This window comes from Mustela putorius, unplaced genomic scaffold, assembly GCF_011764305.1.
Source record: "Mustela putorius furo isolate JIRA1106 unplaced genomic scaffold, ASM1176430v1.1 tig00000145_pilon_pilon_pilon, whole genome shotgun sequence".
Lineage (NCBI taxonomy): Eukaryota > Metazoa > Chordata > Mammalia > Carnivora > Mustelidae > Mustela > Mustela putorius.
In genome coordinates, this window is record NW_025421294.1 from 19,940,577 (window position 1) to 20,010,624 (window position 70,048).

Consider the following 70,048-nt stretch of genomic DNA (forward strand, 5'->3'; position numbering starts at 1 on the left):
GACTCAGGCTGGACCAGATGCAGAGAACAATGGGCTTCCAGGCTGGAGAGCAGGAAGGGAAGGGGGAGGGAAGCCACACAGTCAGGTCAGAGAGATCCCAGGGCTTCAGGAGCCAAGGCCATAGGCACCCTCGTGGGTCCTTGTGAGCAGGGACAGCCCTGGGGCCAGTGCAAGGGCCAGAGCTACAAGCTGAGACTAGCTATTCCATTCTAAACACCTACCACTCGCTACCACTCGCAAAACGTCATTGCCTGTCCTCTGAGCCAGGACCCAGCCCTTCATGCATCATTTCATTTGTCCTCACAATTTCCTGCTGTGAGGGCTACTATGCTTATTCCCATCCACACTCTAAGGATGAAGTGGAGGACGCCCAGAGAGGGTAAGTGACTTGTCCCACACGACCCAGCTGGTAAATTGCAGAGTCAGAATCTGAACCTAAGCAGTTTGGCTCTGATGGCCACGCTCTTGATCATAGCTGCTTCCCAAGAGACAAAAATGGATGATCAGGGAAGAGTCAGGACTTAGAGGTAGGTGAGTGTGGAGAGAAGACTGGATTGGGGGAGGAATCATGGGGATATGAAGGAAAAAAAGAGAGCAGTGGAAAAGAGCATGACACACCCAGGAGGGGTACTGGGGTAGGCAGGGTCTCAGGCTCTTTGTACACTTGCCTACACAGTGGCTCCCTTTCCCTCAGGGGCCACCTTGCGTGGATAGCACCTTGTTGCCCTGTCCCGGAGCTGCAGCCCATCCTCCTCCACCGCAGGCCCCTTGGGCTTCACGGGAAGCCCTCTTTCTCTAATTGGCACTGAAACTTACAGCCCTCCCTTTTCCTGTAGGTGGGGTTTCCATAGGAAAAAGCTGCTTCTCCATTTCCCCAGCCCAGCAACTGTTTGGAAGTCGGATCCCCACATCCTGCTTTACTGGGTCAAGTCCCTCTTGGACTGGCTTTTGCCCATCATTTACTGAAGGGGACCCGCGGGTGCCCCTGTGCAGGGTGCCCCTTGGCAATTTCACTTCGTCAGTGCTTGGACCTCTGATATCTCTTCAGATGAAAATGGCCTTGCCTGGGAATCCTGCTACTTCCATCATCATCTAATTATGGGACGAGGCTGTGACAGCAGGTCTGGGGGCAGGAGAACGGGGCTAATCAGGCCCCTCGGGAAAGCGTGGAGGACTTGCCTAGCCTTTGAAGGACTGTAGTGGTTTCTGAGTCTAGCCCATTCTGGCGGTAAGCATGATGCGACTTCTGCCACTTCTGCTGGGGCTTTTGGGGCCAGGTGGCTACTTTTTCCCTCCAGGGCATGGTCAGGAAGTGGCCACTCTCACTGTGAAATACCAAGTGGCAGAAGAGGTGCCGTCTGGGACGGTGATAGGGAAGCTGTCCCAGGAACTGGGCTGGGAGGAGGGGCGTGGGCAGATGAAGACTGCCTTCCAGGTCCTGCAGCTGTCTCAGGCACTCCCCATCCAGGTGGACCCTGAGGACGGCCTGCTTAGCACGGGGAGCCGGCTGGACCGGGAACAGCTCTGCCGGCAGCAGGACCCCTGCCTGGTTTCCTTTGACGTGCTTGCCACAGGGGACTTGGCTCTGATCCATGTGGAGATCCAGGTGCTGGACATCAATGACCATGAGCCACAGTTCCCCAAAGGTGAGCAAGAGCTGGAAATCTCTGAGAGTGCCTCTCTGCGCACCCGGATCCCCCTGGACAGAGCCCTGGACCCAGATACTGGCTCCAACACCTTGCACTCATACACACTGTCTCCCAGTGAGCACTTTGCCCTGGATGTCATCGTGGGGCCAGATGAAACCAAACATGCAGAACTCGTAGTGGTGAAAGAGCTAGACCGGGAAATCCACTCATTTTTTGATCTGGTGCTAACTGCCTATGACAGCGGGAGCCCCCCAAAGTCAGGCACCAGCTTGGTCAAGGTCAATGTCCTGGACTCCAATGACAATAGTCCTATGTTTGCGGAGAGCTCCCTGGCACTAGAAATCCAAGAAGATGCTGCTCCTGGTACTCTCCTCATAAACTTGACTGCCACAGACCCTGACCAAGGTCCCAATGGGGAGGTGGAATTCTTCCTCAGTAAACATGTGCCTCCAGAGGTTTTGGACACCTTCAGTATCGATGCAAAGACGGGGCAGGTGATTCTGCGTCAACGCCTAGACTATGAAAAGAATCCTGCCTATGAGGTGGACGTCCAGGCAAAGGACTTAGGTCCCAATCCCATCCCAGCCCACTGCAAAGTCCTCATCAAGGTCCTGGACGTCAATGACAATGCCCCAAGCATCCACATCACGTGGGCGTCTGAACCATCTCTGGTGTCAGAGGCTCTTCCAAAGGATAGTTTCATTGCTCTCGTCATGGCAGATGACTTGGACTCAGGAAATAATGGTCTGGTCCACTGTTGGCTGAGCCAAGAACTGGGCCATTTCAGGCTGAAAAGGACTAACGGCAATACATACATGCTATTAACCAACACGACACTGGACAGAGAGCAGTGGCCCGAATATACCCTCACTCTGCTGGCTCAAGACCAAGGACTCCAGCCATTATCAGCCAAGAAACAGCTCAGCATTCAGATCAGCGATGCCAATGACAACGCACCTGTGTTTGAGAGGAGCAGGTATGAGGTCTCTACTCGGGAGAACAACCTACCTTCTCTTCACCTCATTACTGTCAAGGCTCATGATGCAGACTTGGGCCTAAATGGACAAATCTCATACCGTATCCAGGACTCCCCAGTTTCTCACTTGGTAGCTATTGACTCAGACACAGGAGATGTCACTGCCCAGAGGTCACTAGACTATGAACAGATGACCAGTTTTGAGTTCCGCGTGATTGCAGAGGACAAGGGCCAGCCCCTACTTGCATCCAGCGTCTCTGTGTGGGTCAGCCTCTTGGATGTCAATGATAATACCCCAGAGGTGATCCACCCTATACTCAGTGATGGAAAAGCCAGCCTCTCAGTGCTCGTCAATGCCTCCACAGGCCACCTTCTGGTGCCTGTTGAAACTCCTAATGCCTTGGGACCAGCAGGGGCTGACACACTGCCACTGGCAACCCCCAGTTCCAGGCCATTCCTTTTGGTTGCCATTGTAGCAAGAGATGCAGACTCAGGGGCAAATGGAGAGCTCCTCTATAGCATTAGGCGTGGGAATGAAGCCCGTCTCTTTGTCCTCAGCCCCCACCTGGGCCAGCTGTTCATCAACATCACCAACGCCAGCAGCCTCATTGGGAGTGAGTGGGAGCTGGAGATAGTGGTGGAAGACCGTGGCAGCCCCTCCTTGCAGACACAAGCCCTGCTGAGGGTCTTGTTTGTCACCAGCGTGGATCACCTGAGGGACCGGGCCCGGGAGCCTGGGACTCTGAGCACATCGGTGCTGACAGTGATTTGCCTGGTTGTGCTGTTGGCCATCTTTGGGTTGATCTTGGCTCTGATTATGTCCATCTGCAGGACAGAGAAGAAGGACAATAGGGCCTACAACTGTCGGGAGGCTGAATCTACCTACCGCCACCAGCCCAAGAGGCCCCAGAAACACATTCAGAAGGCAGATATCCACCTTGTGCCTGTACTCCGGGGCCAGCCAGACGAGCCTGGTGAAGTGGGGCAGCCCCACAAGGAAGCAGGTCAGGAAGGGATGATGGAAGCGGGCTGGGACCCCTGCCTGCAGGCCCCCTTTCACCTCACACCAACGCTGTACAGAACCCTGCGTAACCAAGGCAACCAGGGAGCACAGGCTGAGAGCCGAGAGGTGCTGCAAGATACTGTCAACCTCCTTTTCAACCATCCCAGGCAGAGGAACGCCTCCCGGGAGAACCTGAACCTTCCTGAGCCCCAGTCTGTGATGGGACAGCCACGCTCAAGGCCCCCGAAGGTTACGGGCAGCCCCACAGGGAGGCTTCCAGGAGACCCAGGCAGCGAGGAGGCTCCACTGAGTCCACCGGCCTCCTCTGCAACCCTGAGGCGGCAGCCGAATCTCCATGGCAAAGTGACCCCCGAGAAAGAGTCAGGTCCCCGGCAGATCCTGCGGAGTCTGGTCCGGCTCTCTGTGGCTGCTTTTGCAGAGCGGAACCCCGTCGAGGAGCTCACGATGGATTCTCCTCCTGTTCAGGTACCTGGGTGTGGGCAGCTCTTTCTGTGGTCACCCTGGGACCACCACATCAGACACCCCCATTACCCTTATGTTTGTCACACTCGTTCCTTAGGCTCTCCAGGGACTTTATGGTACATTGGCGGCAGTGGGTGAGGGCACAGCTCTAGGGTTAACAAAATCTAGCTGTGTGATCCTGGGCAACTTATTGTCTTTGAGCCTTCGTTTCCCTGTCTATAAAACAGAGATGATGGTAAGAGCATCTGCCTCGCAGAGTGGTCCTGAGGATTTGATCAGTTAATTCCTATAAAGCAAGTACTCAATGTGCCTGGCACAAGTAGACACACAGCAAAAGGCACATTTGAGAATACAAGCTTTGGGATAAGGCCGCCTGAGTTCAAATCCTGCCTCCACCTCTTCCTCTCTGTGAACTACAGGAATGTTACTCAAGCTTCTCTGTTGAAGATATCTATGTTAATAGCACCCATCTCCTAAATTTGCTTGAAGATGAAATGAGTGCACTTAAGGCCTGGAATAATGTCTGGCACACAGTCAGCACTCAGCAAATGGTTACAATGACTTCCGCAAAGCTCTTCATCTCCTCCTGCCCTCTTCTCATCTGGGCAGCTTTCCTATGAAGCTGGCCAGCACAGGCATCATTGACTCTGGGCTCAGGGACTGAATTTGACTTGCCTGAGACTAGAGTGTGATGGTGAAGCCTACGGCATGGGGTAATGGAAAAAAGTCTCAGAACTTGGAAATCTGATCTGGGTTTACATTTCAGTATAGGCACTCAGTAGCTGGTCAACCTTGGGCAAGTCTGTCCAATATTAGAGCCTCATTTTCTTCAAATGGCAGTTATGATGCCAAATTTACCCTGTGTCTGCCTCCCAGGGGTTGAGGATTAAATGGCATAACAAAGGACAAAATAGCTAGTGACCTGGGATTTACTAGACAAAAATTGGAAATCTTTTTCAGGGACAGTACCCGATCTCACACCCACCTCTGTTCCTCTGCACTTAAGATAATTTTCCCCGTGCCAAGGATGCCTGGGTGGCTCAGTCATTAAGTGTCTGCCTTTGGCTCAGGTCATGATCCCAGGATCCTGGGATCCAGTCACACATCGGGCTCCTTGCTCAGCAGAGAACCTGTTTCTCCCTCCCCCACTCCCCCTGTTTGTGTTCCTTTCTTGCTATGCCTTTCTCTGTCAAATAAATACATAAAATTTAAAACAATTTGTTTAAAAAGAAAACATTTTCCCTGTGCCAGGCTGCCCACTCAAGACACATGTGTGTTTGGCCAGGCAATCGACTCAGGTTTCCTGTGGAGCAAGGACACAGTTTCCTTCCCCCATATCCTCCCCAGGAAGCCACCTGGAGAGCCCCACGGCTCTCTTAGAAGTCTTACCCTGAGCCCTCTGTAGCTCCAGACGCTGCCCAGAGCCATTCATTCATTCATTCATTCATTCTTTAAATGGATACTGAGTGAGCTTTTTGAATCAAACACTGTGCTGGTTATTGTTGAACAGAGACAGCAGAGAGCAGGCACTGGGGGTAAACCCACTGGGGTGATGGAAAGAAGGGTGCTCTGCTGAGATCAATGTGAGGTTAAGAGGCAGCTTGCCTAATGCTCATGTCTTTCCAGCAGCACAGTGCCACAGTGAGTCAGATCTGGGTTTAAATTCTAGCCCTTCCACTAACTGAATGTGTAGCCCCTCTGAGCCTCATATTACACATCTGCAAAATGGGTATGATAGTATATTTTCCCTAGGGTTATTATAAGAATTAAATGAGGGGCACCTGGGTGGCTCAGTGGGTTAAAACCTCTGCCTTAGGCTCAGGACATGATCCCAGAGTCCTGGGATCGAGCCCCACATTGGGCTCTCTGCTCGGCGGGAAGCCTGCTTCCTCCTCTCTCTCTGCCTGCCTCTCTGCCTACTTGTGATCTCTGTCTGTCAAATAAATAAATAAATAAATCTTAAAAAAAAAAGAATTAAATGAGATTATATACCACACTAGAATTATTAAGTGCTTGTCAAAAGATCTATTAATAAATGAATCATATGGGCTCCTGGCTGGCTCTTGATCTTGGGGTCATGGGTTCGAGCCCCACAGTGAGCACAGAGATTACTTAGAAAAAAAATTTTTTTTAAATAAATAAATGAAAGATATACTTTTACTCTTTTGATCCTTATACTGCAACCCACATGGACCTTGATATTATTCCCTTTTTATTGCTGAGGAAACTGAGGCTCAAAATGCTGAAGGTATTTCTCAAAAAAAAAAAAAAAAATCCAGAGGGAATTGGGGCAGGGCAGATGTAGGATTTGAATCTGAGTCTGACTGATTCCAGTGTCTACACTCTTGACTATGAAGAGACCCTGAATGACCGCGCTATGTTCAGGCCGTGGCACTCAGGGAGTGTCCCTGAACTACCAGCTAACGCTTGGAAGAGTGGCAGGTACATTAGGAGGGCTTTGGGGCCTGGGTCAGGAGATGTGATCTGCCTTGAGGCAGGCAACTGGGCCCCAGCTCTCTTCCAACTGTCCTCTGAGGTTGGCACTTTCTAGCTTGAGCTGCCCAGAGAGGCTGAGCTGGCCTTCTCAGAGAAGACAGGGAAGATTCAGGGAAGACTGGCTCCTGGTAGGTCCAAGAGCCAGAGGCAGTCTTTCTAAGAGAAACAGCATTTTCTCTGAGCATTTTAAGTTCTCATACCGCTGCGTGAATTAATCCTGACTGCCCTGTGAAGAAGGCTGGATGGGTATTTTCAGCTCCAACTTAGAGACGAGGAAACTGAGGTATGAGCATGTCTAAAAACCTGCCTGACATTACACAAACTAGAAATGACCTTGAACTAGAACTTAGTCTCCTGAGACTTGGTGTATTGCCTTCGCCTTCAGAAGGCCCTGCAGGGTCTGGCCCTGACATCTCGGTCAGCCCCCCCACCCCCACCGAGCCATTCCACAGCCTCCCTGAACCTCCACCCTCTCCTTCAGACTTTCAGCCTGCAGTGCCTTGTTTTCATTCACACTCTTGTTGAATGAATGATTGAATGATAGCCTTCTGCTTTCTCCACAGCAGAGCCTTGCATCTGGCCCCGCCAAAACTGGCTGAGTGTTTGAGTACCGCTGAAGGTGGGGAAGTAACTCCTTAAGATAATCCTCATCAAAGTAAGAATGAGTTTATGGTCAGGAAATGCCCTTTTCAGCCCCATCCCACAGATTCCAGCGGGAGCACGTTACTCAGAATGAGAACGAGGGGTGGGCCCAGGGGGTCCCTCTTCTTGCCCTCAGACTCCCAGGTCCTGCGGTGTCATGACAAAGCAAGGATCCTGCCTGTACAGTTCCCTGCCTCCGTCACCATTCACCATCCCCCATCTGATCACACAAACATCTGAAGCTGGAGGAAAGACTATAAAAAGAAAGCGCCGGCATTGAGGGAAACATCCGGCAAGGAAGTGTGCTGGGTCGGAATTGTGTGGAGTCAACAGATTTTTCCTGTCTTGCAGCAAATCTCCCAGCTGCTGTCCTTGCTGCATCAGGGCCAATTCCAGCCCAAACCAAACCACCGGGGAAATAAGTACTTGGCCAAGCCCAGCGGCGGCAGGTAAGCAACACATGGACCCACAGGCTTCTCAAGCCCCCCACTGGCTTGCCTTCACCCCTGGAGCCTCTGTGATCTGAGGAAGGGTGAGCACATCCCAGACAGCAGGCCCCTGGGAGAGCAGCGGACAGCATCCTTCCCCCCATCCCAGGCAGCATGGTCCCGGAGCAACTGTATTTATAGTTTTTACAGGACCCAGAGTCTCTAAGGAAATGACTTCATCCCTGAGGCTCTATCTGTCCCCTGATTGCAGAGGTGCTAGGCTATGGGCTTTAAATGTGTAAGTTTCAGCATTCTTTGTCTTGAATCTTAAACATAATATGAAGTTTCCCTGGCTAAGGACATGAGTGTGTGGGTGTGTTCTTTTGGGCAGTCCTGGAATTAAAGAGAGCTCAAGAGGACATCAAATCTAACTCCTTTTTGTTACAGATGTAGAAACTGGGGCTCTAAGTATTTTGGTACAACCCAGCTATGCTCAACTTGAGGAAGCCAGGTAAATCCTTGGGGCCTCAGTTTCTTACCTGTATTTATGGTAATCATCACACATCCTTGGAGATCATCACACATCCTTGCCAAGAAGGGGTAAGGATTTGATGAGCAAATGTATTTTAAACCCATAGCCCAGTGACTGGCACATAGAAGGTATACAACTGATGCTAAAATCCTTTCCTCCCAAAGTGACTTTGTTCATGGTCACATAGCCAGTGAGTGGCCAAGCTAAGACCAGCTCAGGGGACCTCACTGACTCCAGGTTCGGTGCTCTTGTCCTGCCAACTCGTAGCTTCCTTTTTGCAAATATGGTGGGAGGTAGAGTAAAGTAACAGTGAATGCACACACTCCATAGCCACATCAGCCTGGATTTGAATTTTTGCAGGATCTTGGGCAAGGTGCATAATTTTCACAAGTCTTAGTTTTCTTATTCACAACATAGGAATGATAACAAGAGAACTCCTTTATAGATATGAAAAGTTTAAGGATAAGGTGCCTATACCTTGCAAAGCAAAAGGCCTGATTCAGAGTGATTGCTTTATAAACATTTGTTGTTTTCATCATCACTTGCAAACTTGCTGTCTCCCTACTGATCCCTTCATGACGGCAGAAACCATCACAGAAAAAAAAAGCAGAAAGGACCCCAGACCTTAAAGCCCTTTAAGGAGCCCTCCCACCTGCTGGAATGTGGGGCCAGACTTGGCTACCCATACTGAGGCAGTCCCAGGAACTGGCCTGTTCCAGGGGGCAGGCAGGGTCTGTGGGAGGGAGGGGCCAGGATGGAGACCACAGGGGTCAGGGAGAGTCTCAGTGGCTTTCTGTGGCCTCACCCCAGCTTCGTCCTCTTCTGCCCTGCTATTCTGGTCTGGGATTGGACCTCAAATAGGAAGGAGGGAACATTCAGTCGCTTTGTCCACAAAGTATTTATGAAGCACCTACTATGTGCCAGGCCCTGTTCTGAGCTCTGGTGACCAGGATACGAGACAGACAAAAATTTCTGCTCTCACTGGAGCTCATACTCGGATGGATGGAGGTGGATGGATGGGTGGAAGGACGGATGACTGCGTTATCTCAAGCTGAGTTACTACACTCCTACTCTGGGCTGCGCACTGTGAAGGAATGGGAGGGATGATGGTGAATAATGATATCAATGCATTCATTGTTTCTTCTATTTGCTCAGTGCTTACAAGGGGCCGGGTACCACTTTCTTTACATACACTGTCTCATTTTGCCTGCCCCTTGAGGTGGGTGTTATTTATTACCTCCATTTCACGGATGAGGCAACAGAGGCCAAGTAGGCAGGAGGCCTGGGACCAAGTAACCCAGGTCGATCTGACTCTGAAGGCCAGGCTGTGTATCCACCTCCTTATGTGGATGGATGAATGCTGGCATGAGTAGAAGAAGGCTCATGAGCAGGAATGAATAAATCTGTGTGTGAATTTCCTCCCTTGTGAACTGGCTGGCTTCCTTTACAGGAGCACAATCCCAGACCCAGATGGCACAGGTGCCAGGGCTGGTGGCCAGGCAGAACCAGACCAGGAGGAAGGGTGCATGGATCCTGAAGAGGACCTTTCTGTGAAACAGCTGCTAGAAGAAGAGCTATCAAGCCTGTTGGACCCACACACAGGTAGGGACTCCTCAGGATTGCCCTGAGCCTGCTTCTGTACTCATGGTCCCGCCAGCATGTCTAGGTATCAGCCTTCTCCACAGGAGAACACAGACATTCTCCTTCTGGGCAGGAATATCAGGAAAATTTTACTTTCCCTAACGCTTCAGACAGTCTTCATTTGTTTAAAGACCAGATTCTACTTTGGTTGTCCATTTTAAAAATCCTAAGAATAGTAAATGAGCTCTTGGTGTGTGCCAGATACTAGGAAGTATCTTATACACATTAGCTCAGTTAAGCTTCCAGAGAGTCTTTGGAAGTAGATGTTATGAACTCCAATTTAGAGATAAGCAAACTGAGGCTAAGAGAAGTACCACAGCCTGCCCAGAGTCACTTAGCTCATCAGGGACTGATGGGGAACCAGTCTGGGTCTGCCTGCCATCAGGAGACCTCTCCCCACTTCCTAAACCACCCATTTGTGTTTCTTTGGTGGGTTTAAATATCCTTCCATCCTGAGAACTGAGTCAACTCTTTAATGTGTTAACATTTCTAATTGAAATAAAAATAATATTTTCTAGAGAAACAATTTATTTTCACAGTTAAGTCCATAGTATCGACTTTAATTCAAGAATATGCTAGCTGGGGCACCTGGGTGGCTCAGTCAGTTAAGCATCTGACTTTGGCTCAGGTCATGATCTCAGGATCCTGGGATCAAGCCTTTCCCCCTTATCCCCCTGTCCCTCTGCCCCTCCCCCACTCCTCAAACTCTCTCTGTCTCTCTCTCAAATAAATAAAATCTTTTTAAAAAGTAAAATAAAATATTAAAATAAAATTTAAAAAATTAAAAAAGAATGTGCTAACTGGACACTGGTGAGCCTCCTTTGGGTTACACACCATACTCTGTCCATCCCTACACTGCGGTGTTCTGTTTCTTTAGTTTAATAATCCATTTCTCAACTGGAGGTATCCTATGTGCTCCATCTGGCTGCAAACACATTGAAAGCATGGCAGGGGCTTCCTTTTCCTTGGTTAAAAAAACAGAGCTAACATTTATTGAGAGCTTTCTATGCGCTAGTCCCTGTTCTATGTTCCTCGTGAGAAAATCTGATGAGATAGGAATTATTCATTATCACCATCTCATAAAGGCAAAACCGAGGGGCAAGTTTGTTTAATAATTTTCCCAAGGTTGTGCAGAAAATGGTTACTAACATTGGCTATATGGCTCTAAATTAAAAGTAAGTAAAATTAAATCTAATTAAAATGAAGTCAAATGAAAAATTCAGTTCCTCAGTCATACCAGTCACATTTCAAGCACTCATCAGCCCCATATGGTTAGCAGATATTGCTTTGGACAGCACACATATAGAAAGTTCTATAGGACAGCACTGTCTAGACTCTATAGCTGTGAGGTCCAATACAGTAGCCACTAGCCACATACGAAAATGGCAGTTACAGTCAAGATGTGATAGATGGGGGGCCCTGCCCAGCTCAGTGCGCAAAGCATGCAACCCCTGATCTCAGGTTTGTGAGTTGAAGCTGCACATTGGGCATAGAGATTACTTAAAAAGGAAAAATATATATATAAATAAAATCATCCAGGCGCCTGGGTGGCTCAGTGGGTTTAAAGCCTCTGCCTTCAGCTCAGGTCATGATCCCAGGGTCCTGGGATCAAGCCCCGCATCGGGCTCTCAGTTCAGCAGGGAGTCTGCTTCCCCTCCTCTCTCTCTCTCTGCCTGCCTCTCTGCCTACTTGTGATCTCTCTCTGTCAAATAAATAAATAAAATCTTTAAAAAAAAATCATCCATTCTCAAGCCCCATATTGGGCATAGAGTTTGCTTAATAAAAATAAAAAGCATAAAAAAAGTATACCTTACTATTTTTTTAAAAAGATGTGATAAACATATAAAACACACTTTCAGACTTTGAAGACTTAAGAATGTAAAAAATCTCATTAATTTAAAAAATATTCATGACATGATAAAACGATATTAAGTTTAAAAATGTTTTACAATTTGATTTTACCTTTTCTTTTTACTTTTTTAACCTGCCTCCTAGAAAATTGAAAATGACCTCTATGGCTCACATTACATCTGTTCCAGCCAGCTCTGGGCTGGAACCTGTGGGCTCAGCTGCCACATGGTCCTGCTTCTCTATGGCAAAGAGGGCATGGAGGATGCGGGGGGATGCTGAGGGCAGCAGGGATAGAAAAACCTGTGCTGCTCACAGGACAGGACTGCCAGGGGCTTTTGGTGAGCTTGCTGACCCCAGGGGTCATGGATGCATCCATCTTATGATGTGATGGGGACATTTTAATGGTTGTATGAGCTCAGTGAATGCTCATGGAATCCTGACAAGATGAGTATTACTATTTCACCACTTTATGAGAGATGAAGGAGGCTCAGAGAGGTTAAGCAATTTTCCCAAGGTCACACTGGTCATAAATGGCAGAGATGAGAAATCAAGCCCAGGCCTGCCCAGCACCCACCTGCCTCCAGGTGGACTCCCCATTGCTTTTCAGCTATTCTCACACACTCTAGCGATTTTCTAATTCCAAGCTTCATAAGCTCTCTGACCCTGGTACAAAGGCCTGATTCTGTAGCCAAAAGAGTTTCAACCTTATTACCCCTGAGGCTCAGGGAACTAAGGTTTACATTCCCCAAATGCCCAGGGTTAATATTTATGTTCACTGAGTCATTCAAGAAATGCTCACTAAGTCCCAGGCGTGGCTGGACCAGGTAGGAAGACGCCTGCCCTGCCTCATAGCCTTCAAGACTCTGCCCTGACAAGGCATGATGGAGACTCATTTATCAATATAAACCGTCATTAGCTGTATTTTGGAATAACATTCCCAAATTACAATAGTAACATTTGGTTAAGGTAGAAAAATGTAGGTAAATGAGAAGAAAATAAATCACTTCTGTCCAGGGGTAATTCCAGTTAACATTTGACATACTTCCTTTTAGTCTTTTATTATATGCACAGATTCACATTTGACATACTTCCTTTTAGTCTTTTATTATATGCACAGATTCTAAAGTAGCTCACCTTAAGCAAACATTAAACACATGCTAAAGTGTATGTTGGGCTTGTTTTTTTGTTTTTTTTTTTTTTAAGATTTTATTTATTTATTTGACAGAGAGATCACAAGTAGGCAGAGAGGCAGGCAGAGAGAGAGAGGAGGAAGCAGGCTCCCCACTGAGCGAAGAGCCCGATGCGGGGCTCGATCCCAGGACCCTGAGATCATGACCTGAGCAGAAGGCAGCGGCCCAACCCACTGAGCCACCCAGGCGCCCCGGGCTTGTTTTTTTTTTTTTAAAGGCACAGTTTCTTAACCATAATACAGACTTTCTTTCTTTGGCTTGGCCTCTACCATCCGGTCTAGGGCTAATTTTTTGAGATAGCGATTTTGTTGAAGAGATGGGAAAAGGAAAAGTGTGATGGAGATATTAAGGATCTAGGGGACAGTTTCTCACTGCTCCCCTTCCCTTTCCTGGGACAGTGCTTAGCAGACAACCCCTTCTCAGCCTGCCTCTAAGCCTGTTTCCTGCGGCCTGAGAAGCAAAGGTGGGGAGTTTAGGGCATGGTGACTGGACAAACCTTCACAGGCCTGGGGAACCCAGAGGCCACAGGTGCACACCCTCAGCGCCCTGGGGGAAATGGGGGGGAAGCTACTCAGAGAGTGGGTAGGATAGTACAGGCATATGGGGGTTGAAGTCATCAAATATGGGGTCAAATCTGGGTTTGGTTGTCTAGTAGGATGGGTGATTCAACTTCTTGGAACTTCGTTAAAAGGAATAGCACTCTTCCCTTCAAAGGTTTATGCGGAGGTTAAATAAGAGGATTCCATAAATTGCTTGGTGGGGAAGAACCTAATAAATGGTCACTATTACTATGAATACAAACAGAGGGCAGCACCAAGCCAGGAACTCCACCCCTGCCTAAGAAAAGGGGTGTCCCCTCCATCCGCAGCTGCTCCAGCTACTCACAGCCTGAGGGAGTGAAAAGCCTGGCTGAAGACACCTAGCTTGAAATACAGCAGGATCGGGAAATTCTTTAGAAAAGGGCCAATTTCTAATTCTAGGCCTCCTTCCTCCTCCTGCCTCCTCCCCACTCAGCTCCTGTGGGTACTTCAGTCGGCAGCCTTCCTGCCCAACAAGCTTCCCTGTCAGGGCCTCTTCCTTCCCGTCCCCCTCGGGGCTCCCTGTCTGTCCCCCCGCCATTTCCCTTCCCTCCTTTGTCCGGAGCCCTGGCCCACAGCCCCGCCCTGGGCTGCCTGGCCCTGCCCCGGGCGGGCCCTCACTGGCTCCCCTCCTCCCCGCACAGGCCTGGCCCTGGACCGCCTGAGCGCCCCCGACCCGGCCTGGATGGCGAGGCTCTCTTTGCCCATCACCACGAACTACCGCGACAACGTGTTCTCACCGGACACTCCGGCCGTGGAGGAGCCGAGGACCTTCCAGACGTTCGGCAAGGCGCCGGGGCCGGAGCTGAGCCTGACGGGCACGCGGCTGGCCAGCACCTTCGTCTCGGAGATGAGCTCGCTGTTGGAAATGCTGCTGGAACAGCGCTCCGGTGTGCCCATGGAGGCCGCCTCCGAGGTGCTGCGGCGGCTGTCTGTCTGCGGGAGGACCCTCAGTCTGGACCTGGCCACTAGCGGGGCCTCGGGCATGGAGGAACAGGGGGGTCCGGGGGGAATTAAGGGGGCCGGGGGCAGGACTGGCAGCAGCAGCAGCAGCAGCAGCAGGGGCCTGTGGATCCAGAAACCAGGGGCCCTGGGGGACAGCAGGGAGCCCAGGCCCTGAGGATGCTGGGACATGAGCTGCTTTCTAGAATCTTTGAACTCGAGGTCCAGAGGTGGCCCAAGAACTTTAGGGTGACCGATGGTGCCCCACAGAGGAGGCAAGGGCCCCACAACTAATGGATGGCTGATCAGAGCAGCCCCTTGTTAGGGGCTGACTCTGCCTGTGAATTTTTTGGAGGATGGAGACATTTGTGGCTGAAATGAGTGTTTGCAGGCAAAACACATGTAGAGCACGGAGGGTCAGTCCTCCCCGTGGGACAGATGCCAAGGAGTGTCCTAAGCAAGAAAAGCTGGCCTCATCATATACTTAAGGGTGGGGGCTGGATCCTGGGGTACCAGGTGAAGCTCTCTGACCTCCTAATAAAAGAAAAGTGCTGGCTTATTCTCCTGTGTGCACCTGTCAAGAGTGGGAGGGAAGGGTGAGGGCTCCTTGTTGCCTGTTCCCTGGCAAGAAGGTAAGCTGGACCTGGACATGAGTAGGGCATATGGGTACACAGAGGTCAATACACAGTGATGAACACGTGGACCCTTGACCTCACTTCTCTATTGCTACATTATCAAATAATCTGCTTCTCGGCTGCAAAATTAGGGCTAAGAAAAGCATGACTATTTATAGAATGTTTATGTGAAGCAGGCCCCAGGCTTTACACTAGGATTTAATTTAATTTTCCAACAACCCTGAGAGGGAGGTGTTATCCCCATTTCACAGACAAGGACAGGAGGTTTGGAGAAATAGAGGGTCTTGCCCAAGATCAAGGGTAGAGGCAGAGGGGCACCTGAATGGGTCAGTTGGTTAAGCGTCTAACTCTTGATTTTGGCTCAGGTCAAGATTTCAGGGTCATGAGATCAAGCCCAGGTCAGGCTACTCCTGCTCAGCAGGATGTCGCTTCTTTCCCTCTCTCTCTGTCCCTCCCCCAGCACATGCACACTCTCTCACTCTCTGTCTCTAAAATAAATAAATACATCTTAAAAAGAAAGAGAGAAAGAAAGAATAGAGGCAGAGCCAAGACTTGGAACTAGGCTTGACCAACACCAAAACCTGTACCCTTGAACTTGATTCTAGACTGCCAACCAAGAAGAAGGAAGGAAAAGACCCCACAGGTGATCTTTTGCCAGTAGTGAACTTGTCTGTGTTCCCCTCATGAAACACTTGAACATTTCTAAAGCTGCTCAGGCCGGAAGGGCTCTGCATTTCCAAGCATAGAATAAGAGGGACTTCGATCTGATCTGACGCAGGCCTGGGCCTCTGCAGGCTCCTGTCCTTTCCCAGCGATTAGCCCCTCACGTATAGTAGTCATCTTCATGGACCCAGCATTTGTGGGTAAACCTTCCTCTGTCGTAGCAGGTTTGGGCCCATGAATTCAGGCCCTAGAAGACAGTGTACAAATGGGGTCTATGAAATCGATACTGACAGCAGCAAAACTTCCAGAGCAAGAGGGAGCAAAGAAATAGCCCATATTTTTCCAAGGCTCAGCCTTATAATTTTCCTGGAAATTTCCAAGCAGTCATTCAGTTAGCCATTCAGGCCTCTCAGTAGCATAGGGCTGTCCTTGACACTGAAGGCAAAAATTCCTCTCTGTGCTCTTCCTTCCATCCCTCTTGGAGGCCAATACTCATGTTCATTGTCCAAAGAAATGGGCCAATCATACTCCTCACCAAGGATAATGAAAGCCATGTAAACTTGGAATCCAATGTGGCACCATTATCCTGTTATTCCACGTTACAGATGATAAAAATGAGGCTCCCCAAAGTTAAGGGCTTAAAGAGCAGAGTCTCTGGGGCTCTGATTACATCACTTCAGGCGCCAGTGACTTCCTTCCAAGATCTGTGATTTTCGAGCTGTTGGGCTCCCCAAGCCAATGAGAGAGGCCAGGGGAGACTCAGCAGGCACTGAGACCAGCCTGACCAGCCAGGAGACTGACCCAAAGCAACACCTGATGCATACTTACTTGTTGAAGGCAGGAATGGACGGATAAATGAATAAATCAGTGTTTCAAAGTCCCTTTTTATCTGTACTGGAGCTCTAGCTAAGATGTCATTATAAAGAAAAAAAAGTTTCCGTTATTTGAAAAAGTCTAAAAACCACAGAACTGGAGTAGACAATGTTGACTGCCACCACCCCCCTCCTCAATTACTAGTGGATTTTTGACACAGGGCTGGTGTTGGGAGGGTAGAGAGAAGAGATGAGGGAAGAGGCAACCTAAGAAACCTGGCACCTAGTGAATTAATTAATTAAAAACAAACCTGGAAGCATGGCTGTCAGCTGGATTGTTGGATACCGTGGATCACTGCTTCACTCTAGGTCAGAAGTCCTGAATCTGTAGTCCTTAGACCTCATGATTACTAGGGAATCATTGTGTACAGAGATTTTTCTAGGCAGAGGATAGAAAATCCTTATCAGATTCTCTAAGGCACATACTGACCTATGAAAGGTTATGCTGCACTGGTTTAAGGCAAGGCCTCGATCTCCACAAACACAGGCAATTTTAGTCATAAGGAGCTAGAACATTTTATCGCCAAGGAAAAGGCGAGACTGAAAAATCTGCCTTGCACTAAGCCGTCATGACAGGTGTGTGGCAGGGCCAGGATCTGAATCTGGGATTCATAGGATTTTATTTTATTTTTTTAAAGATTGTATTTATTTATTTGCGAGACAGAGAGAGCATGAGCGGGGGTGGGGGGGGGGGCAGAGAGAGAAGGAGAAGCTGGCTCCCCGCTGAGCAGGAAGCCCAACTCAGGTGTCCATCCCCGGATCCTAGGTTCATGACCTGAGCCAAAGACAGCCGCTTAGCCAACTGAGCCACTCGGGTGCCCTTAACATTCTTTTTAGTATATCAACAGTTCCTGAGCTGGGGTCCATGGTTGCCTTCAGGATCCCAGAATCAGCTCAATTGCGTGCACAGTTGGGAGGATGCCCACTTTTCTATGGGAAGGAGTCGGTGCTTTCACCACATTGTCAAAGGGGTCTGTGACCTACAGAAGATGGAGGACCCCTGTGATCCTCTCTGTTGGTCCTCGGTTCTGCCTTGCCCACAGACCCTGGAGAACACCTGGCTAGAGTAGTTTCCGTTCTAGGGCAACTGATGTCCAGTCAGCATGGGGACGTATGTACATGAGGTCAGCGCTCTTGCGGCCCCATGCAACCCCCTCCTAGTCTGGGGACACTCAGCCTTTTCCCAGCAATAGGCTGAGAGTGACAGGGGGGATGCTGACAGAATGGGGCATGCTGAACGTCTTTGCATCAGCCCAGATGTCAAAGCTGAGACTTCGGACATGCTCAGAACAGTTTTCACCAAGATGGGCTCTCTCCCCTGGGAGACTGAGGGAGCAGGCAAGCCAGCCAGCACTCAGTTAAATGTCGTCTTAATTTGGAAAGCGCAGAGGGACTTTTTTTTTTTAATCAATAGTCAGCCATTCTTCAGCACGAGGAGTGCGCTGCAGTGCTCACTTGGAGCCTGGGGGCAGCTCAGAGATTGATAGCAGCCTCCTGTCTGTCACCCAACTTCAGCTTGGCAGCTCACTGACCCTGCCTCTCCTCCGGCTGAAACAAGCGTGAGATGGCAACCACTACCCAGGGGACTCTGGAGAGAACCCAATCCCCACAGGAAAAGAGGAGAGGGAGGGAGGTTGTCTTAGCACAGGCTTGGCTAGGCACGTAGTATGCACCTAGAAAATAGGCCAGCCTTTTCCAGCTCCTACTAAGGAGGGAGTACAATGTAATGGGTAGGGAGAGGAGAGAGGCATGATCAGAAACATTCATTCAACAAACACTCTGTGTTTATTGAGTGATTGCTGTGTCAGAAATAGCAGTGGGGAGTATAGAGAAACACTGGTACAACATTTAAAGCACCTACTATGTGTTAGCTAGGCTTGGTGCTAGATATTGCATGGAGAGGGGGACAATGCATAAAACCACACATTCTTTGAATAAATATTTATTTATTATAAATTTATTTATTATAAATATTTATTCAGTGTATTAGCACTGAAGATATAATGACTTAAACAGCCTTGTTCTGACTATAGCATCAGGACTCCCTGAAAACAGCATCTCTAGATAAGGAAACTGAGGCAGCAGAGAATTGCACAAAAGTCTCATCACTGAGGGCCCTAGGTCCCCAGTATTTTAACCCAGGCTAGGGCCACTTGCCTGTCCTCCCCCTTAGTATGTCCTTTCAGGGCAATGATGATGAGTCATTAATAATGGAATTTTAATGGCAAAGCACAGCAGGGCCCCATCTGTGGAAGAAGCCCATCCCCTGGGGCCATGTGGAGCCTGCAGAGACTGAACAGCCAAGGATTTTTGGTCCCTTGACAACACCTCTCTCATGACTCTTCCATCCTCCCTTTCCACCAGGAGAGCTTAAAAATATCCTACCTCCATGGCTGGTACCCCAAATTGAATCAGTACTTAACTTATAATGACTGGAAGGGAGAGTGGCCTCTGATCAACAGCACAGGACACCCATTGTCCCAGGGCTGTGTGAACTGCCCCTCCTTCCCTGGAAGGAATCAGGAACCCAGAATGACAACAGGAAGGGAAGAGGCTGAAGAGCTGGGCTCTGCAGGAGGGCATGAAATGACAGTCTCCAGAAAGTGCCTTGGGAGGGTTGATGGGCAGTCTGCATGGAGCCGGGGCTCTGTGCTCAGCTCAGGCTGGGAAAGGGTTAACCAAGTTCTTCACTGCAGGACTTCTTGGAACCTTAAAGATGCTGATGTGCACTGTGAATCTATAAAAAAGGGATGTCTGGTACAGCATTTCCCAAACTTATTTGACCACAGAAACCTTTTTTTTTTTTTTTTTTTTTTTGCAGAGAGATTAGTGCATTGCACAATGTAAAAACCTGAGCTTTAACCAATGTGTATATGGAGCCCATAACAGCAAGGGGCCTTGTGCTAAGTGCTGAGGATTCCAGATTACAAAGACAACAAGGTCCTAGATCCCAAGGAGCCATTTGTGGGAGGCAACTGCATAAGGTTTGGAAGGTGGTGGGGGTGGGGCGGGGGTGGTGGTGGCCAGTGTGCAAGACAGCCCTGGAAAGGGAACAGCAGTCAGGGGGAGGTGCTGGAGCTGGAGGAAGCCAGTAGTGAGAGGAAATGCTAGAAGAGTATGGTAGGATCCACTAGAGGTTGGCAGGGTTGGGCGGTGGGGGAGAGATGGGGGAAACATGGACAACCCTCTCCTGCCCAATTCCTCCCACCTCTCAAATAGCAGAGCTGGGTGGTCTTTCCCATTTGAACAGTTACTAGAGGGTTTGGTCCTCAGTCCTTCCCCCACCCCCACCCCCACCCCCACCACATCTATGCTATTGAACTTGGGCTAACATCCAGAAGCCAGGGAACAGCTATGCACAAATTCAGTAATTGGAGTCATTAGCGTTGACTCAGAAATCATTTTTTCCTAAGTCTCTCTCTTGGAGAAGCTTTTAAGACCCTTCAAATTGGTTAATGGAGAGTTTAGAAATGAGGCTGGAGCCTCAGCTTTCAGCTCCCCCTGCCCAACCCCCAGGTCTCCCCAACATACTCAAGGGCAAGAGTGATGAGATAATCCAATATCTATTTTATTAAACTCTAATCCATTTCTGGCATACCTTTCACAAACAAGGATCTCTAAATCTACACTTCCCTGCTGCAAACCTCCAGGCGCTCAGTCTCCACTTCCTCCCTCACATTGGCCAGATGACAAGAACACTTTCAGGTAAATCTACAGTGTGAAAGGCACAAAAGAGCCCTGGGCTATGAGTCAGGGGGCCTGGGTCTTCTCCTGGTAACCATGGGCACCACTCCGCCTCCCTGGGCTTCAGTGAGGACCAAGGTCCTTTCTGCCACAAAATGCCCCACATAGGCTCAGTAGGGTAGAAGGGCAGACACCAGTGCCTTTGGTTTACAACTGAGAAAACAGTGTAGTGGGTCAGGTCACTGCTTCAAGCGGACATGGCCCGGACCTGGGTCTTCACACACTTTCTTCTTTACTGTGCTGGGGCAGGTACTTAAGGTTCTTTAGGAAGTTGAGAACAACTGGCCTCTGCTCTGGGGCTCAAGTTGTGGTATCTCTCTGAGAACCTACAGGCTCCCTTCTTTAGGGCTGAAGTGAGAGGATCTGAAAAAGTCAAGCAGATACGGTAAGCATGTAGGCAAGAAACTCGTTCCTTCCAAATCAAAGGTGAAATGGGAGATGATCATGAATTCACAGGGGATGAATAAAAGCGAATGTTGGGGCTTATCTTGAGAATGGCCTGATTAAGTGTTCTCTGAGTTTTAGCCATTCATGGAACCACCCTCATGGTTTTTGCCACCTCTCCGGATCTGTGTTCCCCTTTATCCAATTTCACAATGTTTTTCTTTAAATGGATTATTTTTAATATCTGTGAAACCATGATGTGCTAGTCACATTTTTACATTATTAATTATCCATTTATTAAATATCCAACTAGTAAGATAGAAAATATTGAGTACCTAAAATCCTCTCATGAACCACCAGAGGCACATACATCAGATGTTGGCAAAAACTGATATAGTCGGAGCCTGAGGAAACTGAGGCATGGGAGGAAACAGGTAAGGGTTTTACTCAAAGTCATAGGCTAAGGTGAGGTCCAGGGTCTCTGGACCCTTCAGGAGAGTTTTTCACAGGTCACTGAATGAATCCCTTTTGTGCACAGAACCAGAAATCACTGTGGATGTTTCCACTTCTCATCTGGGAGGCTACCAATTGGGGGAAAGGTCAAAGTCATTCATGGGCCACGTACTTGAAATTGCTTGAGACCCTCAGCTCCCACTGGCATGTCCACCTTTGGAAAAGGACACTGACACCATTTTTTCTTACCAGCCAACCTCTCTGCCCTGCCCCCCAACACCAGTAAGAGGCACCAGTGACTAGGTCTTATCTCACCTTAGCCAAAACCCAGTCTGACGAGACTCCTTTCCAAGGGATAGCTGAACGGGGGGAGAGTCATGTTGGGGGCTCCAGGGCTGGCTCTGAGACACCCACTCCTACAGAGGAGGCCAAGGTTCCCTGTGGTCGAGGCATGTGGGAGGTGGGAGGCCCCTGCCAGCAGAGTGTTGAAGCTGTGGAGGGAGGGACTGGAGAAGGACTTCAATCCTTTAACTGCCAGGTTGCTGGTCCCCAGGGCTGTGAGGAGAAACGAGAGCAGCTCTTACTCATACTGTGGGTTCCTACTTCAGAGCAAGGACTTCTTCAAAGACTTAGTGGGCTCTAGCGTTGTTAGCCCAGGCCAGCCCGAGTGACTCATGAGTGAACAGGACTCTCAGAGGACTTGAAGGGTAATTCAGGACAATGAGGCAGTATCTTGGGAGACCGTCTCTCCTGAAAAATTATCAGATTAGCTCCCACTTATTCAATATCTGCTCTGTGCTAGGTTGTGCTGAACCCTCTAGAGTCATCCCATTTAATCCTTACAACCCAGTGACAGAGGTACCAGTAGAACCCTCACTTTCAGAAGTGAAGAACCTAAGGCTCAAAGACACCAAGTCCAAGTTCAGTGACAGAGCAGTAGTTAAAACTCAGGCGTGTCTGACTCAAAAAGCTATACTCTTACCCGTTACTGGGGCAGGAAACAGCAAGCGGACCAAGCCACCCCCTTCTCTGTCACAGGGTAATTAGCTCATGGGAGAGAACCTGCTGGCTTCAACACGCACCTTTACCTGCCGCCTCCATGGAAAAGAGGGTCTGCAACCTCTCCTGGGCAGGTTCATTGCCCAGAGCCGCGGACTGCTGGTAACATCTTACAGCCTCTCCCAGGCTCCTCCGCACACCAAGGCCCTTCTCAAAGCAAATTCCCAAGTGGTACCTGCTCTGTGAGTCCTAAAGGGGAAGATGGACAGACACACAGATGTGTACACCTGCAGGAGTGAAGAACTGAAATGCAAAGGCAGGAAGAAGGTGGAGCAGTCAGACAAGCCGGGGCTTCATCTGTGCAGGTTTAAGGCCCAGTCCTGTCCCTCTCTGGACCAAGGGATCGCAAGTACAAAAAGCCGGAGGCCTGGAGTGTGCCCAACACAGAGGAGTTGGGGATCCTTCTGCCCAGGGAGATTCGAGCCAGAGCAGCATGGCTGCTTCTCTGGCCGAGGCTGGTGCAGAAGGCGGGCAGACATGAGGGCCACGGGGAGCAGCCAGCCCAAGTATGGGGAACCCGGGAGTCAGGCTCCTACTTCAGCTGAAAGAGCCAGGAGCGAAGAGGGGAGGCTAAGCTTCCCAAAAGCCCTGCATGTCTTCTGAACCTCTACTGAAGCCCCGCAAAACATACGGTCCAGAGAATGTTCCCCGTTTGAAAGATTAAAAGGTTTTGAACCCTCTCTCCCCTGACAATTAGGAGCAGGTAGGGCTGCAGAGCACAACCTATAGAGGCAGACTGCCTGGGTTCCAATCCCAGCTCCACCAATTACAGTGGAGGAACCTTAGGCAAGTACTCCACACCTCTGTGCCTCAGTCTCCTCATCTATAAAGTGTGAAATAGTAACAGTACCTACCTTACTGCATTGTTACAAGGATAACATACATTAATACATGAATAATGCTTAAATTACTGTTATTATTATTTTCATACCTTTATACCATCATTTCATACCATCATTAATCTCGCCCTCTGTGGTGGAATATTATCGTTATATTCAAGCCCCCAACTTAAAAAAAAAACCAAAATACTCTGTATTCCCAACCACGGTCCCATTTCTCTTCTACCTTCTAGTGTCAAATTTCTGGACCGAGTTTTCTATAACGTGCGCATCAAAGTCTACGTCATAAATATGGTGGGCTCACAGCCAGCACTGGACACTCTTAAGTCCAAAACTCCCACCCTGCCACACTGCTCAACACAAACCTACAGAGACCCAGTTCCTGCTGGAGTGGGTGAGTGTGAGGACTGTGCCCAGCACACTTTGTGCACATCTCCTAGCATTCTGGGTGACTAAAGCAGGCCAAGGGGCCCCTAGGCTTGTCCAGCTCGTGAAGGATGTGAGGCACCCTCAGCCCGAGAAGGTCCTGGGGCTCTCTCAAGGAAGGCAGGCACAGAGGCAGTACTGGTGAGTGACACTGCCTCCCTTTCGACGGCAACGACAGATAACACCAAGTAAAAATAAGAAAGTATTCTGATGCTCAAGAGTTTGATGAAGCTATCATTGTGCTGGCCCCAAAACACAGAGGGGCCCCTCTGCAGGGCAATTCTCATCCAAGGCCATGGCTCGTGTTAATCCAGTACTCCTGGTCCTCCAAGAGGCCACACCAAAAAAAGAAAAATCCTGGTCAAGTACACTTGAGGAGTACAGCAAACCAGAGATGCCCTTTTGGTGATCAGCACAGAGAGAAAGCTCTGAGATCTCCTGCATTGAAGACAGTTGGTTGGCTCAGTATTTCCAAACCCCTTGGACCATGTTTTCCCTGGGATTACTTACAAACACCGCCTGGAACAAATACTCCAGAGGATATACTCTGGGTCCTACAGGTTGGGCAGCAATACCCCCCTACATGTGCCGCCACCCCCAAACTGCTCCGTGTCTTCTGACTTCCCTGAACCGCACAGCTCGTGAGGATGCACCTTCCTTGTGCACCACTTACCAAGTGCTCGCCCACACACCTGTTACCTTAGGTACACTGGGCTCCTCACAACAACAACAACAAAAACAACAACTTTGCGAAGCAGCAGACAGGTGAGGCAGTCTGAGACAAGGGAAACAGGAAGCCACCAGCCTAGTTGTGTGCTGATAAATGTAATCACGGCTGTCCAGCCAGTCCAACCAGCAGTCCAACCAGCCCTGCTTTGTAATCCTGAGTCCCTTCTGTATGGCACACACTAATCCCACAGCTGATTTTAAGGCCCCCCCAGCACCTCTTGCAGACTGGTGTAAGCCAGCTCCCGTGTGCCACTAGACCTGCCCAGGAATCACACAATTAAGTCAGTGACAGTTAAGAGTTGAAGCCAGCCCAACCCATGTGTCCCTGTCAACCATATCCTGTGCATCCTGGAGCTCGGTACCAGTTCCCAAATCCCCTCCTTCCTCAAACTTGATCCCCCAACATGGTGGGACGCTGCAGATGTCCTACCCCATTGTTGGCTGCAAGCCAAAAGTATTTCACAGCGCTCTGCTCATCCAGGTGTGGCTCCTTGGTGAAAAGCACCCCGAGGAAAGCTTGAGCCTGTGGCCAGGGAGGAAGGAGAAATGTTATCTTGGTTCCTTCCTGGCCCCACGTGCTCCAGAAGACACCCCGCCTGGGCACTCACCTCTCTCAAGCCCGAATCAGCAGCCTGCTTCAGCATGGACACTGCCCTCTGACACTTAGGTGCCCCCTCGGAGGCCGGGCCTTGCAGCAGACACCTGGCGTAGCGGTACTGAGCCAGCTTGTGGCCCTGACTGGCAGCCAGCTGGTAGGAAAGGACTGCCTGGGACAAAGGGAGAGACCCCCCTCCCTAAGTTAGCAGGTAACCCTGCAAGCCAGCTTTCCCTTCGAATGAAATTTGTAAAAATTATTTTAATTAAATAGAACCTAATCCATACAGATTAGTCAGGAAATACAGATAAGCCCAAATTTCAAAATACAGATAAACTGAAAATAGAAACATGAAATCCCAAGAGATTCTGCCTTCTAAAGATCATTCTCGGCTCACCTTTTAGTTCACAGCTTTGCAAATTTCTTCCCCCACACACATGTGTTTATACCTACACGCATACACATTCACACACACAGACGTATATAAATGTATGTGTGTATAACAGGGAAAAATAAACAGAGAGACAGAGAACAACATTCACAATTTTGTAACCTATTTTTTCAATACAATACACAGAGAATGTCTTTCCCTACCAGTTAATATAGACCTAGCCCGTTATTTGTAAGACCCACATAGATATTATAAACCAATGCACTATGGAAGGAACTTCAAATTGCTTCCCTCTTCTTTTGCCATCATACACAATTCTAAGAAATTCACTCTTGTATAGAACATCTTTGTCTACTTTCCTACTTGTTTAGAATGAATTAATTCATTCCCCAAGGTAAGGTTCTAGGTCCCGACGATACAGCTGCAAAGACCAACAAGGTCTCCTTTTGAGTCTAAATTCCTAGAAGTTAGGAGCTTCTTCTTCTTCCTTTGTGGCTGAGAAACAGAAGCTGAACTCTCCCCAAGCCCTGCCCACTACTCATTTCTGGAGGTCACCTCTCGACAGTGCAACATGGTAGACAGGCCTAGGACAGAGAGAAGGTCTGGTACCTTGCCCAGGTCCTTGGGGGTGCCTCTGCCATGCTCGTGACACAAGCCCACGTTGTATTGTGCTTTGCTGTAGCCGTAGTCTGCTGCTTTCTGGAAGTAAGAAAAGGCTGCCACGTAGTCCCCATTCTTCATGTTCTCTGTGCCTGTGAGAAAGCAAAGGGCGGAAATACAGCTTTCTCTGTGAACGTCCCCACATCCTTGGCCAACTCATAGGCTGCTTCCTTGCTTTTTGGTGCTAGACACTTTGCATGTTTCCATCCTCCAAATGTTCCACTGGTTTGCCAAAGACCTCAGTGGCTTCTGTCCTCCTATACAGCATCCTCCTCTTGGTGACAGCATCCCAATCTCCCTTTGGGAGGAGACCCTCCCCCTTCCCCCACTCCCCATGCTACCAATCGATGTACTGTGCTCTTTCCCACCAATAAGTCCCTCACTCAGGAACTGGAATCTTTACCTGGTTGAGGCATGAGAGAAACAGTTTTGTAGGTTTATTCTAAAAGCAGCACTCTGAAGACACTGTCCCTAAGTCACTGCCCCCCTCATTCTTGTTCTTTCTGACACATGGCAAGTCAACAGATCCCAACGGATTCCTTCTGTGCTTAAGCTAGCCAGAGGGGGTTTGAGCTGCTTGTAACGATCTAAATGTAACTGATAACAGCTGATACTGTTAATCCTGCTTTAGGAGGAACTCATCAGAGAGAATATAAGAACTACAAGACAGATGAACTCAGGGATGTCCGACAACCAAGCCCATGTGCTTTGTTTCATCCAAAGAAACAAACAAACAAATGAAAAACAGAGACAGGGCTGGGTGCAGTCAAGTCCCTGAGTTCCCATTCAAACCTTTTCCTGAGCTGTCTCTCCTGCCTGGGGTATCTCTCTGCCTCCACCATCAGGCCTTCCCATCCTGTATCTCTGGAACCTTCAGACCACACTCAGGCTTTAAACACTCTTTTGGCATTTACTTAATATACAAGCCTTTTTCTCTGAACTAGACTGTTTCCAGAGTACAAGCCCTGTCTCCTCAATTAGACTGCAAAATCCTGGAGGCAGAAGCAGAAAAAGAATGTAGAAGAAATAACTTTGCATTGGGTGAAAGCTCTATACAAATGCAAAATATGATTAGGGCTTATGCTCCCTTTGTGTTCTGCCACACTGCTTAGCATTGCTGAATAAATGAATATATGAATGAAGGAATGGGCAAGAAAATTCTCAGAAGAGACTGTCTGCCCATCAAAATCACAAAAAGCTAATGAGGTAGAAGCCAGGTTCCATTCAGCCCACAGTGAATTAAAGTCACCTCCCTGCTCCCTGAAAATTCGCTGTCCAGGATTCAGAGCCCTCTGTCCTTGAGAAGACTAGAGAGGGCGAAGGATACCACCCTGAGCCCATTCCCCCCACCCCACTGGCTCCCTGATCCATCTCTCTTCTCCTTCTCTTCTGCCCCTAACCAAAACCAAGCCACCATGAGGCTTTGCTATGCTATCAGCAACAGCTCCAATCTAGCCTCCTGTTTCCTCTGACATCTCTGCAATCCACAACTGCCCATATAATAACCAGAGAAATCTGAAAAAGTAATTCAGATCATGTGATGGTCCCTCCTCCTGCTCCAGGGTAAAACCTCCATTGGTTTATCTTGCTTCAAAAAACCACACTCCTCTGTGGCTCGGAAGGCCTTGCCTGATCTGGCCCCTCCTTGCTTCTTGACTTCATCTTTTTCTAAACTCCTGGTCCTCTCTAAGTCCCAGCCACACTCACCTTTCTTTTGTTCCTTTAACAAGCAAAACTCAATCCTGTCTCAGGACCTTTGTACTTGCTGTTCCCTCCGTTTGGATAGCTCTTTCTCTGGATGGAAACAAGACTAGCTTGTGTTGTCAGTCAGGCCTTAGCACAAAGTTCTTCCCATTGGTGAGGACTTTCCCAAGTCACTGACACACTCCCCTATTTACCTTTCTCTATAACATTTACCACCACTGGAAATCCTCTTGTTTGCCCACTTATTTACCCCCACCCCCTCCCCGCCACCACCTTGATTCACATGTCAGATCCATCAGAGTAAGGACTCTGTCTTATGAATCACTGTATCCCTAAATCCTAAAATAGGGCCTAGCAAAAGGTGAAATTTGTACTGAATGAATCCCAGCTTCTCACCCATCTGCCAATTATCTGAGTCGCCACATTAAAAGGCCTGAAATTTAAGCCAAGTCACCATGGAGAACAGGACAGACATTGGAAAGGCACCTGGAGTCTCCAGATGTGGGTAAAGTGCTCCTGTCTGTGTACTTGAGGGCCTGCTCCAGACCTCAGGAGCTTGTTCTTGCCTAGATGTGTTAGAAGATGCAAGGTATCCTCCAAGATTTCTCTTCTCCTTCTTACATGGTAACAGAATTTTCAGGTAAGCACCTGGTCATTCAGTTACAGACTACATTTCCCAGTCTCCTCTGCAAGTAGGCATGGCCATAAGCCTATACTCTGGACAATGATTTATACAACTTGCAGGTTGCAAAGGGTGATCCTTTAGCTTGCGCACCTTTCCCCTTCCAGAAAAAAGCCAGAACAGCCAAACTGGCCTTGAGCTGGAAGCCAGTTTTAAGAATGGCAGAATCAAGAGGATGGGTCCCTGACTTGACTGTGCCACCATGCCAGATTTGGTCTACCTACCTGGGCGAAAATAAACTCTCTCTTGTTTGAAGCACTCCCTACCGTAACTCTGTTTGACCAGCCCCAAAGCCTTTCCATTTTCCCATCCACCCGCCTTGAAGCAAGGTCCACACAATTACCCAGGAAGTTGAAAGCAATGGAAATGGTGAGCTGGAAGAGCTGCTGAATGGACGTCACAGCCTCCTCAAGGGAAAGAGTTTTTGACTTCTCTTGTTCCTGGGGAAGAAATAAAGACTCACCGTGGGACAGTTTGTTGGAACTGCCACCCGCCCCGGGGGAATGTTACGAGGATCTGGAGGCCAAATCTGAACAATACCTGCTTTTCTCCAGTGGACTGAAGCTGGGCTGGCTCTGCCCTGGGTTGAAAGTTACCACTGGTGGACAGGAAGCTGAGATCACTGGGATCTGCAAGGAAAATGGGTGGCACCCAGTCAGGGCAAAGCAGAATGTGTGGTTTCTCCTTTTCTCTCCCTGTCCCAGTCTCCCCAACCGCTCCAGCCAGCGCCACTACCAGGTAACAGATTCATTCTGAAGTGCCCCAAAAAGCAGGTGCCCTACACAAACGACAATCCCCTCATCCGGCATATGCACCAACAATGGTCTATCTGCCCTATTCCCCCCCACACCCCCACCTTTGGCTGATTATAGGAGGTGGAAACATACCTTCCTCACAAGGGCCCTGAGGACCAGACGCCCTCAAGGAGCTGTGTGAAGAGAGGTTCTCAGGCTGAGTGGAGCGTTCTTCCTGGCCCAGCCTGGGTTCCCTGGGATCAGTATGCCTGGGAGCTGGGACATCAGGGCTGGGGAGGATGTGTCTCCGAAGTGCTGGAAAGGCCCAATAAGAGCAGTCCCTTCAGGAGGGGATCAGCTTGGTCTGCCTGAGCTGGCCTAAGGGTTCCCCGAGGTTTGGGGGAAGAACATGGAATCTCCCTCCTGTCACCTCCTTCACACACCCTGACCTCCCTCCTCCATTTCGTTTGCTGGTTTCTATCTGTAGGGGTCCAGACGGGTCACCATTTATGCTGATCACCTGCTCTGGGTATAAATCATTCCTCTGCCTAGAGTTTTCCAGTAGCATGGAGGCATCTACCTTAGTCACTATTGTAGCCCCAGCACCTAGCACTTTGATGATAATATGGATCATGATTGTAATCTTAAGAACAAGAACTTAAACTAATACTTTCTGGGTACTTACTATGTGCAAAACACTGTTCTAATTCTTTGATATATATTAACTCATTTACTTCTCCCAAGAAACCTATGAGGTAGATTTTTATTATTATCCCATCTTATAGATGACAAAACTGAGGCACAAGGAAGTTAAAAGTGACTTGTTCAGGGACATAAGACTAGTATGCGACAGCTCTGGGGCTTGAACCCTGGCACTAACTCCAGGGTCTTAACCACTTAGGTTGTACTGCCTGGGTACCATACTACATGACAGCTATTCAATGAAGATTCACTTATTCATGAATGACTAACCAGAGAATGACCCAACTAGCTCAGGGGTAAGCAGGAAGCCACACCCAGGATCTGAAGTAGCCTGGATCCCTGTGGGGCTCCCTCCATGGAAGGTGAGGGGAGGACATGGGAGGACACTGAAGAGCAGGTGTGGCCCACACCCTGGGCGGATAGAACTTCCTCACATTCCCTTTCCTCTGACTTCAGATAGGAAAGGCAAGGAGCTGCTGATGGCTCTTTTCCTGAGGTGTGTCCAGAGACGCTTCCTGGCCCAGAGAAACTCCCAGCCTAGCCCTGCTATCCCTGGGACTGAGAACTCACAGGAGCACGGATGCCACAAGGAAGATGAGAGGAAACGGTCCAGGGGACTGTGCCAAGAGCAGCACCCTGCTTGCCGAGGTCCTGCTGGCAGGGACGACTGGAAGTGGATCTGCCTTGCCAGCTGCAGGGCCAGCACAGCCAGAGTGCCCTGGAAAAGACAGCACATCAGGGACCCCGCTCTGCACCAGTCACCTCCTTCAGTCTCACCCTTCAGCTCAAACATCACTTCCTTAAGAAGTCTTTCCAGACTCCCGGCTGAGGCCAACTAATCTCCCAGTGCCCAAACTTCCCCTATAGAGCCCTGGTTACACTGGGGCTTCAACAATCACCTCGATAATTATTTACCTAAGCGCTGTCTCTCCTGTTAGTATCTAAGCCCCATGAGGGCAGGAATCGTGTGTGTTTTGCTCACCGATGTATCCCCAGAGCCTAAGAGAGTACTAAGATATAATACTAATAAATATACACATGTATTTATCAAATGCATGATAAGTTAATGAATAAATAAAGCCTAAGCAGGCAAAAGGATAATGTGGTAAGCTGGGGCTTGGCCACAATTATAGTGACAGGTCAGAGTTCCCCATCAGGTTCACTCTCCTTCTGTAGCCTGAGGCACAAGTCTTCCCTTCCCTCTGTCCAAGCCACCCCACCAGAGACACAGTCACAGGTACAGGCCTGCTGAAAGTGTCTCGGTGTCTCTTCTCTGTCAGGTCTGTGGAAGACCTAAGTTAGCTCCTAGCCCAGTGACTGCTTGGTTTTCCCCTTCCCTTCCCTTCCTGTGAACACCCAAATAGTTATTTATTACAACAGGCACTGAGTACACTGGCTGAGGTAAGTTATAGTCTCTGTCCTCATAGAGTTTACATTTTCACTGAGTGAGAAAGACAGATTTTGAGTACATAAAAATATAAACACAATAACTACAAGTTATGCTAAATGCCAACAAAACAAATCAGGAGTTTTCACAGAGCATAAGAGGGAGGTCTGAGAAAATACGGCATCAAAGAAAGCCTCTCTTGGAGGCGTGATGTGTGAACTGAGACCAGAAGGAAGAGAAGGTGCCAGTATGTAATAACAAGGACATGTATCCATGGCAGTGGGGACAGCTTGTACCCAGGCCCTTTCACATGGTCAACAGTGACAGAGCTGAGGGACAGCATCAGGACCCCTGGAATCCAGACACAGTTTCCAAAGGGACTCACTGTGGAATTGCTCTAGGGCTCAGGTCTTCAACAAATTGGGAAAATGCTCTGCTCTCCAGGGTATGCTATGCCCCTAGTCCACAGCTCCACAGAGAGAAGTGGCCTTGCCACAGAGGCATTCCAGGCTCCATTCTGCTGATAAAAACTAATTTACAACGAGACAACTAAGGCTCAGGTAAGTCAAGTTACTTGCCCAAAGTATACAGCATGAAAGTGATAGGGATAAGATGTGACAGATACGAAAGTGATGTGTGCAGAACCTGGATGGCAAACATTCTGCCTTGTTGGACTGCGTATTTGCTACTGAGCACCTGACTTTATAGGTCAGAGTCAACTGACCTATGGGAGAGTCAACAAATATTTTCTTTTTTTCTCTTTTTTTTTTTTTAAAGATTTTATTTATTTATTTGGCAGAGAGAGACACAGTGAGAGAGGGAACACAAGCAGGGGGAGTGGAAGAGGGAGAAGCATGTTCCCCCATGGAGCAGGGAGCCCAATGCAGGGCTTGATGTGGGGCTCGATCCCAGGACCCAATCCCAGGACCCGGAGATCATGACCTGAGCCGAAGGCAGACGCTTAACAACTGAGCCACCCAGGCACCCCAACAAATATTTTCTGAGAAATTATCATATACGAAGATCTGTACTAGCATTTCCCTGTCCCTTTCTGTGCACAAATACTTCTTTATTACAACAGGTGCTGCGTACACTGGCAAAGACAAGTTACAGTCTCTGTTCCCATGGAGTTTACATCTTCATTAAGGGAGAAAGACAAAATTAAAGTACACAGAGAAATAAACAATAAGCTCTAGAGCCTTGGAGCTAAGATCATGAGCTTCAGAATAAATATGGTTTCTTTATTTCATAGCTGTATGACCTTAAGCATGTTACCTAAAGTTTCAGAGCCCGAGTTCCCTTATCTATAAAACGAAGAATATATTTCTTTGCAAGATTTTTATAAGGATTAAAAATGATAATGCAGGGGCGCCTGGGTGGCTCAGTGGGTTGAGCCGCTGCCTTCAGCTCAGGTCATGATCGGGGTCCTGGGATCGAGCCCCGCATCAGGCTCCTTGCTGGGCGGGGAGCCTGCTTCTCTCTCTGCCTCTGCCTGCCTCTCTGCCTGCTTGTGATCTCTGTCTCTCTCTCTCTATCTCTGTCAAATAAATAAATAAAACCTTTAAAAAAATGATAATGCATATATAATATTTCATTAATACATAAAATGTCAGCGATTTAGTATTGTTCATTGTAAGCTTCATCAAGGTAAGAATCGTATCTACCTTGCTCTCCATTGCATCACTAGTGCCTAACAAAAATGCTCAGAGGTGTTAAACACATTTTTACTGAATGAAAGGAGGAAGAAGGCAGGGAGAAGGGGAGCAGCAATACCTCACACCAAATATGCTCCAATGCCATGGGTTACTCAAATTTTGAGTGTGGGAACATTGATGCCCTAGCTCTTGTTTCTAGGCTATATTTCCATGTAGGATCATTCTCATCCACACAGAAGGGCAAGGACAGGACTGGGGAAGCCTTACCCATGATACAGCATCCCACAAGGTGTTTGGGGAAATACGGGAAGACATCCACTGGAAGGCATCCTTCCACCCATGGGACCTTGGGCCCCTATTTGTGCCTGGGCCTGGGCCATGGGGGCCTGACCTAGACGAGGCAAGAAAGACTATCAAGTTCTAGCCCAAGTGGGAGGAGAAGGAGGCCAGAGGAAGAGATGGTGACAGAATGGGAGTATCTCACCTGTCAAAGCTGGGCACAGGGACCAGCAGGTTGGAGGATGCAGCCTGCGGCCCAGCTGGGTTAGTGGACTTGGGGGTCACCCCCCAGAGGCCAGGTCCCAGCAGACGGGGAAGAGCTGTGTAGAACAACAAAAATCAGTCACCTTGACAGGAACAGAACTCGGGCAGTGAAGGCCCCACCCATCTTTCCTCTGTCCGCTTGACAGAGCCACACCCCAGGAACCCAGGAATCACTGGCGGGCTGCATCTACTGTTCTTAGACAAGGACATATGGTGACTCTTGCTTAGTGCAGTTTCTAAGGTGCCATCCAAAACCAATAAATCAGGATCATTCAGGGCATATTTTGAAAATGCTCCCCAGGTGACTCTGAAATCCTCCCAGGGCTGACGATCACTGTCATAATAAAATTACCGGGCAGTTACACACAACCTCGCTCAGTGTTTGAAGGCTCCGTCTCTAAATCCCACCTCTTTTCATTGGCTCCGCCTACTCCCCGGGCCGTACTGGTCTTTCGGACTCCAAGGCCCGGCTATTTGACTCCTCCCCTTTTCCAATAGCCCCACCCATTTCCGTGGCTCTACGTTCCACCCTCTTCCCATGAGCCCCACCTACACCTCGAATTCCGCAGCCCTGACAGGCGGGTGTAGCCCCGCCCATTTAGACTCCGCCTTCCCCCAACTTCAACCCCTCCTGCTAAGGCTTCGGTTCAGTCTTCATGGTCAGTCTTCCTTCTCCAGTTCAGCATCTCAGCTGCCTCACGACCCGCGGCTCCGACGCCTCTTACCGCGGCCCAGGAGTCCCGGTAGGCGCCACATGCCGTCGCCAACAGCATAGAGAACTCGCAGTCCCAAGACCGAGGGCCGGCCACCGGGCGGCGGCTAGAGGGACCGCTGTGGCGCCCTCCGAATGGCCGAGTCCTGAGGAAGTACTCAGTCAGCCAATTAGAAAGGGGCACAGCCGGAAGGCCGGGCGCTGCACGAAAGGAAGTGGGGGGTGTGTAGGCGTCTTCAGGGCTGGCGAGGAGGTGAAATGCAGCAAGGACATGGACGTGGGCCCGACCTCCCCCTGGAAGAGGCGTCGCTCGCCGCCCGCCCGAGAGCGGGGAGAGCGCGCAGCCGCGGGGCTTCGCAGGTGGCGGAGCCGAACCACGTCAGAAACGGGACTGTGGAGAGGCGGGGCTGGGGGTCTCCGTTGCGCAGGTCGGTCGCGCCTGTGCCGGACAACTTTGTAGACACCAGCCCTTCACTGGACGAGTAGCCAGGGCCAGTGGCTGAAGGAGAGGAGCTCAAGGGTCCAACGAGAGAAGCTCGTACTCCGAGCTCTCCCGTCCAAGGCCCGCTGCTAGAGATGCGGCCCGGACCAAAGGGGTAGGCGATTGAAAAAAGGCAGCGTTCTGATTCCGGGGTTCCAGTTGTGGCTCAGTTTTGTGTCACCGTGTAGCTTCCGCACGACCCCTTTTCCTGTCGGGGCTCAGCCTGCGCCATGATAGGATCTGATGGAGTGATCTCGACTAGTCCTTGCTGGCTCAACAGGAACCGCGGAAGTTGCTTGCCAAATACTTAAGAGAAGACTCCCCCACCCCCCACCGCACACACACACACCTGTTAATCAAAGCCTGCCACAGACCCACCCAGTGTTATCTGTGCGTTATTCTGTGTGGAAGAGAATGGTTCTGCTTTCACACGGATCTATAAAGGAACTCATTCAAATGTAAGATGCTTGGACTTCCACCCTCCTTTCCCCCAGGTACATGACTTATGGTTGGGTGGAAGTCCACAGCTGGGGTAACAGTTTACTGGGATCACCTACTTTTAGACCTTGGCATGACAAGACACTTGTATTTATTCAACAATATTTAAGCCATATGGCAGCCACCATCCTAGAATCTGAGAAGACAGTTAAGTAAAGAGCATTTGTGACCTCCCTGAATACACCATCCTGTGTTTTAAGAATAGCCTCTGGAATTCCGCAAATGGTTTGAACCCTAGCTTTCTTACTTCCTAGCTTTGTGTTCTTGGGCAGTTTACTTAGGCACGTTAAGCTTCAGGTTCTTCATCTATAACATAGAAAAGATACCCTCTGAAATTGAAGATTACATAATCCATTTAAAATGTTTAGCATAGCCCCTAGCACATAGTAAGAGCCTAATGCAATTTGCTGTTAATTGCAATGGTGGAGGAGGTGAGTAGACAAGAACAATAGATATGTCCCAATAGAAGTATGAGCACTGGTGACACTGAGAAAGGATTCAGGAAAGTGTCGCATTCAAGCTGGACCTTTACATATGAGTAAAGAGTTGGTTAGGCAGAGAAAGGAGAGCCATTACAAGCAGAAGAAACAAAAAATAAAGGCCCAGGAGTGCAAATATTGGGAAACTATTCAGAGATATCCTTGCTTTGGGATTTGGGACAGCCACCTTTCACATTCCTTGTGTTGCTGCCTCAAAATAACCAGCGCGCTGGTTTGGCTCTGTTCTTCCTCCAGGGACTTCTGCACCTTTCTTCTGGTCAGCCTGTCTGCAATCCTTTTCATGCCCCCAGGCTCGGCCACATCCAGCTCTTCAGTGAAAACTCCCCAATTGTTTGAGCCCTCACTGCTCTCTGCTTTTCCCAATTCCTGTAGCACTTAATTTCTTACCACACAATTTAGCAGTAATTATATGTTGTCCTGTTATTTAATTATCTCATTTGTGTAAGTCTACTCTCCCCAGTTCTTTCCCTCAGGGGAGGGATGGCATTTTCCCATTTTGTGTCCCACATAGAACTTGACAAGAACTGTCAAACAGTGTCTCTTGACTGGACACCTTGTGTTGAAGGTAATTACAGACAAGAGCACCAGACCCCAATCAGGGATTTATTGATTTGGGTATTAACATATTCATTCCACATATAAATCCTGAGGATCCTTCATGTTTGAAGCTAGCTGAAACATTGTGATGATAACGTATGTTGTTTTCATATGTAAAATGACACCATCTCTTATCTCTAGAAATCTAAACACTGACCACTTATGTGCCATGGCAAGGGCAGCTGGAGTCCTCAGTGGCACACCAGATCACCTGCTCAGTGTTGCCTAGAGGAGCACCATCAGAACAACAACTTTGTTCCCTTGCCTTTACCTTTGCTAAAGCCATTGACTATTTTTTTCTTAGCTCCCAAAGTTACTGTCTGTTGTTGGCTTGTGGCCCAGTCAATTTGACTCAATCCTTCTACAGAGATAAGCTATCTAACTTAACATTGGAAACCTACTTCCCCGGGGAGGCCTGGGTGGCTCAGTCAGTTAGGTGTCTGCCTTCAACTCAGGTCATGATCCCAAGGGTCCCGGGATTGGCATCGGGCTCCTTGCTCAAAATGGGGAGGCTGCTTCTCCCTCTGCCTGCCGTTCCCCTTGCCTATGCTCTCTCTCTCTGAAAAATAAATGAATAAAATATTTACAAAGGAAACTACTGGGGAGCCTGGGTGGCTCAGTGGGTTAAAGCCTCTGCCTTCACCTCAGGTCATGATCCCAGGGGCCTGGAATCAAGCCCTACATCGGGCTCTCTGCTCAACGGGGAGCCTGCTTCCTCTCCTCTCTCTCTCTGCCTGCCTCTCTGCCTACTTGTGATCTGTCATATAAATAAATTAAAAATCTTAAAAAAAAAAAAAAAAAAAGGAAGCTACTGCCCAGTTATCCAGTTATCCAGGCCTCACCTCTTGTTGATGACACTTTATACTCCTCAGAGTAAATATTCTAGACATTTTTTATTGTCTGTTTTTGTAAAGATTCTTAATTTACATTAATCAAATAAATTAGTGCTTATTCTACAGAGAATGTCCTGAGTATATTACAACTTTTTAAAAAATGGTTGTGGTCGGGGCATCTGTATGGCTCAGTCAGGTAAGCGACTGCCTTCAGCTCAGGTCATGATCCCAGTTGTTCTGGGATCAAGCCCCCCTTGGGCTCCCTGCTCACTGGGGAGTCTGATTTGTCTCTCTCCCTCTCTTCCTTCTGCCTCTCCCCCTGTTCATACTCTCTTTCTCTCACATAAATAAATAAAATATTAAAAAAAAGAATGGATGTGGTCCCTGTCCTCACAGAGAAAATAGTCTAGCAGGGCAGACACACTCAGTAGACAAGTAAAATACAGCATGGTGTTTTAGTTAGTGCAGCATAACAAATGCTCTGAAATTTAGCAGTTTAAAACAATTATTTTATTACCTCTCACAGTTCTGTGGATTGACTGGGCTCAGCTGGGTAATTCTGCTGGTCTCCCTTCTGGTCTCTCATGAGAGGGCAGTCAGCTGGCAGCTGCAGCTGGAGTCCTATGAAGGCTCAACTAGGACACTGGAATGGCTGAGCCTCTTTCCTTCTCCACATAGTCTCAAGGTCTCTCTAGCTGAGCAGCTGAGCTTACATGGTGGCTCAGACCTTCTCAATGTACAAAAGTGCAAGAGCCCAGGCTTCTTAAGCCTTAGGCCTAGAACCTGCACCTATACTCTGCTGGCTAAAGCAGTTCATACAGTCAGCCCACAATCAGTGCAGAGGGGAAGACATGTGAGCACAAATACTAGAAAGTGTGGTTTAGTGGGGAAAGTACAGGTTGCTAGCAAGGAGAACATCTAGGTATGGAAGTCAGGAAGACTTCCTGGAAACAGCAACATCTTAACTAATGAACCTGAATGATGGGAAATAAGCAGATGAGGAAGGAAAGGGGAAGTAGTTCAGGCAAGGAAAACATCTGGTGCAAAGTCCCAGAGAGGCAAAGAGAGCACAATTTAAGATCAGTGTGGCTGTAGCTGGATGGGGAGTAAAGTGGGAGGTAGGGGGGAGAAGTAATAGAGAGGATGGTATGGGATAGTGATAGTCCTTTAGTCTAGAGAGATAAACAGGGCCAGATCATAAAGTCTTATAAGTCCCACAAGAGGTCTAGACTCTGTCCTGAGGGCATGGTACTCCAAGGAAAGAAGCAGGGGCATGATCAGGCCAGAGGGACCCTACACAGGCTCTTGGCTCTGTGTGGGGCACAGATTGCAGGGGGTTAAATCTTCATTTTCACCCAAACCCTTCTATCCAGTGACCAACCTCACTTTTGTCACCGAGAGGACTGAGTCATCACCTTAGCACTGATACCAGTTCTTTTCACTTTTTACTAGTGGGAATTTTTCTTTAAAAGATTTTACTTTTGGGGCGCCTGGGTGGCTCAGTGGGTTAAAGCCTCTGCTTTCGGCTCAGGTCATGATCCCAGGGTCCTGGGATCGAGCCCCACATTGGGCTCAGCAGGAGCCTGCTTCCTCTTCTCTCTCTGCCTGCCTCTCTGCCTACTTGTGATCTCTGTCTGTCAAATAAATAAATAAAATCTTAAAAAAAAAAAAAAAGATTTTACTTTTAAGTACTCTCTACACTCAACATGAGGCTTGAACTCACGACCCTGAGATCAAGAGTGGCACTCTCAGGGGGCACCTGAGTGGCTCAGTGGGTTAAAGCCTCTGCCTTTGGCTCAGGACATGATCCCAGGGTCCTGGGATAGAGCCCCACATCGGCCTGCCTCTCTGCCTACTTGTGATCTCTGCCTGTCAAATAAATAAATAAAAGCTTAAAAAAAAAAAAGAGTGGCATTCTCAAGATGCCTGGGTAAATGCGTCTGCCTTAAGTTCAAGTCATGATCCCAGGGTTTTGGAACTGAATCTTGTATAGGACTCCTTGCTCAGTGGGGAGCCTGCTTCTCCCTCTACCTGCCACTCCCTTTGGTTGTTCTCAGTCTCTCCCTAATAAATTAATAAAATCTCAAAAAAAAAAAAAAAAAAAGACATGCTCTACTAACTGAACCAGCCAGGCACCCCATTAGTGGGGTGCAAGCTCCTTTGTAAAACTCTTCTTGGTTTTGTTTTTATTTTAAAGAGAGCACATCAGGAGCACCTGGATGGCTCAGGGCATGACCTTCCAGGGTTGTGGGATGAAGCCCTGAGTTGGGCTCCACACTCAGCAGGGAGTCTGCTGGAGAGTCTCTCCCTCTGACCCTCCCTAAATAAATAAAAAAATAAATAAATATTTTTAAAAATAAAAAGAACATGGCATAGGAAGCCTGCTACCTGGTAGGATTTGGACGTGACCTTGGCTAGGTGGCCAAACAATTTGTAGCTAAGTGTAAGTGTAAAGTGTGTTAAGGAAGAGCCTGCCTACCAAGAACAGGGAACAGACCAGGCTCAGTGGATTTTACCCTTCAGTTAAGTAACAGATTGGTTAAAGGAGTCCCTAGTCTAGGAAAAAGTCAAACAGTACTAAAAGGCTTAGAACAAATTATAAAATCTTTTCCCTCACTTTCCTCACCAGGAAGATGGGAATGACAATCATAGTCTCCTTGTGAGATATCAGTAGATAAACTGCCTGGCACACACATGGTCAATAAATGGTGACGATGAAGAAGGTTCTAACTTGAGAGCTGCTGTGAGTATAGCTGTGGATGTTTAGTTGCACACTATACAAATAAATGTAAGGCATAAAGAGGATTTAGAGGAAATGACAAGAACATAGACTCATTTGGAGATGTCCGTCTCTTCCCTTTGTTCTAAGGCCAAACTCTGTGTTTGCTCTTACTCCTATTCTCTTCCTGTCTCTTCTAGAACCTTGTCTCTATAATTATCCTGATCCTCATGCCAAAGCATGTCTCTCTACTAGTTGTTTTCTTTCTGCCTATGAAATACACAAGAACGTTTCCTATCTTGGGGAGAAGATCCTTTATTTGATCCTCCTGCCCTTTTCAGCTACCATTCTGTTTCATTCTCTCTACTGCCAGATTTCTTAATTAAGTAGCACATACTGCCTCCCTTGACTTCACGACTCCTTTGCTTTTCAGGTTTGTCTCCCAGCTTCCATCACTGTTCTTCTGACACAGCTGTCAGTGCGGTCATCAAAGACCACCTCATTAACCACCAGTGGGCCTTTGCTCAATCTCCTTGGCCCAGAGCACTTGACTCAGTTGACTGTCCACTCCTTAATTCTACATACAAAACCGCCTCATCATCCCACGTCCTTATTTCTGTCAAGTGTATCATTTCCCCAAGCCATTCAGGAAAGAAACCCTGAACTCAGGGTTGGCTCAACTCCTTTCTCTGTCCTCCCCACACTGGTTTTTACTTTTAGTGTGAATATTGGAAATTCACTGAAGCTACCTTTTTGGAAAAGTTTTATCAGGATATGGAGGAGTGGAGGGAAATTGGCTACAGGCAGAACCCAGGAAAGACCAGGACCATGGAACTAGGACTCAATCAAGTCAGTCTCCTCTCTCTAGCTTTCTTTCTGGATTTCTCATGATCTGCACAGATATCCTGAAGGTGCTAAATACTCCCACACTTAAGACCCATAAAAAATCACCATCTTTTGCATCAGGTCCTTGAATCTGTCTCCTCTCTGCATCTCCCCTGTTTGTTTACCTCCTGATCAGTCTGTGTCTGCCGTTGCCTCTTCCTCCTCCTGATCTGGGTCCTCCTGACCCAGAGCATTGCCCATGTTTCAGTTCTCTGTCCATTGACCTCTTCTCAAACTCTCTTCTGTGTTGTTGACTCCTGAAGGAGAGCGGAGTGGTTGAGAGTTTGAATTCCAGAGTCCTAACGGCCTGGATTCTAATCTCCCGCCACTTACTAGCTGTGTGAACTTGGGAGTCTAAATTCCTCATCTGTAAAATGGGGATAGTACCAGTACCTTCCTGACAGGGCTGATGAGAAGATTCACTGAGCAATCACATGTAAAGTGCTTAGTTAGCACAGCACCTGGCACACAGAAAGAACTCAATAAATGGCAACAATTATTAGCCTTACCCTTGTTCTTTTTCCTGAGTTCTAGCCTGACATCATCTGCTAGACTTTTCCATTAGATGTCCTGTTGTGACCTCAGATCCACCTGTCAGAATTCACCAGATACTCCTGGAAGATGCAGATTTCTGAGCCCTGGAGGGTGGAGGGGACCAGAACAAAGAAGGGTGGTCTCATTGAATCTTCGAAGGAACCCCCACATCACTTCAGCCAAGCTTCAGCAGAGAAAACTCTGAGGAACCATTCCCCTGTAAGCCTCCAAACCCTTTGCTGGCTGACTCTTAGAATCCAGGAGAGCAGGCAGGACTGCCATTAAGAGAGCAAATGAAGGGTGTGAATCCAACCTTAAAAAAAAAAAAAAAAAAAGGCCCCAGGGGTAGTGAGAGGAGCTGTAGCAGGATCAGTGGAGCTTTGAGGTGGGTGTGAAAGGCGAGCACAGCACCCTCAGGGCACTGAGGCTGCTTAGGCAGGGGCTTCCCGCCAGTGCCTGGGATATGGCTGCACAGAAGCCAGAGGCACTCCTGTTTCTAGCTGAGCCATTGCAGGTCTCCTTTGCCACCCTCGAGAACATTCTTCATTAAGCTCAATGTGTGGAGCAGAGTGTACAGCTTTCACCTGGCCCTCAGCCCCTTGTTCCCACCTGCCTCTCTGCTTCTGGGTGGCTGGATTCCTACTGGCAGCAACGTGCTGAGGGTAATTCAGAGCTCTTTGCTCTGAGCCAGAGTGGCCAAAGACACAGGAGCTCTGACTTTAAAGCAGAAGGTGCCCCTGTTTGAACGTGGGAAGGAACATCGGAAGGAACTGGTGAAACAGTATGGAAGACTCCAGATTCCCTCTGGCCTCAGGGTCTCACCACCAACTGTGGGTCATTTACAACAGATAGAGGACCCAGGCCAGGCACTGTTCGGGGGTGGGGGATGCCAGATGATTGCAATAGGATGGACTTCTGGCCTCATGGAACAAACTCTTCAGGAGGTGGTGGACATTAAGCATGACAAAACTGATGATATATTTTAAGTAGGAGCAGTGCTAGCAAGAAGCCCAGGCTGCTATAAGAACATAGAGAAGAGGCTACATCAGGGGGAGGGGAAAATCAGGGAGAATTTCCTGGATAATGTGACAAGTAAATTCAGGCTCAAAGGAAGGTCAGGCTGGTTTGAAGCAGAGGGTGGAAAAGAGCCTTCCAAGCAGATGAAACAGTACATGCAAAGGTCCTGAGGCAGAAGGGAACTAGGCTGGCAGGTGATTAAATGCAGCCAGAGAAGGTGAATGCAGTCAAAGCTCAGGGATGAAGGTAGGCAGTAGCCTCTGGAATGCCACAGAGCTGGCAGCACGGGTTATGCAAAGTCTTGCAGGCTATGAGAATTTGAGCCTTTATCCTAATGATAATAGTGAACATTCAATGTTATGTATATGAGGGCTGTACTAAGTACTTTACATAAGTTTTCTTATTTACTTTTCACAAGTTCCCTAGGACACTGGTGCTATTATTCCCATTTTACAGATAATGAAACCCTGGCCCAGGAAAAGTTAAGTTGCTCAAGGTCACACAATTGGTCTGGCAGAGCTGGAAGTTGAACCCAAACGTCAGTACCCTCACAACGCCTGCCAAGTGCCATCCAAGAGTGGTGTGCGGCCTTTCATCCGAGCCGCGTGTTCCTCAGGCCTGGGCTCCTCTTTCACCAGATGCGTGTGCGCGTTTCTCCGCGGAAACCTACGCAGAGGTGGCTCTGGCCACAGGAGCAGCGAGGGCAGGCGGGTGGCCGGCTCTGCGTCGTCCCCGGCCCGGCCCCCACCTACGCGCCGAGCGCGGGGAAGCTGAGCGCGGCCGCAGTGCGGAGGGCCGCAGCGGGTGTCTGTTCGCGCCGCCCGGCAGCTGTGACATCTGGAAGTAATGGACTCCGGAGAGGAGCGGGGGCCAGGGAGCGAGGGGCGCCCCTCGGCATCCGGCAGGGGGCTCTGTCTGCCCGCCATCCTGGGGCTGAGCGCCGCACCCCCGCTGTCTGGATCACGTTCCCTCCAGCCTTGGCGCTGTGTTCACTCCTGATTAAAAAATAGCTATTTTTTAAATGGGCTCCTTTCTTTATTTCTTTTTGTCCTCTCCCAGGGCCAGAAAGAGGCGGAAAGCGACACTGAGAATCCATTCCGAGCGAGCAGCCAAGAGGAGACTCGGCAGCTCCCAGATGTTGATGTTTTGTTTTTTGACATAAATCTTCACACTCATATGGGAGTTTTCATTGATTCATGTTCCCATCTGCTGAAGTTCCCTTTATTTATTTAATATGGCTTTTTGGGGAAATCTTGCTCCGAAGCTCTAGAGGAGCATAAACTGTGGCAACGGCCTGCACGGCAACCTCCCTCCTCTAAACCTTGGCTCACGGGGTGGGGGGGTGGCGCGGGGGGGGGGGCGGTCAGCGGCACCCTGCAGAAAAGGCCTGCTCCACGTTCTCATCCTGGGGGACAGGCGCCCTAGGCACGTGCTAATGTGACTCTTCCCCTGCTTGGGGCCTGCCTGAGGCTGTAAACCCAAGAAAGAAACAGCATGAGACAGTCAAATCACATAGGGTCTCCATTCCTTCTCCTTCCTGCCCACCCACAATACCGTGCGTTCCCTTCAAGCTAAAACACTTACTCTCGGTTTAACCATTTGGAAGCCAGGAAACATTTAACAGTGGAGGTCCGCATGAAATAGTTACAGTATTTCCTCCTCCTCCGAACTCACCCTGCACAGCCCCTACCCCAGTGGTAAGTCTTAGTAAGGAAGAGCTTCAACTTTAGAGTCAGACTACCTGAGTGCGAATCCTGAGTCTATGAATTCTTGAGCAATTTAGCATCTCTGAGCCTCTGATCCGTCATCTATAAAATGGGGATGACTTCTTTTTCAGATACATTTTACAAATGAGGAAACTGCAGCCGAGAGTAGTGAAGAGATTTGCTGAAATACAACAGAACCAAAACACACTTCTTGGCCTTTCTCATCCTCATCCCGTCTCACCCTCACCCCTTGTCCAGCTGCTCCTTCAAGCTTCCCAGGATCAGCCATCTGCCTGGCAGAAAGGGTGTACCCTCTTTTCCATGAGGCAGAAGAAAAGACTAGAAATTAGTGGTTCAGAAGGTCTGACACCTTGAAACAGTATCCATTTAAACTTAGAACATAGGCCCAGATATGGAAAGGATCCTAAGGTCATCACATCCTGTCTCCTACCTAATCCCTGCAGACTTCCCTGAGAATTGCAGAAAACTCACCCACTTACAGAGCTACCTGTTCTATTTGAGGATGTCTCTAGATATTAGGAGACCCACAGACCCCTGAATGGGATCATCTGAATGTAAGAAACCAAGCCCCATAAGACCTACTGTTGCGAAGGCCCAAGGCTGTATCTCCAGTCCAGAGTAGAATGGAGGGATTACTCCAAGTGTGAGACTGATTGCACAGCACCATCCTTTGTGAAGCACATACTGAACACACATTCCTTCCTGATGTCTATCCCACCCAGTCCAAGCTTCTCTGCAGATGTGATATGGGACTCTCCTTGCAGGGTGGGGTGGAGCTGCAAATCTTGGGCTCCATGGTTTGGTTCTAAACTTGCCCTAGAAATGTACATGCCCTTCACCCTTCATCCATACATGCTGTTTTCTGGAACTCCCATGAGCGCTAAGAAGGTGTGATGATATGATTCACAGTCATAAATTTAGCACAGAGTCAGAAAATTTGACTTCCACTCCGATAAGACACAGAGGGGAGGAGGACACTGGAGACACGGATGAGAGGGCTAAGAGCAGTGAGGAGACGATTGCATCTGTGCAGGCCTGACGTGGGAGGCCTAGGCATCAGGCTCCAGCCAGTCCCTGAGATGTCTCACCTACATCCTCATGGCTACGTCACTCTTCCTGCAGTGTGGATGTGGCCTCAGAAGTCAGCACAGGACACAGTAGGGTGGCCCAGGCCCAGCTTAGTGACTGAGAGGAGCCATTCTGCTGACTGTGGGCTCTAAGACACCGTGGAAACGGCCAAGCATAAGAATTGTCACCCAGCCAAAAGGCACTGGGATTAGCCAGGAAGCCAAGAAAACCTGACCGGGGTCTTCCAGCCAGAACTCCAGCACTCAGAACAGAGACTGGTACCCAGGCTGTACAGATACTCCCTAGAGGTACCTCCCGTGAAGAGCCCAGCATGGGGTGCTATGGAAAGCCTTTCCAGACCAGAGTGTGCTGATTTCCACACCAAGGGCTGATAGGGTTTGTCATGCCGTAGATATCCCAGAGAGAAAGGAGTTCAAAGATTGGACTTACCACACAGACTCTGGGTTCCTGGGCTAGAGACACCTTAGGATTTTCCCCCTTTACCTTCACCCCTTCTCGTTAATTCAGTTTAGTAATTCAATTCACTCTCTCTTGGCTGAGAACATTCAATGTCCAGGTGCTTTTCAAATGCTGGGGATCTTGTGGTGAATGAGGGAGACATGGGCCCTGCCTCAAGGAGTTTACAATCTAGGGGAAAAGAAGCTCAAGATAATTGCAATTACGAGGTGTGTTACAAAAGGAGAGGCTCGGGGATCTACGTAAGAGGCTCAAATAAGGTTTAACGTAATTTAGTGAAGTTTCTCAAAATATGGTAGGTGGGCCCACCTGCATCAAAGGCACCCGAGGTACTTGTACAAAATTCAGATTCCAAGGCCTCGTGCCAAATGCAATGAGTCAAAAGTTCTGAAGCTGGGGCCAGAAAAAAAATTGAAGCAAAATTAGCTAACATGCAATTAGCCATCTAAAAGTATATGCTTCACTGGCATTTAGTACATTCCCAATGTTGTGCTGTCATTACCTCTGTCTAGTTCCAAAATGTTGCCATAATCCCCAAAAGAAACCCCATGCCCATCAAGCAGTCACACCCCATTCCTCTTCCTGACATCTCTTGGTAACCCTAATTTGTTTTCTGTCCCTATGGATTTACCTATCCTGCACATTTCATAAGAATGAAATCACATGGGAGTCTGGGTGACTCAGTTGGTTAAGCAACTGCCTTCGACTCAGATCATGATCCTGGAGTCCTGGGATTGAGTCCATCATTGGGCTCCCTGCTTGGTGGGGAGTGTGCTTCTCCCTCTGACCCTCTTCTCTCTCAAATAAATAAATTAAATCTTAAAAAACAAATAAAGAATGAAGTCATACTACCTGACCCTTTCGTGTCTTCCTTTTTTCAGTAAGCATATGTTTTTGAGGCTCATTCATGTTGTAGCCTGTGTCAGTACTTCATTTCTTCTTATTGATGAATAATATTCCATTATATGGATATACCACATTTTGTTTATCCATTTATCCATCAGTAGAGATTTGTGTTGTTTCTGCCTTTTGGCTATTGTGAGTATTGTTACTGTGAGTATTCTTGTATGAGCATTTGTTTGAGTACCTGTTCTCAATTCTCTTGGATATATACCTGGGAGTCAAACTGCTGGGTCATATGGTAATTCCATGTTTAACTCTTTAAGAAAACACAAAACTGTATTTGGCAGCAGCTACACAATTTTACAAGCTGACTAAAAGTGTATGAGGACTCCAATGCCCTTAAGTTTTCTTCTAAGAGTTTTATAGTTTTAACTCTGTTCAAATGGAATTAATTTTTGTATATAATGTGAGGTAGGGATCCAGCTTCTTTTTTTGCTTTTTATTTTTCCATTTTGTTTTGTTTGTTCATTTCGTTATGTGGCTATCCAGTCGTTCTAGCACTATTTGTTGCACTATTTGTCCCATTGGGTGGTCTTGTCAGGTTTTGTTTTGTTTTTTTTTTTAAGATTTTATTTATTTATTTGACAGACAGAGATCACAAGTAGGCAGAGAGGCAGGCAGAGAGAGAAGGAAGCAGGCTCCCTGCATTTGCCATACTATTGGCAAATAGTATGGTGGTTTCCCAAAAAATTAAAAATGGAATTACCATATGATCCAGCAATTTCATTTCTGGTTATATACCCAGAAGAATTGAAAACAGGATCTCAGAGATCATTGTACACCCATGTTCATAGCAGCACTATTCACAACAGCCAAAAAAGTAGACACAAATGTTCATTGATGGATGAATAACAAAACAAAACGTGGTCTATACATCTAATGGAATATTACTCAACCTTAAAAAGGAAGGAAGTTCTGACATTTGCTACAACATGGATGAACCTAAGTGAAATAAGCCAGTCACAGAATGAAGAATACTGTACGATATTATCTATATAAGGGATCTAGAATAGACAAATTTATATAGACTGAAAATAGAAGGGTAGATGTCAGGGGTTGTGGGGAGGGAAAAATAGGGAGTTTTTGCTTATTGGATATAGAGTTTCCGTTTTGCAAGACAAAAAATTTACTTACACTATTGAACTGTAAACTTAGAAATGATTAAGATGATAAATTTTATATGTGTTTACCATAATAAAAAAAAATTTAAAGGGGTGCCTGACTGGCTCAGTCAGTGGAGCATCTGGCTGTTGATCTCACAGTTGTGAGTTCAAGCCCCACATGGGATATAGAGATTACTTAACAAAAATGAAATCTTAGGGGCACCTGGGTGGCTCAGTGGGTTAAGCTTCTGCCTTCGGCTCGGGTCATGATCCAGGGTCCTGGGATCAAGCCCGGCATCAGGCTCTCTGCTCAGCAGGTAGCCTGCTCCCCCACCCACCTGCCTCTCTGCCTACTTGTGATCTCTGTCAAATAAATTTAAAAAAAATGTATAAAATGAAATCGTAAAAAAATTTAAACAACAGATTTCTGGACTTCAACTTCAGAGCTTTAGACTCAGTGAAGAAATGGAAAAGCTGATCCTAAAATTCATATGGAAATGTAGGGGGCCCTAAATAGCCAAAACAATCTTGAAAAAAAGAACAGAGTTGGACCACTCACATTTCCTGATTTCAAAACTTACTACAAAGCAATAGTAATCAAAATAGTGTGACACTGGCATAAAGACAGACATATAGATCAATTAAATAGAATTAGGGATCCAGAAATAAACTCATGTATCTATGGCCAACTGGTTTCAACAAGACTGACAAGACTGGGGGCGGCTGGGTGGCTCAGTGGGTTAAAGCCTCTGCTTTTTGCTATTTGCCAAAGTGGTCATTTTACATTCCCACCAATAGTAGACCAGGGTTCCAATTTCACCACATCCTTGTCAACACTTGTTACTTTCTGTTTGTTGGTTGGTTTTATAGTGTGCAGTGGTATATCATCGTTATTTTGATTGAATAGGAATCTGCTTTTTTTAAATAAGCTTTTTACTTTGGAATAATCTTGGATTGGCAGAAAAGTTGCAAAGATGGTAGAGAGAATTCCTATAAATCTTTCATTTAGTTTTGTTTCCCCCTGATGTTATCATCTTATATTACTATGGTAGTTTGTCAAAACTGGGAATCAGGGGCACCTGAGTGGCTCAGTCATTAAACGGATGCCTTCGGCTTGGGTCATGATCCCAGGGTCTTGGGATCGAGCTCCACATCAGGCTCCCTGCTCCACTGGGAAGGCTGCTTCTCCCTCTCCCACTTCTCCTGTTTGTATTCCCTCTCTCAATGTCTCTCTATCAAATAAATAAATAAAATCTTAAAAAAACAAACAAACGAACAAAAAAAACCCTGGGAATCTGCTTTGTAATAAGTGTGCATGTGCATGCGTGCACACACACAGTGATTCTTATATGCACTGAAGTTTGAAAGCTAGTGATATAGGGGTCAGAAAAGTCCTTTCAGGGAATGCATTTCAGCTGTTATTTGAAAGATGCATATAAGTGAGAAAAGGGAATGGGGCGTTATCCAGGCAGAGGGAACAAACTGTGCCAAAGCCTGGGGATAATAATGAACTTGGAGCATCTGAGGCTAATCAAAATAGCAATAATAGTAATTTATTGACACCATATGCCAAGCACTGGTAAGCACTTTAGAACATTATTTAACTTAATTTTTCACAATAGTTCCATAAAGTGGGGGACGTTATCATCTCCATTTTATAGATGAGATAACTGAGACTTGAAGGAGAGCATTAATTTATCCAAGGCAATCCAACTATAAAGTGGCAAAGGCAAAATTTGAACTCAGATCTTTCTTTTCCAATATCTTTTCTCCCACCAACCCCAGTAAGGTTTAATCGTGTGCTTACGGCAAGAAGCAAAACATTAAACCTGTGCCTTTTCCTCCCCCAATCTATTCTTTCCACATTCTTCTCCAGGCTATTCATTCTTTAGGGCCCAGAGAAGTCATCCCATTCCAAAGCTGTTCTCTTTATGTTTCTTTCCTTTTCCTTTTTTTTTTTTTTAAAGATTCTTTATTTATTTGACACAGAGAGAGAGAGAGAGAGAGAGAGTGAGATCACAAGCAGGCAGAAAGGCAGGCAGAGAGAGAGGGGGAAGCAGGCTCCTCACTGAGCGGAGAGCCCGACACAGGGCTCAATCCTAGGACCCTGAGACCATGACCTGAGCTCAAGGCAGTCTTAACCCACTGAGCCACCCAGGCGCCCCTCCAAAGCTGTTCCTTTCAGTTATTCTCCCTCATCCAATTGATGGTTGAATTAATGCATTAATAAAAATAAGTAGCAACAAGAACAATTTGGAATTATATATTTATTTGTGTATTTGTTTAATGCCTCTCTTTGCCATTAGACTGTCAACCCATGAAGGCAAGATTCCAGACTGTTTGGTTCACCTAGGGCCAATAGGTGCTTACTAAGCATTTATTGAATAAAGGAAGAAAGATAGGAACTCAAATGTTTTGGGGACATTAAATGAGTGAGTTTCATTTTTGAGAAAGAAAACCAAGTGGGTTGTGAGCTATCATTTAGGATAGTAACTATACTTGCTCTCAGAGTAGTGAGTTGAAGCTCCGTGTTGGGCTCCAGACTGGGCATGGAGCCTACTAAAAATAAAAAATTAGGGGCACCTGGGTGGCTCGGTGGGTTAAGCCGCTGCCTTTGGCTCAGGTCATGATCTCAGGGTCCTGGGATCGAGCCCTGCATCGGACTCTCTGCTTGGCAGGGAGCCTCTTCCCCTTCTCTCTCTGCCTGCCTCTCTGCCTACTTGTGATCTCTCTCTCTCTCTCTCTGTCAAATAAATAAATAAAATCTTTAAAAAAAATAAAAAATAATTTAAAAACCACAGATTCCCTCTCTCTCTGGCAAACCTCAATCTCACTTTCCTAACTGTTATACCCCATTGAAAGTGCCAGTGGTTTTGATTCCTTGGAAGGAGATATAGAAGAAACATTGGTCTGATCTAAGAAACATCTCCTTCCCTGTTGGCAGGTTTGAATCCTGAGATGGGGATGAGAAAGTCTCTATTCAAGAACATCGGGGGGGGGGGGGTGCCTGGATGGCTCAGTGGGTTAAAGCCTCTGCCTTAGGCTCAGGTCATGATCTCAGGGTTCTGGGATAGAGCCCCTCATTGGGCTCTCTGCTCAGCAGGGAACCTGTTTCCTCTCTCTCTGCCTGCCTCCCTGCCTGTTTGTGATGTCTGTCTGTCAAATGGATAAATAAAGTCTTAAAAAACAAAACAAAACAAAAGAATATCAGGGGCAGGGGCACCTGGGTGGCTCAGTTGGTTAAGCATTTTCCTTTGGCTCAGGTCATGATCCCAGGGTCCTGGGATTGAGCTCCCCACCCTGCTTGTGCTCTCTTTCTCTGACAAATAAACCTTTAAAAAAATATCATCAAGAAGACAATAGAACACCATTCTAACAGTTTCAGAAAGTCAACTGTCTGTAAAAAGAAAAGGGGGTAAGTGAACTCTCGACCCTTTTCCCACTCTGGGGTTCTGCTTTCCACCGTGGCACCCGAGAGCCAGCAAGCAGACTGTGCTGCAGGTGAAAGCATAATTGCTCCTCACCTCCTCGGCTTCCCCAGCATTAAATTAGCTTTATATCAATATCACATTGGCAGCTGGGATGAATTATTGAAGCTCATTCACTGCAATGGGCCCAGATTCCACTTACTTTATGGAATGGAGGTGAATGTGAGCGTATTATTTCTGTTTGCCTTGTTGTGGTCAGTACATTTGCAGACTGTTGTTAATATGAAGGTACTCAGCTCTGACCAGCAGATAATCCCTGCCTCTGTTCCTCATGAGCTCAGTGGAGACAGGCATAGTGGGATAGAAGGAGGGCAGGAACATGTCTGCTGGCCCCAAGCACACAGGGGCTCTTTATTATTAGAATTTACACTGTAGTCCCCAAACACCTATTCAGAAACACACATCTGGGGCACCTGGGTGGCTCAGTTGGTTGGGCGTCTACCTTCAGGTTGGGTCATGATATTGGGGTCCTGGGATCGAGCCCTGCAGTGCTGGGCTCTTTGCTCAGTTGGGAGCCTTCTTCTCCCTCTCCCTCTTCTTGCTGCTCCCCCTGCTTGTGCTTTCTCTCTCTGTGTCAAATAAATAAATAAATAAATAGAATCTTTTTAAAAAAATAAACACACACCTAATATACAGATACACACAGAAGCACATACAACTAAGGTTCACACACATATATATGCATATATACATTCAAAGTCTCAATAAAGGTATGCTCACCAGGAGCCCAAGAATAAAAATATAGAGGGTGCCAACATTCTAAATACTGACTTTCTAACAGCCTGTGGAAATGTAAAATCTCTCCTCCTCCCCAACCTTTAGCACCGATGTTTTCCTAGCAGGGCTGGCTACTACTTTGCCCCTGACACTTGGCAGAGATGGATGACCTGAGATGTCCAAAGTCATGGGCAGGAAACCCAACTGTTGGGGCTCCTGTGTGCACGTAGAGAAATGGTCTTCCTTCTCTGTTCTCCCTCAATTCCACTATGAGCTGGAACACCCCTGGATTTAAAGGTATGTTTCTCCTGCTTGGCCCAGATCTCAAAATCATTAGTTACAGCTCTACATTTATCCACAGACACCTGCACTGATATTTATAATCACAAACATGCATTTACACTCCTACATACACACACACACTCACACTTACTCACACAAATTACCCAGAGAGAGGACTCCTGGCCAAATGGTTTGGTGTGAATGCTATTGAGAAGGCCTTCTGACCCTATCAGCTGGTCACATGCTTCTCAAAAATCCCACCATTAATTATTTATCCCTTTGGGAGTCCCCAGTTAAGAATCAAATACCTCTGGTCAAGACAACACACCATAAAGTTATCATCTAACATTTTGGCAGGAAGTCACTCTTCCCCAGGGCACTTCCTCTTCCTTGGCTGGCTGACTCTTAATCCTCAGGTCTGATCTGGCCTTCTTTTCCTGCACCCTCTTCCCCCAGACTAACAAGGGAGGCTAATTTCCCCCATTATCCACTCTCATTACTCTCTGACATTTTCCTTGGATGCACCTATTATAACTATAATTAAGTGATTATTTGTGTGATTACATTTGTATTGTTTGTGACCCATTCAACTGAGAGTTCCAGTTGGTTAGGGATTGCCTTTCTCTCTATTCTTTACTGTACCAGAAGTGCCTAGCACTGTGCCTGGTGCATAGTAGATGCTCAATGAAACTGAAATTAAGCTGGAGGGTTTGGAGAAAGGAGAGCAGAGTGGGGAAAGGGGCACACAAGTTCAGAGCAGATGTTCCAAACTACTTTGATCTTGGACCTCTGAATATCACCAGTCTCTCACCTGTCCAAGTGACAGCATGCTTCTCTCCTCCTGGGCTGTGTTAAGATGCCCAATGGAAGCACACAGAGACAGCACTAGGATTGAAGGGGACAGACTCCTCAGCTGGAGGGAACAGGATTGAGGGGGCATCCTGACCTATCTGATTCACCACTTTTCCAGAATGTGACTAAGAGCTCATATTTCTGGAGCAAGCTTTGTATAAGGAACCTCTCCTTCTTCCCCTCTTCCCCCTCTCCCCTCCTCCTTCTGCATCCCCTCTGCCTCCCTCTCTCCCTCCTCCTCCTCCTCCTTCTTCAAGATTTTACTTATTTAAGTAATCCCTACACCAAGCATGGGACTCAATTTCAAGACCCTGAGACCAAGAGTGACATCCTCCTCTGATTAAGCCAGCCAGGCATGCCAAGAACCTCCTTTTCTATATGTTTCCTGGTAATTAAGAGGGAAGATGTTTGTTGCTGAGAACATACCATATTGACAGTAATAACAAAAATACTACCAGTTACCATTTATTTGAAGTTTACTATATGCCAGGCACTGGACTAAGCACTTCATATATATTTATGTAGTATTATTTCAATTAATGATCCAACCATCTTCTGAGATAAGTACATATTATTCTTATTTTACAGAAGGGGAACAAGCTCAGAGAGATTAGATCATTAGCCCAAGGTCATACAACTAGGAAGCAGCTAATCCAGGACAGGACTCTTGAGGCCACACTTATATTCACCAGCATATGCTACCTTCCACTTTAAGCCCATCAGAAGATGCCAGTCTAGTCCTTATCCTTAGACCTTCATACTAACTCAGTAGATATAAACTAAAGTCATTTATGGACTTGAGATTGATTGGGGATCTTGGAAGCTGCCATTATTGTACCAGAAACTGGACCTGATTCCTGATTCCTGGAGTCATAGAAGAGGAGAGATGCCAAAACATCTGGAATTACAGGAGGAAGCAAATATAGACAGCTGGAAGGTGCCAGTTCCTCAGAGTTGCCTAGCAAAACACTCCTAGGTGCTGGCACACCTGCTCAAGAAATAGGCCCAATTTAGTCTTTTTTCCCTCCATGCTTTTCTTCTTCCAGTGGTGACCCTGGGGCTCACTTTAGAATGATGATCTTGAAGCAGGTGATGAGTGAGCCTCATAAGGCCACATAAACCAAAACCAGCCAGGGTGTGGGAGGAGCTGCCACTGAATATAGGCCCTTCTTTCTTGGGACTGCACCCAGGGTCACCCTTAGATTACCACATACAGCCCCTTGCTGAAAGTGAGAACTGTCTTGGACAATGGGTCATGGTCTCCTCTTTTCCCCTTTTCCTTACTACACTGTCTTCAGCTTTGTTCTGCCAGCGATTAGCAAAGCTTGAGCTCCATAGTCCAAATGAGATCTGGAATCAGTTTAAGACTACTAAGGTCCCATACCTCATGTGGCTGAAGTTTGGTCTGTTACAGACACTTTCTGGCTCATCCTTTCCATCTACATTGATTCAGGTGTTTGTGAACACCTAAAGACCAGAGTCCAGTTTAGCTTGAATGTCAGCTGGCATGCATCCTGCATTCCTACTTTCTTCTGCTGTGTTACAAAGACTAGAAAGCTGGTATACATTTCCCTCACTCTCTTATAGTCACTTGTGTGACTGGAAGACAAAAAGGAGGAAGAGGCTTTTTTTTTCTGCTATTTTGGGCTTCCTGCTGGTAAGCAGGATCCTGCAGACATGGGGTTCTCCTGCAACAGCCATTCCAACTTTCTGTCTCTTCTAATTCCTAGATTGCAAATCTCAGGCAATGTGTTCTTTAGTTCCGTTGTTTCAGTGGTGGCATTCTAAGCTTTATCTTCCTAATCATGGCACATACATAGTTCTCCTGGTATTAGCTTTATTGGTACAGTTACCAGGAGTCTATTCCACAAGTGTTTATATTGTTTTTGTAAGCACTGAATTCCCTATGTTAATTTCCTTTCAGTTTAAAATACATAGAGTAGGGGCACCTTAGTGGTTCAGTCAGTTAAGCCACCTTTGCTCAGGTCATGATCTCAGGGTACTGGGCTTGAGTCCCATGTCAGGCTCTCTGCTCAGCTGGGACTTTGGTACTCCCTCTCCCTCTCCCTCTGTGCTTTCTACCTCTCTCTCTCTCAAATAAATAGATTAAAAAAAATTTTTTTTAATACATAGAGTAGTTACTGTTTTTGCACTGAACCAAACCCTCAAAGAGTTGTGAAATGACATCTTGGAAACATTGGGCAAAAAAAAGCCAGTATAGTGGGGTGCCTGGGTGGCTCAGTGGGTTAAGCCTCTGCCTTCAGCTCAGGTCGTGATCCCAGGGTCCTAGGATTGAGCTCCACATCGGGCTCTCTGCGCAGCAGGGAGCCTGCTTCCCCCTCTCTCTCTGCCTGCCTCTCTGCCTACTTGTGATCTCTCTCTCTGTCAAATAAATAAATAAAATCTTTTTAAAAAAAAAAAACAGTATGGTGAAGGGTAGGAAGCCAGTTGAGCAGAGACACAAATACATTATCATAAATCAGCTTCTCTTACTGACTAACAGCAGGGTTTCCCATTCAGAGAAAAAGAAGATAGAGGCAGGGGCAGAGAAGGAAGATAGGTAGGCAAAGAAACAGACTTCTATATTAAGTGTAGTAAGGCTTATACATAGGGGGAAAACAAGCAAATAAGCACACAGTTCAAATATGACAGTTCAGGGATGCCTGGGTGGCTCAGTCAGTTAAGCATCTGCCTTCGGTTCAGGTCATGATCCTGGGGTCCTCGGATTGAGTCCCACATTAGGCTTCTTACCCAGTGAGGAACCTGCTTCTCCCTCTGCCTGCTGCTCACCCTTTTCGTGCTCTCTCTCTCTCTGACAAATAAATATATAAAATCTTCAAATACGAGTGTTCATATAGACCGACTGCTGAATGTGAACCCTTAGACACACACACAGAGTACAACTCAGGATTCTCTCTCCTCATTTGAAAATCCAACCCCTTTATTCCCTTTGATGGCCCCAAATGGGATTAAGAATGATGTAGAAGGTGAAAGATGCATGTGAGTTAGGAGGATAAGAATCAAAGTGAGGTGATTAGACTACAGTGAATGAAGGAAGAATGGAGTGGGAATAATGAAGGAAGAACTAGAAGTAGGTGGGAGGGTATAATGAGAATGAACTTAAATTGAAAGGAGGGATGGAGGTGAATGAAAGGGTGTTTTAAGGAAGATAAGCAAACAAACCAACCTCCTCATTCCTGGATAACTTCATCTCGATTGCACAGTATTGGAAAATACTAGGCATTAGATATACATTTACTGAACTGGAGAACAAAATTAGGGAGGATGGGGGAGGCAGGATCACACAGGATTGTTTTGTGTTGGGTGGTTGTGTGTTGGGTTATGCGTATATTAATAACCACTAACATTTACTAAGTTTTACTATGAGCCAGGCACTCTGGTAAGCACTTACATGCATCATCTTAAATCCACAGAAACGCTGAATGAGTCAATTATTAAATTATCCCCGATTAGTAGATGAAGAAACTGAGGCTCAGATCATTTAAGTAACTCATCCAAGGTCACACAGATGGTAAGTGGCAGAGTTAGGATTTGAATTCTAACTTGTCTAACTTCAAAACCAGTGTTCCTCACCACTACATCATATGTATTTTCCTTTGAATCAGGGGTAGGTCCATACCTCACAACCCCATCTCCTAGTCACAAGTTCAGTGGGAACCCCAAAGGACATGGTCCCAGACCTCCAGGCAATAAGAGAGGAGAGGGCTAGCAAAGGAGGGATGGGGGCAGGCAGTTGGGACCAGGCCAGGCCCCCTGTCTGGGGAGGGACCACATTAAAGCCTCATCTACACAACACAAAGAAAAACAATTTGAAACTTAATCATCTCCCAGAATTATGATCCCTCCCCGCAGCAGGAAGCACATTAGCAGAGCCGAGAAATGATAATTCAGCAGCCCCCAACCCAGCAGGGAGGGAAAGAGAAGAGGAGGGAGAGAGGGGGAGGAAAACTGAAACAGAGGCATGAGGGAGAGACTGGGGGCAGGGAGAGGCAGGGCCTGACACCTCATGGTTATTTCTTCTGCCCCTACTGGAGACAAAATTCCAGGGGAAGTGGCCGGATGGATCTTAACCCTTCAATTCTAGTAAGATAGGGTGGGAGTCAAATTGCTCCTCAGGTCAGTTCTCAGCACTGATGAATCCCCATGTTCAGAACTGCACCCAAGCCCAACCAGTCCAGGTGTGGTTTGTGGTCTTGGCCTGGGTGGAGGAGAGCTCTCAAGCCCCGAAAGTCCTGAGCACCCTCCTGTCCGATCAAGGCAAGGCTAAAGTCTGTCAGGACCCGAGGTGCTGGACAGCTCCCAGCCCCAGAAAAGGTTTGCTGGAAGAGACAGGGAGGGGTGGGGCAGTTCCCTCTCTGAGGAAAGCGTGAAGGCTGCTGGGAGCTAATGGGGGAAAGGGCTGGGGTCGTGAAAGGGTCCTGATGGAGATCTGGTGGCGATCTGGAGACTGGAGCCCTGGGGGCAACTTCTCCAGACACATTCTTTCCTTCTGAGTCGAGACCCCCCACTGCCCCCACCACCCCCCAGCCCCAGACAATGGCGCCTTCAGCCCCCAGAAATGAATGGGGCCTTTGAGAGCTGCACGCCACGGGGTCAGCAGCGGCCACTGGTCCCAGGGCCGCCCAGCCTCCAGAGATTGGAGCCACTAAGCTTGAACTAGTGTGGAGCTCTTAGAGGAGTGATGTATCCTATGGTCTCTGTCTTAGAGAGTGGTGGCTATGGGAAAGAGTTTCTCCTGGATCAGGCAGTTCCCATTAAAGAAGGATTTTAGGGGATTGGGGAGAGAGGAATCTCCCTTCCCTTGCCAGGGAGAACACAACTGGTGTCCCCTCCTCAGGAGGCAGCAGAGCAAGCTGCGTGGGGACAGAACCTACCAAGCTTTTGCTACCTCCTTTTTCTTTTTCCCAAATCAGGATCCCATCCTCCCTTCGGACAGGGCTGGCCCTGGGGTCTGGTCCTTCCTCCCTGCTCCTGTCTCCCCTCCCCTTCCCACACTCCAGAGACTACCCAGTTTCTATGGAAACAGGCCCAGGATGGCTCTGCTGGGAGGGCAAGGCCAGTACTGCTGGAAGTGGAGGAGGGGGTGGCAGGGGACAGGAATTGAAAGTAAGGAGCAGGAGGTGAGTTCCAGCCATTCCCAGGTAGGGACAGAGACCTGCTGAAAACCAAACTCACTGTTGGAGGAGAGAACATCAAGAAGAGTAGCCAGAGATATAACTGCATGATGCGATTGAGGGAGAGTCAGGGAGCTCCTTGTTCCTCCAATTCTCAGTGCTGCAGATATCTAGAAGGCCCCCTCAGAAGGAAAACGAATGGGTGAAAAAGGAAAGGAGATGAGTAATACCAAGATCTCTGCCCCTTCCTATTTCACATGGAGGCCCTATCATATCACCTCTTCTGTGGACATGTTCACTTGAGAGAATGTGGCCCCAGGAAACCAGAGACTCACAAGAAAGAGGAGTGGAAATTGGAGCAGTATGGGTGTTCAGGGCTGTTCAGGAATCACCCATAGGCAGCTGGACTTAGAGGTGGTCAGAGTACTAGGAGTGTTGGGTACTTACATGGCATCCCTTCCTAGCACCTCTACTGAGTTGTGGGGCAGCAGGCCTGAAGGCTGCAGCTCCCTGCCCCCCATCCATCCCGTCAGGATGCTGGGGTATGAGAAGAAAGTAGAGGTAGCCAAGTAGGGGTTGGGAGCAGAGAAGGTGAAAGAAGCCTGAGGAAGGAGGGATGAGGAGAAGGGTGAGTCAGTGGGTGTAGATGTGTATGCCTAGGGCAAGTAGGGAACTTCTTAGGGGCCTGACTGTCAGGTCCTGGGAAGAGAGCACTAGCCCTCACACCCTCCCCATGTTTCCACCTCAGGCAAAGCTGCCTAGTGGGGAGCGACCACCTGAAGTCTCAGAGTCCTGGGAGAATGTGGCGGGGCGGGGGTGTCTCTTGGAAAGGAGCTTCCCAGGTTATCAGGAGTTTCAGCAAATCTTCCCTGGGGAAGGGGGGGTAAGTGAAAGGGGTCCCTTAGGAGCCCTGGCTTTCCTGGACCCAAGCCATGGGCTCTCTCTTGGCCATAGCCCCTAGTGCAGCCAGTTTGGTGTTTGCTTATTTTGGTTATTTTTTGATCAGATATTTTGGCGCTGTGCACACTGCCTCCTGTTGCCATGGCAGCCGTGACAGGGGCTGAGGCACCGTGAGAAAAATACCAAAATTAATGAGTGAGCGAAAGTGCAGCCGAGAGAAAAACAAGGTTAAAAAAAGAGTTAAAACAGTAATGAAAACAGGCTTCCCAGCTCCACGGCAGAGCAGCTGCTGAAGCCTCCCCAGAGCAGCAGCCCCCGCCCGGCCTCCAGCTCCTGGCATCTCCCAGACCTCGAGGCAGACCTTGCTTGCCTTCCCCCACCCAGCCAGCCCCAAGTGCAGCAACAGACACTCAGAACCATCCCAAGCACAACAGTCAATCAGCTCCAACAGATCAGTCCCATCTCAGGTTGCATACTGCCTCCCAGAACAGCATCCCGGGGAACAGCTTCTCGTCTCCTAGGCAACAGAGTCTGGGCTATGGCCCCCACACAACAGTGGTCCAGTCATATTACTAGGAAATGGCCTCCCCGCTACACTTGAGCTTCAGAGCTATGGCTGCAGGCATAACAGCATTCCAGCTAGAATCCTGCACACAGTAACAGCACAGCCACCAGCCTGGGCAACAGCATCTTAGCTATAGCCAATCCCTGGTACGCTGTCATCACAGCTGTTGCTTCAGGACCAATAGCATCCCAGCTACAGTCGTATACACAACAGTAGCTTTGCTCTTATCCCAGGTAACAGACTTCCTCCCAGGTATAGGCTCCTAGCAACCGCCTCTCATCTCCTAGGACCTAGGCAATGGCTCCAGCTACAGCTCACCTACGTCATATTATCGGAGAACTGCTTCTTTGCTGTAGCCATTCTCAGGGGTGCAAAGCTTACACTTAGAGCTCCAGGCCCAATGGCATTTCAATTTCAGCACTCCCCTCAAAATGCACACATGAACACACACATGTGCATACACAGCTTACAACAGACTCTTTGGTAATCTGGTTGTTGTTCAGACTACAGCCCGTGCACACCAGCATTGTAGCATTGCAACAGTATTTGAGCTGCCATCAGAAACAATACCCCTTCTGTTACAGTGCCAGGCCCTCCAAGACCCTAGTCCTCTTAGCCAGAGCTCATCCCAGGTACACATGTATCACAGCAAGAGCCTACAGACATGAGAATACCAACCGCTTCCACACGTAGCATCCCCCAGGCTCCAATCCCTGGCAACAGTCTCAGCTGAAATCTCAGGCAGCATCACTTCCAGGAGCCCCCAGTGCACAGTGTTCTACTTGCCAACCAGGTCCCAGTTTGGTATGAGGCCAGGAGCCTGGCTTCTCTCCTCTTCAGATGCCTTCTCCTAGTCTCTGCCCTTTGCCTGCCCTCCTTTCTGGGGAACACAGTACCATTCCTATATCTACATTGCCCCAGGCTTAGGTCCATCCCCCACTCAGAGCCTAGCCTGGCAGCAGGGGTAAGAGGAGATGGGGAGCAGGGAGAAGAGTAGACACACCCTGTGTTGCTCTGGCCCAGTTCTGCTCCTACCACTTGGTGCAGGATTTGGGTTTGATGGTGGTGGAGCAGGGAGGACTGAGGAGAACATCTGGGAAATTAGCATTTCCTGCCCAGCTCTGCGGCTGCCTATCTTGTTCAGTCCTGAGCAAGGAATGAGAACAGAGGAGCCTTTGAATGGCTCCAAGCAAGCCAACTGGGGAGGGTTTGCTGCAATGGGCAGTGGGCACATGCTGGGGGCAGGGAGGATGGGGCAGTTACTCTGTGGAAGATTTCTTCTCTCTGGGCCACTGATTTCTTCCCTGGAGCTGTGCTCAATGATGAGAAGAGTGTGAGTTTTGCAAGTGACAGTGATAGAGAAGCCACTTACATGACAGATCCTCCTTTCACTAATTCACCCCATCTCCCACCCAGAACCTCCCACATGGGCTCCTGGGGTTGAGGGCTGAGAGTAGGGACTAGAACAGGGCCCAGGCCAGAAAGGGAGGCTGATGGAGGGGAGCTGCTCTGTAAGAGATCTTGGGCAGTTCTTGCTTACCCCTTTAGCTGGCCAGAGATCCCATCTTACTCTGAAGAGTGTTCCACAGAGAGATGGGGAGGAGGGGAGAAAAAGGAAAGAGGGAATAAAAGAGCTGTAGGGATGGGATAGTGGGGGAGGTCAGGAAAGAGACAGAGGCTATGACAAATACAGGTCCAGCAACCAGTCATCCCGCAATAGGCCTTTCCAGACCCAGTGCCAGGCCTTGCCAGGGATAGTCTTCCTCATTCTTACGACCGAGAACACCCTGGCTAGGATTATATGTGGCAAAAGGCAGGAGGTCATATTGAAGTGGAGCGTTTTGTAGCCTGGGTTACCTACCAAACCCTGAGCGCAGGAAAGGGAGTTCCCAAGCTGCTCAGAGGCCTCTAGATGGCACCAGAGAGCCAGAGCTGAGCTGGAGAAACTGAGAATCCGAGTGTGAGACACGGCGTGTGACACCGTGTGTGACTCGGTGAGTGTGAGTGTGACAGGGAGCGTGTGGCACTGTGAGGGCGTGTGACACAGGCCGTGACACTGCGCGGCCTCGTGGGGCAGGGGCCCGTGTGAGTCTGTGAATGTGTGTATGTCACCGGTAAATATGTGGGGCCACAGCTCCGTCCCGCCCTGAGGGCAGGTGACAGGGAGACCCTCGAAAAGCCCGAGCTCTGGCGTGTCAGTCACCTCATTCTCACTCTTGTATATTCCCCCCATCCTCATTCTAGGGGAGCCCCCGCGTCCCATTACCCTTCTCCTCCCAAGGCCCCCTCCATAGCCCCACCCCCACGGCTTGCTGCGGCCACCGAGGCTGACCGCTCTGCGGCTTCGGCCAGAGGGGGAGGGGTGGACTTCCCCGGAGCGCAGTGGGAAGGGAGGGCTACACGGGGTGATCTGGGGGTCTGCGCGGGAAGAAGGTGGATGTGGAGAAGCAGATGCCCTTCAGGGAAGAAGCCACTGGGGAAGCCATTTCCCCCGCCCGACTTCCAAAGAGGCAGGCAGGGTAGGGGACAGGTGTTTGAGTGAGGTTAGGAACGGAATTCAAGAGGGGTCCCAGATGGGGCTCGCGTGCGATAAGTGCAAGGTGAAGAGCCAGGGAGGGGGACAGCCTGTGTATCCGGGTCCCGGGTAGTGAGGAGAAAGCGAAGGGGGTCGTGGCTTTGGGGAGCGGTGCTGGGGGTCCCCTCCCTGAGGGACCAGAGCGGTCCCGAGCTCCACCTCCCGGCCGGGGCGGGGGGGTAGGGAGGGCTGGGAGGCGGGAGGGAGGCGGGCAGGCGGGCCAGGAGGGAGGGGGGAGGGAGGGGGCGGGCCGGGCTGTGCGCTCTGCTCGCTGCTGGCTCCGCCGCCACCGCCGCCGCCGCCGCCGCCGCCGCCTCACACACTCGGGGAGCGGGAGCGCGGCGCGGACGCGAAGCCGCCGGGGCTGCTGTGCCCCGAGCCAGCCGGAGCCGGAGCCTGAACCGCAGCGCCAGCCCGAGCCGTGCCGAGCCGCAGCCCGGGCCGGGGCCGGTGGCGGCTCATGGTCAGCAGGGCCGGCGGCCGGCGCTGCCCCGAGGCGGGTAAGGATCCGGTGGCTGTGGAGGCAGCGGCGGCGGCTCCCGCTCGGGAGCGGCCATAGCCGGCGGGAGCTGAGGGAGGGGCGCTCAGCGGAGCGAGGCCAAGAGGGCCCGGGCGGTGCTCAGCGCGCTGGGCTGAGGTGGGGGTGGCTGGGAGCTCGGACCGGGGTTGGAGGTCGGGGCACCCTGGCCTCCAAAGTCCGCGGCGAGAAACCGAGCGAGGAGAGGGGGTGCTGAACCGGACCTCTGCCGTGGCGTCCCGCACCCCTGCGCGTTGGAAGCCACGGGGAATAAGGGGACTCTAGGAGCGCGCCGAATGGAGGTGGTTGGGGGAAGCTCGCAACCCCCAGTTTGAGGAGGGGACGAAGCCGGCAAGGACCCTCGTACACAACGCACACACACACTTGTTGGGCGACCAGATCGGATCACTCAGGCGCTTCCAGCTCCCCGCGGGCACCCAGAGGGCCAGACCACGGACATACGTACACGCATACATACATCCGTACATATGTGCATACAGACATACCTCCCGCACACCAGCGCCCACTGGGGCACCGTCACTAGCTCAGAATCCGCTTCAGCGTCTGCACACTCAGCAGCATGGACACACAACCCGTGGCCCTAACAGAGCAACAGAACACAACCGAGTGTGACATTTGGCGACAAAGACACACAAACACAATTCCGTGCCCTCATGTATGAGAGTCGCGGCCACAGTTCGCAAATGAACACTCAAAACCCAACCTCGCACGTACATATTCCTTTAAGGAACACACCCTAACATGAATTATGTTACCCACTCCTTGGCCAGAACACAGATGCACAACACAGGTCTCACTTGCCCCCTCCCCCCCCACTGCACCCACATAAACACAACCCCAGTGTCTCAGCACACGCCTTGACAGCACACACCCTAACACAGAAAGTAGAACCTACAGCGGCGCCTCACGGGCGAGAACACAGAATCCACTGCTTCACACATCTTAACACTGGGTGTCACACACCTTACACCAACAGTGTCACATTACACCTTGCAGCCTGTACACACAAACACACACGCTTGCTCTCTCTCCCTCGGAGGCCAGATTGCGTTCAGGGAAGATGAGGGGCAGTCGGGCGAGCCCCTAGCGTCCCTTCATCTTAATCACGACACTGTTATTGTGACTATCAGCGCCGCGGGAACCCTGGGGGCCGGCCGGACCGGCTTCCCAGCCTGCGTCTCCCCCACCCCCACTCCGGGGCCGGGCCGGCCGGGTATTCCCGGAACTGGCTGGACTGGCAGGCCGCGCCATCCCGGCTCCGCTGGGCTTCAAGGCCGTGGGTCCCTTTGCAGGGAGTGGAGCCTGAGGCGGTGTTTGCGACCCTCTTCGGGCCATTTAGCTGCGTTCTGCGAGCCACCTGGGGCCCCAGCACACCTGGGTCCCGCACACCTGTATCCCTCACACACCTGGACGCCCCTTCCGCCGGGTGCAGGCTGTAGGCCAGAGTCGCGTGCACTGGCAAAGCCCTAGGGCCCGAAGGAAGATCTCGGCTCGCGCTGGAGCAGAATTGGCAGGCTAGGTGGACTCAGCTACCCTTGGGAGCCCAGACTTCTGGCCTCAGTTTACCCAGCAGTGATTGGCGACTGTTTCTTCTAGCCGGAAATACTCGGTGTAGCGTTGAGGTCTTTGAGGATTGAGTGCGGGGCAAAGACCCCTTTCCGCTAGCCGTGAGAGGGTCCGTTTCTTGAGAATGTCCCCACCCGGCCTGGCTCGCCACGCTTTGTGATTCCGGTGCCGGCTCCCTCCCCGCCCCCTCCCGGCGCCCGCCGCTTGGCTCCCGCCTGGCTCCCGCCGATGCTCGCTTGCTGGGGACCCTAGGCAGTAGGCGGAGATGCGGTGGAGGAGGGATTCCCCGTGGCGGCCCTTGGGGGCCGGAGGCGCAGTGAGCCTACTGGCCGAGGCTCGTTTCTCACCGCTCCCCTACCTCGCCTTGAGCTCTGGGAGGCCTGTGTCGCTGGAGTGGGGGTGGGGGTGGGGGTGGGGCCGCCTGAGTCCGAGGATGGTGGAGGAACAGTGCCCCACACACACACACACTACTGCGTCCTCTGGGAGGAGACGCCCACGCTCTGGGTGTGTGCGGGGAGCACCCGCTGATCACAGCGGTGTAGACAGGGGCCTGCCCCAGCGACCACGGAGTCCAGGACACCGTGCTGAAAGACAGAGGGAGCCTACCATTACCTGCTCTGAGCCAACCTTCCTTAGCTGCCAGAAAAGAGAGTGCCCAGAAGATGCTTGTGACAGCCTAGAGGTAGGGGTTATTTTCTTGATGTGGAGGTCTCGGAGGGTTGAAATCTGTAATTACAACTAGACCAGGGCATGGAATGGAATCAGCGAGGAAGGGTGAGAAGGGCCTCTGAAGATAGGCAGGGGTAGTGCAGTAGGGGAGCTGATCAGAACTGGTTTCAGTTCTGGCAGCCTTTAGTTTCCCCTCTCCCCCAAGCTGATTCCCAGAGGGACTTCAGCTGGAAGAGGGTGTCTTGCTGGCCTGGCCTCTTCCTGGCAGAGGGACTGCTAGTGTGGCTACTTGGTCAGAGGATCTGGGCTAGAGAGAGACGGTGAGCTAACTGCTGGGAGAAGTGGGCTGGAAGCACCAGGAGAGGGCCTGGTGGTGAGGGTAGGACATGGGGGAGGCCCTTGTGAGATGGTATGGCTCCCCCTACCCTGAACAAGGATGGCTGGTGCTGCCGGGTGAGATTCTTTCAACAATGTCTTGAGCACCTGCTGGTTCTATCTGCCAGGATACATAGTTGGGGGTGAGGATGCCGCACAGTGGTAAGACACACACCACCCTTGTCTTCCAAGGTCTTCCCAACTAGCAGGGGATGGGTTCATTTACTTACTGAACCAGCGAACACCTACTGTGTGCCTGGTGCTGGGAATAAAATTCCCTGTTCATGGGGTGCCTGGGTGGCTCAGTGGGTTAAAGCTTCTGCCTTCAGCTTGGGTCATGATCCCGGGGTCCTGGGATCGAGCCAGACATCAAGCTCTTTGCTTGGCAGGGAGTCTGCTTCCCCCTCTCTCTCTGCCTGCCTCTGTGCCTACTTGTGATCTCTGCCTGTCAAATAAATAAATTAAATCTTTTTTAAAAAAATTTAAAAAATATTTATAAAGAAAAAGCCCTGTTCAGTTATTTTATATATGTACTGGTCCTTTACAATATAATAGATCTGAATGCCACAGATCTCATCTCCCAAATAACTAACAAGAGGCAGAATTGATTATTTCCATTTCACGATCTGGAAGCAGATTCAGAAAGGTGAAGCCACCTGGCCAAGGTCACATGGCTAGGAAGTGGTGGAGCAAGGGTTTGAACCCCAGCATTCTGACTTGAGCATGCAGGTGCCTAGAAGCCCTGCAGATGCTAATAGAGGGCTGTGCAAGAGCAGGGAGAGGAGCTGAGGGCCATGTACATGTTCACTGTGGGAAGCCTCTGAACAGCTCCACTCCGCACAGCCCCACTCTGCACAGCCCCACTAAGGCTTACCCTACTCTCCCAGAGGTTGGCTTTGTCCTTTGGTTTTTGTGGCCACGGTGGCAGTGGCTGTTGTGTAACAGTGCGGGGCGCAGGGGTAGGGGTGGGGGGGGTCGCAGCTGACTTGGTCACTGGGATGCGGATGGCTGCCTCTGGGTATTTTAGCATTCAGCAGAAAGTGGACCCTAGTCCCTGAGGTGGGCTGGAAAAGAAGGTTCCGGGTGAACACTCACTGCTATCCTCTCCCCGTCTCCAACATGTTGACACAGATGGCGGTTTCCTTGGCCCTCCCTGGACTCTGTCCCCTCACACCTCACTGCTCTCCTCAGGCCTGAGAAGAATGAGTCACTGTGCGAGCTGCAGCTCTGCTTCTCAGGGCCCTGGGTGCCTATGTCACTGGGCAGAGGTGGGGACACACTTGTCAGGAAGGCAGCCAGGGCCTGGGCAAGGGCAGATAAAGCTAATGGCTTCAGAATGTGCCTGAAGACTAATGACTCTCCATAAGCAACCATCACTGGGCAAAGTTCAGGGATGGTGGGGGCAGGGGTAAGGGAGGGCTGCCTCACTGCTGCTCCTGGCTCCTCTGACTGTGTCCCTTCATCCCCACGGCCTCTGGGTGGGGGAGGGGACAGCTTCAGGCTGGGGTTGTACAGCCCTTGAACCCTAAGCCCTCTCTCTTTCCTTGCCAGGCAAGTTTGGCAGCCCAGGGATGGGGTGGGGGGGCTACTCAGCCAACATATTCTAGCCTTTGAGAATTCTGTGGATTTTCTTTCCCCCCATCCAGACTTTCCCCCAGACTCTGGATGAGAAGAGGCATTCTTATTTCTCAAATCTTGACTCTGCTTACTCCTTCTGTGACCTGAGACAGTTCGTGTTTCTTTCTGAGCCTCAATTTTATCATCTGTACAATGGAGAGCAGTGTAATAATAATAAAGTACCCACTTTGGAGGGTGGGGAGGATTAGAAAGGATAGTGTATATAAATGGAGTAAAATCTCAGGGAGTGTTAGCTGGGATGATGATGACAATGGTGACGGTGATGATGATGGCAAAGGTGACAGTAGAATTTGCACTTCTTTCTCAACTCCAGGGACATAGCACATCTCAGAGTTATTAGTCTTTTCCTGATAGTGTGTCCTGTTGCCTCCATTCTACTGCCTGGGGATTTCTCCAGGTCCCTCCCCCACAATCAGAATTGGTGGGGGCAGATAATGCTCATTTTAAAGGAACGTTCTAGGTGCTTCATGGGCCTTAAACCTTCTTCAACTCTTGCCCTCACTCTGGGCAGCCACCCCTCCAAACCCATGTTCCCCCATATTCCTACCTTCTGGAAACACCCTCTTCCCCATACATTCCTGGCCTTGGATATTTCTCTGTGGTCCTCTTTCTGACTCCAAGTTGTACACCATAATCCTTTCCTGATTCCTCTGCTGGCTGGAGGTAAGGGATGTCCTGAGGGTGACAGGGTGAATGAGTGAGACAGGAAAAGAGTGTGTATGGGGTGGGGAGGCTTCTAGTGTGTGTGCTGCCTGGGAGGCCTGGGGGGTTGGAGCCCTGGGTTGTGACCCTGAGAGGTGGAAGAATGGGCTTAATCTGTAGCTCTTGGAGCTGCTACAAATCAGTCACCCTGACTCTGTCAGACCAAGACCTCTGAATTTACAGCCAAAATTTGTGAGCATTCATTTTTCTTGGAAAAATCTGCCCCATCGTTTCATAAAATTCATAAAGGGGGCTTGATCTAAAAGGATTAAGAATCTGGATTCTGGAGAGTGAGAGAGGCAAGCAGTCACTGCCTTATTTCTCCTCTGTGTCAGGTTTAGGGTAATTCCCATAGAGCCCCCACCCTGCCAAGACTTAGGTGTGGAATTGGTGTGTGGAGTGATGAACTCTGTGTCTGCCACGGAGGGAAGGCAGACTAAGGTGCCCAGAAGGGAATCAGGTTCCCTGGAGACCCTCTTCCCAGGGTGTGTTTAGGTTGGAGCTTTAGAAGTAAGAGGAGCCTTGTGCTAGATCTGTGCGGGTAGATGATGGATAGTGGCTGGAGGGTGGATCCACTTGGAGCATTCGATAAATTCTTCCTTCCTTTAAAGAGATTAAGATTGCAACTAGGAACAAGCACAACACTAATCTGATAACAGCCTCTTCTGCGTAGGGCACTTTACTGGCAAGGAGAGACCAGGGAGGAGGTGTGGTTTGGGAGTGCTATGTGAAGAAGTGAAGTGTTCGACTTTGTAAGGAATCTGCATTCACTGAGCATTTGCTGAGAGTCAACTATGGTCCTAAAGAGAGAAGGATGAAATTTGACGCCAGTAGGTTCTTGATGGAATAAGGGAATTGGGCAAGGAAATAAGCAGTGACCACCCAGAAAGTGCCAGGATAGGCTAAACCTGAGAGCTACCGTGGTCTTTTAGGAACTTTTACTGAGTGCTTACTGTATGCCACGTCCAGAGCAGGGTCCTGAGGCTGTAGGAACAAAGCAGAGGTTCTCATCTCTGCCCAATCTTGTAGGAGAGACAACTGACAAATTATTTCCCATCTAGGGGCACCTGGGTGGCTCAGTGGGTTAAAGCCTCTGCCTTCGGCTCAGGTCATGATCCCAGGGTCCTGGGATGGAGCCCCGCATCGGGCTTTCTGCTCCGCAGGGAGCCTGCGTCCCCCTCTCTCTCTGCCTGCCTCTCTGCCTACTTGTGATCTCTGTCAAATAAATAAATAAAATCTTTAAAAAAAAAGTAAAAAAAAAAACAGTAGAAATTATTTCCCATCTAACAGCTACATAACTTCAATTATAAGTGCTGTGAGGGAGCATCTGTTGAGTACTTAGAGTATGCGCTAGGCGTTTTTAGCCCACGTGATCTCAAACTCCCTAGGAAATAGGTGGTGTTGTTCCCATTTTACAGATAACGAAACTGGCCCTAAATCATTGTTCTCCTGCTCAGCATCCAGGAAATGGATAGTCTGATGTCTTCTCCACCCTGATTCCTTCCATGTGCCAAATGATTACAACCAAACAAAAATGACAAATAGTCATTGAATTCAAACGGTTGTGAGGTCCATGATAGCAGATTGAGTCTATCTTGTATGCTGCTGTGTCCCAGTGCCCAGGAGATTGCCTCACACATTGTAAGTGCACAGTAAACATTTGTTGAATGCATGGTGCCCAGCTCTGTGAACGTGCGTGGGTTGGGGCAGGGGAATGAGTAGAGAATCTGGCCCTACCTTCAGGAAGTCTGGCATTTGTCTGGAGAGCCAGAGAACACAGGAATAGGTGCACAGTACTGGGGTTGAACAACACTGGCAGGTGGGCGGGGTCCAGGCAGCTCAGTGATTCATTGCCTTAGGACTGGGGCAGACAATAGTGGCTGTGAGTTGGAGAAAGGAGAGGTCACCGCAGGCTGGAGAGGCCTGGGAAGGCTTCCTGGGGGATTAGGGGCTGCCTTCAGTGGGGTAGGTGTGGTCTCTGACAAGGATAGGTAGGATTTCCTGGTGGGAGGGGGTGTGTCAGGTATTTCAGGTGCAAGTGGGGAGGTGGGGAAAGGAGAGTGAGCCTGAGCCCTCTGCTGAAAAAGCAGGGCCTGACTTTGGATTTAAATAGAGGGGCTGGCCATGGTTTTGTTGGAGAGAAGGAAGGGATCAAGACTGGGACAGCAGCAGGGCTGGTTGGGGTCTGCAGGTGCATTGCCTCAAAGCTGGGGTGGGGGAGATGAAGGGGAAGTGGGTTATTGGGGTGATGAGGGCACAGCTTGTGGCTGGCTATGGCATAGAGGGCTCCAGTTGGAAGGATGTGGGGGTGGGCACAGAGAAGCCGGTCAGAGATGGGACTGGACACGTCAAAGGGGGAGGGGCAAGGTATGAGACAGGGGCCAGATGTTTACTGAGAGCCTGGGAGCCTGCTTGGAGGGGAGTGGTCAGGAACAGGCTGGTGGTGGCATTGGCAGCACCATCCCAGTTAGACCTGCTGGGCTCACGGTTGCTAAGGACAGGCTAGGGCAGCTCCCAATGCCAATTCCAGGGCGAGTCAGCCCTGACCACAGTCCTGACCCCAATCTTGACCTCTACACTCTTCTTCCACACACCCGTCAGTGTCTCCCTCCCCCTACTCCCCCCCCCACCACCACTGGTGGAAAGAGGGCAGGAAGGGAGGAGGAGGAGCCCTGGGAACCCAGCTGGGGGTAGAGCTGGGGGCAGTGTGCTGGGGGGGGGGGC

At 49.1% G+C, this 70,048-nt stretch overlaps 3 protein-coding genes across 10 annotated transcripts in view; 2 read left to right on the top strand and 1 right to left on the bottom strand.

The window, feature by feature from the left end:
* Window positions 1-282: 282 nt before the first annotated feature.
* Window positions 283-14,970, top strand: PCDH12 (protocadherin 12). The gene is made up of 5 exons (XM_004744738.3): window positions 283-379; window positions 837-4,114; window positions 7,601-7,698; window positions 9,660-9,811; window positions 14,114-14,970. Exons 2-5 carry the CDS (start codon window positions 1,235-1,237, stop codon window positions 14,587-14,589), a joined length of 3,606 nt encoding a protein of 1,201 aa, XP_004744795.1. The 5' UTR covers window positions 283-379; window positions 837-1,234; the 3' UTR covers window positions 14,590-14,970.
* Window positions 14,971-18,562: 3,592 nt separating this feature from the next.
* Window positions 18,563-34,149, bottom strand: DELE1 (DAP3 binding cell death enhancer 1). Of its 5 annotated transcripts, none has more exons than XM_045075356.1 (13): window positions 33,994-34,149; window positions 33,210-33,324; window positions 32,993-33,116; window positions 30,254-30,401; window positions 29,135-29,296; window positions 28,788-28,876; window positions 28,591-28,687; window positions 25,811-25,953; window positions 24,824-24,982; window positions 24,646-24,738; window positions 22,245-22,410; window positions 21,478-21,717; window positions 18,563-19,318 (listed from the first exon to the last, which is right to left on the bottom strand). In XM_045075356.1, exons 1-12 carry the CDS (start codon window positions 34,022-34,024, stop codon window positions 21,479-21,481), a joined length of 1,566 nt encoding a protein of 521 aa, XP_044931291.1. In that variant the 5' UTR covers window positions 34,025-34,149; the 3' UTR covers window positions 18,563-19,318; window position 21,478. The 5 variants fall into 5 exon arrangements, with proteins under 5 accessions (XP_044931291.1, XP_004744797.2, XP_044931290.1 ...); XM_004744740.3 differs by lacking the exon at window positions 18,563-19,318 and adding an exon at window positions 20,129-20,688; XM_045075355.1 differs by lacking the exon at window positions 18,563-19,318 and adding an exon at window positions 20,129-20,688 and having other exon boundaries at window positions 21,045-21,717.
* Window positions 34,150-62,096: 27,947 nt separating this feature from the next.
* Window positions 62,097-70,048, top strand: part of PCDH1 (protocadherin 1) — a 26,278-nt gene continuing 18,326 nt past the window's right edge. Inside the window, exon 1 of one of the 4 annotated variants that reach the window (XM_004744744.3) lies at window positions 62,097-62,336. In XM_004744744.3, the coding sequence (XP_004744801.1) occupies window positions 62,297-62,336 (40 nt within the window). In that variant the 5' untranslated portion in view covers window positions 62,097-62,296. Of the gene's footprint in view, window positions 62,337-64,348; window positions 64,623-68,869; window positions 69,290-70,048 lie in introns of those variants that run through there. The other 3 variants (XM_004744747.2, XM_004744745.3, XM_013052364.2) reach the window with 3 other exon arrangements.

Excerpts from the sequence above, each read along its gene's own strand:
- DELE1 (XM_045075356.1), bottom strand. The coding sequence starts at position 34,024 with ATGTGGCGCCTACCGGGACTCCTGGGCCGCG. Across the intron at positions 29,297-30,253 it reads CTTGTGGCATCCGTGCTCCT|CACTTCGGAGACACATCCTC; the intron begins GTGAGTTCTCAG and ends GGGCCTTTCCAG. Across the intron at positions 24,983-25,810 it reads CCCCCAAGGACCTGGGCAAG|GCAGTCCTTTCCTACCAGCT; the intron begins GTACCAGACCTT and ends CCTTTGTCCCAG.
- PCDH12 (XM_004744738.3), top strand. The coding sequence starts at position 1,235 with ATGATGCGACTTCTGCCACTTCTGCTGGGGCTTTTGGGGCCAGGTGGC. Across the intron at positions 4,115-7,600 it reads TGGATTCTCCTCCTGTTCAG|CAAATCTCCCAGCTGCTGTC; the intron begins GTACCTGGGTGT and ends CCTGTCTTGCAG. Across the intron at positions 7,699-9,659 it reads GCCAAGCCCAGCGGCGGCAG|GAGCACAATCCCAGACCCAG; the intron begins GTAAGCAACACA and ends CTTCCTTTACAG.